The 72,089-nt window shown below is 38.2% G+C and overlaps 1 protein-coding gene and 1 long non-coding RNA gene across 2 annotated transcripts; one reads left to right on the top strand and one right to left on the bottom strand.

Moving 5' to 3' along the window:
- Positions 1-20,622: 20,622 nt before the first annotated feature.
- On the top strand, positions 20,623-28,912 carry LOC306670343. The gene is made up of 3 exons (XR_013766385.1): positions 20,623-21,057; positions 21,876-22,071; positions 26,656-28,912. It is a non-coding gene; the product is annotated as an uncharacterized lncRNA (long non-coding RNA).
- Positions 28,913-37,977: 9,065 nt separating this feature from the next.
- On the bottom strand, positions 37,978-70,608 carry SPTSSB (serine palmitoyltransferase small subunit B). The gene is made up of 3 exons (XM_079156400.1): positions 69,001-70,608; positions 57,362-57,456; positions 37,978-39,194 (listed from the first exon to the last, which is right to left on the bottom strand). Exon 3 carries the CDS (start codon positions 39,160-39,162, stop codon positions 38,932-38,934), a length of 231 nt encoding a protein of 76 aa, XP_079012526.1. The 5' UTR covers positions 39,163-39,194; positions 57,362-57,456; positions 69,001-70,608; the 3' UTR covers positions 37,978-38,931.
- Positions 70,609-72,089: the final 1,481 nt, after the last annotated feature.

Here is a 72,089-nt window from a genome sequence, read left to right as displayed (position 1 = left end):
GTGAAAATTGAACAGAGTCTTTTGGAAAAGCATTATGTTGATGTTAGTTTCCCTGTTTTCATATGTAGTAAAATATTGCCATTAGGGGAAGCTGGGCAAAGGATATCACTAACTTTATAAACTATTTTGCAATTTCCTGCAAATCTATATTCAAAATAACAAAAAAATAAAGTGAGTGGTGAGTAAAAATGCTCAAGAAAATACATACATCTGACTTTCATCAATAATTTGAATAAATGTAATAATGACTTTTGAAAAAATGTGTGATATGAGGCCGTTGTTGAGTGTTGTAATGACTGAGAAGCAACTCTTGTCCTTGGGGTGTTTTCAGGGTGGTGGGAAGATAGTTTAATAAATGGAATCACCCACCTTTATTACTGAGTTTGAATAAACAAGGCAATTTCATGCAAAAGTGCATAGAAATTTTAGAGGAAGGAGATTTTAAAGTGATATTAATAACTGGGGAGAAATTTCTTGGAGGAGGTAAACTTCTGAGTGAACTTTGAAGATGGATTTGATTCTAAAAGTACAGAAGAGAGTTTAAGGAAGGAAAATTTCCATGAAACTTCTTAGAATGTTTCCATGAAACATTTTAGAATTTTTAAAGTTAGCATTTCCTTAATCAAACTTCTGCTTTTCCCTAAAGATTATTCTTTCATGCTTTAGCCTCTGAAGTGGCTGTGTTTATATGGTAAAATGGACCATGGGAATGGCTTGAAATGTGCTTGTTTTGAAGCTAAAAGAAAGTTTAGAGTCACTTCACAATTCTTCAAAGGGAAGTTCTCAGTGAGATCTAGGAGAGTTTTACTTAAGTCCTAGGTCCTACGTCATTTTCAGGAGGATACTAAGCTGGAAATCATCATATTTGAGAAATTCTGCAAAAAAGAGAAATATTTCTTCTCAGTTTTTTTTTTTTTCAGGAAGAAATTGAAAAATGAATTGACAATTCATTGCTGACAATAAAGAATATTACCCATCAGGTAGGAAAACAACAAACCATTTGCAGTTAATGGAGTCTTTATTCTGAATTTTTTTGCATTACTTATTGGGCTTCCAACCCAGAGGAACCAAATCAAAGGAAAACTAAGTGTAAATATAGTAGATCCCCTAACACATGCAATTTATTCCCAACAGTTGTTTGCAGTGAGGGACTTACATTTTTGCTTGGTCCTCGTCCTTACTTTATCAGCAACTGTTAACCATATTATTAACTAATGACATTTTACTTTATCTTACAGATACCAGTTGATACTTTAGGAGAAGTCTGAAATAGCCCATAACTATCCGGAGAAAAGATGTCCTTAGTGAGCCAACATTAGAGTGCAAAATTATAGAAGGAAATCCAGACATTTAGCCTAAAGGATCTCTGAAGATTGCCTTATTCAACAGTCCCATTTCAGAGATGAGGAAACAGACCAGAAGAAAATGCTCCCTTCACAGAATAAGTGGCTTTCAAGATGTTCATTTATTCATTTACTCATTTATTTGTCTGTCCATTCCTTTGTGAGCCAAACATTATTCTGAGTTCTAGGGATATAGAGACTGCTCCCAGGGAACTTACATAGGGGTGTGTGGGGAGGAGGGACCAGAAAATCAAAGGAAACAGATTTATTGGCAATTTCATCATAGTGGTAAGTGCTATAAGAAAAGACCAAGGAGGGGAACTCTTTGAGAGGAAGGGAGGTTCAGGAAAGTCTTTATTCAAGGAGATAATATTAAGCTGAGGCCTACATGATAAAAAGGAACCATCTATGTTAAGATTCTGGGGAGATGTCACAGGGAGAGGAAAAGTCAAAAGCCCTGAGGCAGGAGGAGACTGATGGGGTCAGGGTGGAAAACAGCCTCCTGTATAGGGAGGGAGGTGTGCTGTTAGGTATAGCTCTCAGTAGGGCTGGGATCCTGCTGGCCTCCAGTGCTGAAGTGAAGACTTTTGGGGCCATTGAAGGTTTAAACAGAGAAGATGAAAGATCTGATTTGTATTTTTAAAAAATATATTTCTTAGTGTGACATGGAATGGTGTTTTGAGAGGCAAAAGTAGAAGCAGGGAGGTTAGTTATGGGGGTCACTGTATTCAGGCCATGCAAGAAGTAATTGACCTGGAATAGGGCAAAAGTAAGCAAGAAAAGGGAATGGATTTAGGGTGTAATTTGGAGGACAGAACTGTCAGAACTGTGTTTGGATTGGATGAGGGGTAAAAGCAAATGAGAGCATGATCAGAAGGACTGATGCTCATCATTGTTCTTTAGGTCAGACCTTTTCCTGAGATGGGGAAGTCTTGAGAGGAGTAAGTTAGGGAGATCAAAACAAACAAGAGAAGACCCGTTATGACAGGGCCATAAATGAAGACCTCCCTCAGAAATTGACAGTTAAGGTGAGATAATTTCAGATAGAGGAAATCACAGGTGCAAAGATTAAAGGGAGGAAATAGCCTGGCAAGTCAGAGGGAATTGAATGGAGCCATTGTGGCTGCAGTTCAGGGAGTGAGGTCATCCAAGAGTGGTTTCCATTTTTTATACTATAACTTCAATCTACATAAAGAAATACTGCTATATATATGACCTGATTTTTTCTAATGAGAAAAAAGGAACCAGGTCTTTATACCTGCCAGCTAATTCATCGTGTCCACATGACTCTATCTCCTTTGCATCTATCTGGAATGTTCTTCCCTGGCTCTTCACACCTTTCAGGCCTCAACATAATGTCAACTCATGAGTGAAGCCTCTGTTGAAAAGACTCATCTGTTTTTCCTGATCTCAAAGTATCATTTCTAATAAATGATTCTTTACCCTATCTATACTCTCCCGAAATAATTTCTCTCCAGACTTTCCCATTTCAGGAAATGGTACTACCAAGATACCTAGGTTCCTTTCCTTGTTCTTTTCTCTAGATTACATTCCGATTTGTCAAAGACTCATCTCTCTCTGAGCCATGGCCATTAATTCAGGGAAACAAACTGGATGAGGGGCAATGGGAAGTGAAGAAAAGGCAAACAGACACACATAGGGAGTAAAAGGAGGGACCAGGTGGCTCAGCCAAACTCTAATGGAGATTGACTGATCCAGAGCTAGCTCAGCATATTTATTATATAGGTTTCATCAAAAGGTTATTTGTGGGAAAGTTTCAGCAAAGCAGGCAATCTGAAGGATGCAAGACTGGTGAGACATTAGCAACACTGGCGAGACATTAGGGTCATCTTGTTTTGCTCAGAATCCTCTATCCCTGGGAATTGGTGTCTAAACTCAAGGCCTCAACTGATAACTGCTGTGTGCCTTTGCATGTAGCCTCCTCAGGCGGGCTTCATCATAGCAACTGGGCCATCTTGACCTGCACCTTCATATAGGCAGTTTCCAGCACAACACAGCCATGAAAGAGTCAGAGGCCCTGATTCAAATCACCACTCTCTGCAAGATTTTATTTTTTTCACCTTCTTTTCTCCTCAATGGTATTTGGAGGCTCACATGACCTCAGGCTGGCAGGAAAGAGAGCGGCCCAGTGTTGGACTGCTCTCTGGCTCTGGTGATTTCTCCTCATCAGTCTAGTCAGGAGTTGAGTTCAATGCACTTTGCTGTCCTGACTCTGGAACTCTGTATGTTCTCTGAATTCAGTTGGTCTGTAGGTTGGAATTATCCCCTCCTCAGTTTCCTCTGGTGCCACTGTCTGAGAGCCCTTGTACTCTCACTTAAGGTTATTCAGGGCTACCTCACTAATGCTGTGTGGAGTCTTTGCCATAGAAATATTATTTTATTACAACATTCATTAGGCAGGCAAGAACCCTTAGGCCCCTTCCTCATCACTTGAGAACCAAGGAAGCTCTGGGTAACTAGACCCTCTTACTACCTACCTGTACTGTGCTGCTCATTTTTATTTTGCTGTGGTTTACTCACTATTTCTACCCACAGGGATCCAGCTTGACATGACTACAACCATCTTTGTCATAACTTCCCTCTTGCCCACTGGGTGACTCTGACAAGCATTCCAAACCCTGTGTGATTAACAAAGACATGAAGATAGTCAGCTGAGCCTTTCATGTCCAGGCCACTGATACCTGGACAGTTTCTTAACAGATATTTGACATATTAATAGTTTCTGAGAAAGTCCAGGTATGTTCTGGTGGGCCATGGCCCAACTTTGTCTAGTTTAGCATATAAATCCCTTCCCTCCTGTCTTGGGATGTGGGAATCTACTTGTCTTTCTGCTATATAAGACATGTGTCTGTCAGCTCCTAATTAGTTGTACTTAGTGCAATCCTGAATTTTATTTTGGCACCTGCCTTTGGCAGTTGGTTCTCCTATATAGTGTCTTTCTGAAACTATACCCTACATGATGATATCATCCCAGAAAGTAAATTTGAAGTGGCAACATTTCCTTTCCTCTTGACCCTTGTCCAGCCTGACACCAGCCCCTCTGATCTTATGAGTCTAAGGAGGTGTGGCAGTGATCTGTAACACACAGACATCTGACAACTTGCTTTCTTTCCCTCTTCTTTTTCTGGAAAACTCATGGAGCTGAGAGGGGTAGGCACCCCTCTTCCTCCTTTTGGTGGTTCTGAAACAAAGTCTACAAATTATCTGATACTCTTTCCAATGACAGGTGCAGTCTATGTCACTTCCCATGACCCTAGGTGGGCCTCTGTGACTCCTTCATAAAAAAAAAAATATATGGCAGAAGCAATGCTTTATAAGGTGAGGCTAGACTCAGAAAGGCTGGGTCACGTCTGCTGGTTCCTCTTAGGCCTGAGAGCATTAGGCCACCACATGAGGAGTCACTTGGAGAGAGTGAAACAGAGATCTGAAAAGCTTATGTCATTCAGATGTGCCCATTCCAGGTGCTAACCTGAGTTTAGAAGCCTTCAAGATGATTCCAGTTATGGTTGAGACTATCTGACTACAACCTCAAGAGACACTCAGAGCCTCCCAGCTAAGCCATTCAGCACCCAGACTTATGAGCAAAATAAATGCTTGCTCTTGTTTTAAGTCAGTGTTTTAGGGTGATTTGTTAATAAATGACTTGAATATACATTCCTCCTTACATTCTTACCATTCTGTCTCATGTCTTCAATTATCACCATACTATGGGTCATTATTAAATCTCTTAAGTAGGGTGACCAACACCCTGATTTGCTTGGGAGTTCTTGGAATATGGGACTTTCAATGATAAAACTGGGACAGTCTTGGGAAAATTGAGATAAATTGTTCACCTACCGCCAAGAAAGGTAGTTGAAAGAATTCAGAGATTTTAGAATTATTACTTCATTATGAAGTTTAAAAAAAGGCATCCTTGAACAAGGAGGCCGGCTCTTTATTTTAGGTGATATCTTCCCTCCTAAAGGGATGAATACTGTGGTCTGTGAATGGGCTACCATAAGGCAAAGACAATTATAGGATATTAAAATATTACAAAACTATTTCATAACATAGAGATGGGGAAATTGGATCCAGACAGAGTCACTGACTTGCCCAAGAACAACTGGTAATGAGGCCAGGATTTGGGATGCAGATATTAGAACTTCCATCCAGGACTCCTACCTCCCTATATGTCATTTCCAATCTTGCCCATATTTATCATGTGCATGTAGACCCAGGGGGAGACATCTTTGCTAATGGATAGCTTATCATCTTCCTCTCTAGGCATCACAGGTTATGATTAAAATCTAATCTCAACTATGAGTGGGCAAAACAAGGAAATACATCTCACTTAAACTACAACTTCAAAACCAAATGCAGGTCTATTTTGAAATGGAAAGTTTTCAATTTTGGTATAAATATAGTGCACAATGGTAGGTTCTGGTGTTATGTCCTAGAAGCCCACTTAACTTTGGGTCTAGATTTTAGGGCTCTTCATAGAACTGAAGAATGAGGAGGCTTTAATGGGCAGCAGGGCTGGTATAACTTGGTATCGACAAATGAGCCTTCCTGGGTGTGTCTCCTGGCAAAGAACCACCCCCTGCCCCAAGGCTTGGCTAATGAATAGGAGGTTGGGAACTGGGTGAGTGGAATGGATGGTGGAGAAGGGGAAATTTACTATGAAGTCTGATTTGACAGGAAACTCTACTACCTGCTTGTCTCACCTCTGTTCAGGAAGTGGATGTGGGCTATGTATACCTAAAACTAAAATAGAGCATTTATCAAAGAAGGCAAACTGCTCACTGATATAACTCCAGCACCCTGGCTATCCAAGAACTGGGCCCATCCTTTCCAAGGAAGCCAAAAGGAAACTGACCAAGATAGCCAATATGGTGATGGGGCCATTAGTCACAAACTGATTAGATTCAGCTGACATGTGAACAGTTCTCAAGTTGCATTTTCTGTTGTGATTACAAGAACGAGCCCTATAATTTTGCATGACAGTAAGACTCATCCATGTAAAACTTTTCAAATGAAAGGTTAAAAAAAAATAATAATAATGAGCTAAAGCTTTGTGGGGTGGCATAATATTGTGACACTTTTAAATTTGGCTTCTGTTTCCTCCTTTCCTTCCATTTGAGCAGATAATTTATTTTTTACTTCCATGTGGAAATATGATTTCGGGAGAAAGGCAGATTATTTCCTGGTTTGGGGAGCAAAGGTAGGGAGGGTGTGGTCCAGGAAGTACACAAACAAATTGGCCAAAAATCCAAAAGCAAAAAGATTTCTCTGAGAAAAGAGAAAGATTTCTCAGGGCTAGAAGGAGGGAACATGAGAACAGAGTTCCAACGTCTCAGAGCTGAGAAACGTGCCCTGAATCTTTCAACACTCATTCAACTCCTTCGACACCAGGTACTACTCTAAGAGTAATGAACAAATAGATAAAATCTTTGCCTTTGTGGATCTTACATTTTTTATGAGTATCAAAACATGAGATTTTTATATGCAGACACAATTCTAAATTCTTGACATCTATTTTCTTTTCATAATAGTTTCTTGAGTAAATATATGTTTCCAGCTTAAAAATGAGGTAAGTATAGCACAGTTTACATATTTTTCTGATCTCACAGTTGGTAAGCAGCAGAGCCAGAATCTGAACCCAGATACACTGACTGCATTTCTCTTAATTTCTACTGTACACTGTTGCTTAATTCCCAGGGAGGGTTTGGGAAGGAGGCAAGACCCTCCCTAGATAGATGAGGGTAGCAGTGGAAAGACCCTGAAGTTCTAGAGGCCTCCACCTGGGATAATGGCTATCTCAGGGCTGTCTACACATGATGCTTTACACTGCCTGAGGTTCTGAAACCGTGGGCTCAAGCAGAGAGAGAGGACCCAGAGGTCCTAGGCTGTGTTTCCTCCCTGCCCAGCAGGATAAAAGCTCATAATAGAAATTAAGCTGTTAAAAGAATATACATCATAACATTAAGAGAATTTTAAAATAATGAAGAGACAAAATATTTTTTTGCAGCTCTAAGTTTGGGGATAAAATCCAGCTGCACACTCTGGGAAGAATGAGACTAAAGTGTGCTCTATATGACTGTCAGAGGAGTTAAAAATCCTATTCTCCATCTTACATGTCTCCCTGTAGTGTTAGATCATTGGAAAAGGAGAACCTAGGATTTCAAGGCTGATATAGATAAAAGCCTAATCATGCCAGAATGGTCATACATTTTTGCAAAACATTGAGTTATTAGAATTCTATGTGGTCAACTCTGTATGACTACCAACATTCTATTTAAAAAATAAGTGCAAAATATGCAAATATAATGACTCTATAATTAGTACAAACAGATTATGTGGTTTCCTCACTGAACACACCAAAATTGATAGTAGAGTGTAAATTCTGTACCCAGAGTTGGTGCCTGTGATGGACTGACAGATCTGGCTCCATGAGAATGTTATAGGCCAGACTGTAAGGGGAATGACTAAACAGACTCCATTTTGCTCTGAGACTCCATGTTATGTAGGAAATAAGTTTCTCCCATGGGAACACCCTGCCTCTGTGCCCATCATCAGTTACTTAGTGTGACATGTTTAATAATATACAATGGCAACTCCTATGTAGTAACCAATGTACCATGTAAACGGTAATTGTGTGGATGTTAGCAACCATTCTTTAGTTCGTACCTAGGTAAGGGTCAGTTTGACCCACTTCCCCCTCTGTCGATGATCTCATGATGTTAGTTTGTAATTTTGAATCATAGCAACAGACACTTATGATTGATGTGATTTTTGGTATAAAAACCCCTACAACCCTGTGGTTGGGGCTGTTCTCCCAATAGCCATTTTTTGGGGCATTGTGCGAGACAGTCAGCTGGCCAGCTTAATAAACACTCTCAAATTTGGACTTCTCAGTGGTGATCCGTCTGTTCTTAAGTTGCACCCCATAACAGTGCCCTCAATTACCTTGTCTGGGAGATTTTCAAATCTGCCCTACTTGTTATAATATAATCATGAGACTTAGAAGTTGCATAACAAGGTCCCATCCACACAGGTGAAGGCTTGTTCAATTTCTTTCTGTTAAAAAAAAATTAGAAGTCACTACTAATGCAGTGATTTTTAAAGCCAGCTTTTCTAAGGTGCAAGTCAGTTTCCCTTGAATCACTTTTGGAAATTCATCCAGGTGCTCTAAACTCTATGTTTTTTATCAAGTTGAATTACCACAAATAACATATTCTGAGTCAGTTTGTTTTAATCTTTTAAAATTGCTCTCTCTTGACTGTGGTTGAGTAGCATGGTCTCCTTTTTCTTAAGTCTTGAGAACATCTCTATAAAACTGCTCTATGAAGACATTAATTGTTATGTTATGATTTCTTCCTTACTATGAGAATCTAAGTCTTTTGTTTCTCTTAGAATTTATGGGTAGTCAGATTGGTTTCTTTAAAGACAAACAGTGTGAACCTATGTCCACCCTCACTTACTGCTCATCCACTGGAAACTCAGGCCCTGGAAACTAGGCTTTTTGCTCTCAGCACTCATGTCACCCTGGATCAGTGATTTTCAATTTCTTTATTTCCTGTTCACCTTTTATCACAAGTCCTGCTTTTCCTCACATGTGCCTACACAGAAACCCACACTTGCTGCCTCATCCCTTCCCCACCCACTGAATGGGCCCAAGGCATACAGTGGTCCCCAGAGGGAGAACAAAGAACTCATATTAGTCCGTCATTGCTGCTGTAATAAATTTCCACACCCTTGGTGATTTAACACCTTACAAACTTATCCTTTCTGGTTCTGAAAGTCAGAAGTCCAAAATCAGTTTCACTGGAATAAAGTCAAAGTATTATCAAGAGATTTGAAATTTCTTTCAAATATTTCTGATTCTTTCTGAAGCCTCTGAGAGGAGAATACATTTCCTCACCTCTTTAATTTTATAGTGGCTGCTTGTATTTATTGACTAATGGCCACTTCCTTCATCCTGAAAGCACATCATTCCAATCTCTGCTTCTGACTACGTTGCCTCTAACTCTGAGACTTCTGCCTCCCTCTTATAAGGACCAATGAGAGCACATTGTGCCCATCTGGATAAGCTAGAATCATCCCCAGCTCAAGATCCATGACTTCATCATACCTACAAAGTTCTTTTTGTCATGTAAGGAAACATAGTCACAGGTCCTGGGATTTTGAGGTGGATAGATTTGGGTAATTATGAAAGTTAAGAGTGAGCCTGGAAAACTAGGCCTGGAAAATCCCTTTGCACATCCAAGGCAGACTGTCTTAGGCAGTTTGAGCTGTTCTAATAAAATACCTTGAAGTGAGTAACCTATAAACAACAGAAATGCATTGTTCACAAGTCTGGAGACTGGAAAATTGAAGATCAAGATGCCAGCAGATGTGCTATCTGGTGAGAGTCTTTTCCTCATAGTGCCATCATACTGTGTCCTCACATGCTAGAAGAGGCCTTTTCTTTACAAGGGCATTAATCCTGTTCTTAAGGGCAAGAGCCCTCATTATCTAATCACTTCTTCAAAGCCCAGCTTCTTAATATGAACACATTAGGGATTCAGTATCAAAAGATATATTTTGGAGAAACACAAACATTCAGAACACAGGGCTGGGGATGTTCAACAGGCCTTGCTCAATGAAAACAATGCTCAGTGTTCTGCAACTTCAGCAGCTCTCATGTCCATGGTTAAGCAATGACAGCTCAACTTCGCCTGGCCTTCTTGGCTTCCCTTCAGAATTGGGCAATGTGGCTCCCAGCTGCTTTCTCAGTGTAGGTTCACATTCACCATCCCAAGGGAAAGGCTGTGGCTGGAAGGGTTTGTCACCATCCATCACGAAGGACCCTCACAGGGCATTGCTGAGTTCTTTTGATCAAATGCCCCCATGAGGCAAATTGATTCAAATGTCACTTTAGTGATACAATCTTTAAACAGCAGGTTGTGTCAATTACTCTCGAATAAAATAGCATGGCCTATGTTTTATATTTTATATCACCCAGAATATGTTTTTATTTTGGACATAGATCCAGTCACTTCAAATTTAATGAATTTTGACACTTGAAATACCCCCAATATAATGTTATTCCCTAAAAAGGAAACAAAGTTTCAAAACAAAATTGAGGGTGTTTTGTTGTTATCACCTTAATGAATCCCCAAGTGTTCTGAGCACGTGATGTGGTCTAGGTTGAACATCTGGTACATGGAGATTCCTGACTCCAGTAAGGGTTCCTGGGTAGGTTGCCATCACTGAATTTAAATAGTACCATGGTCATCATTTATACGTCAGTCTATCCCACCAAGTGAAGCATTCTTTAGGTCATTTTACAGCTTGTTGTCTGAGGCCTTGCAAGTCCTTTGCAAATATTTGTTAAATAGATTCAATTTTTGAAGGAGGAATTCACATGGTTTATTTGATCACATGATGAGAATTTTGTGCTAGTTTTTGTTTTCTTTTCCCTAGTGAACCAGAAAATTTCAGGCCAAATTTTATGCCCTGTAACAATAACTATCTTATCCCAATTCTAAAAGATTTTTGACCTCTGTTTTATTTTCTTTTCATTAACCTGACTCTATTTTCATTATAAATGATCTCAAATGCTTTTTGGAACTACAAATGATATAAATTATAAATAAATATACTTGGCAAATTTTGAGTCATCTCCTATTTATGTTGAAGGAAGATCCAATCAAGCCTTTTATCATAGTGCACCTAATCACCATGCTGGTAGTATTAAGAAAAACAAAGGAGCAATAGCAATCAGATATAACATGTGGTTGTGGAACACATTATGCTTCTGAATAGAAAAGGCAAATAGGGCTTATTCAAAGAGTTGACTGCAGGTTTCTAAACTGCAAACAGATAATGTTTAAATGGGAACAATTACTGAAGTTGACTCGGCACTGGTATTAAGAACCATGTGTTGTGTTGGAAAAATTCATTTTACTCTTCATTATATATTGCCTTTTCTTTCTCTTTTTGAGACTTCAGAGAAAGAGAAAAATACATTGAAAATCCAAAGGATTTCTCAAAGGAAAAAGAATATTATAAACTAGTGAGAAAGCTACACAGTGGTCCAATTATGAGGAAGGCAGATGTAAGATATAGTGGCAAGGTCAGAAAGCAGAGTCTGAAGGGCATGCTTCTATCACCATGAGAAAAACAGTATTAGATTTGAGATTGGGAATGGTTGCCTTGGATAGTTACAGGGACATAAATCATCAGGAATATTATTTTGTGAAGTGAGGAGGATATTCTCTGTCAAATTACTCTTGCTTTTGCTTTAGGCTTACTAAAGGCTGAAGACTAGAATGAAAGGGAAAACAGGAAACAACAGGAAAGAAAGGAAAAATCAAACTTCCCGATGACGAGGCAGAGCTTCATTTATTGAGGTTTTACTCTGGAACATTTGAGAAAATACGAATTGCAGCATTTTCTTGAGTTGAAAAAGAGCATATAGCACTTCCTCCATGAAAACAAGCAAATGAAAGAATGAACAAAAGTCATGACCATGTCACACTGAGTCAATAATTGACCTTTATGGTAACCAGAAACACCCTGGTTTGTTATTCATCCTCATGGTATAAACTTTAGTGACAAAGATTATTTAACATTTAATAAAAAATTGGAAAGAACTTCCAAATGGTCAGAGAAGTGTACTCTTAGAAAAGAAATCCCATGTTAGAGTGAAAAATGCCATCATTTAACCATTTTTTTTGTCAGAGTAGAGGGAAGTATCTTGTTGATGGAAAGTGGAAAGAAACATACTGGGGAAATGCTGCGATTTGCCATGGGGGAGGAGGCTGAGGGGCAGGGGCTGGGTGGGCCTGTGGTAAGGACACTCATCTTTGACAGCTGCTCTTGGACCTCACAAAAAATTTAGCCTTCGCCACATTCAAAACCTCCCAAGTTCATTATTAAGATTTAATTGTGAGATTTCACGTAAAGTCCCCATTCCTGATTTTTCTTAAAAAATTGATATTGTATGGTAGCAACTATCAATAGGAATTGAATAGAAGCTACTCATTTGGTGCGCTTGGGCAGAACTAATTCACCATTGTTCTGCGCTTACTTCACACGCTCGTTTTCTTCAGATTAGAAACTAAGGGCTGATTGCCATCCATCGATGTGATCACAAAGTGGTTTGTCTTTTGTTAATCAGATATTGGAATAATTTGCACATCCCTTTTTGTCTCTAGTAAACGTGTATTAAAGATACTTGAAGATGCCATGTGGCTCAAAAGTAGTGGGAGAAAATATAATTAACTGTGGAAGTGAAGAGTATTCTAGGGATTAATATGCACATAAGACACATCTGTACTGAAATTACCTGCTTTACTCATTTACATCTTTTAGCAAGTTTAAGCTTTCCAGTTTATTTTTCATATCTGTCATCTCAAAATTGGGCACAGATCATCCTCGGGGTTGAAATAATAATTCCTACCCTAAGAGATAGATCTATTTTCTTTTCAGAGAAACTCTGAGCTTTTTAAGGTGGCAATGTGCCCAGATCTAGGTCTGTGCCAAAAATTTTAAGCACGTTCCCTTATTTCTCAGCTTCCCTTATTTCTGGCCATGTAACCCAGTTTTGACCAATGAGATGTAGGCAGACCATGCTGATGACTAGAGGAATTTTAAAATTTTGTCATAGAAGGAGGCAGGTAGCTCATTTGGCCCTTGACCATTTCCCTTTCCATGCCTCAGAGTGGACAAGTTATCTAGAAAAGCCATTTTGTACCCATGAGAAGAGAGCAACAAGGGCAAAAGTCAACTTGTGAAGGAATGCTGAACAGAAATACAGCAAGGGTCTGGACCCTTAGGTGCATTCGTGTATCTTGACCAATTGCCAGTAACAATCTAGCTTTGGTTATATGAGAAAAATAAACCCTTTTTTGTTTAAGTCATGGTCTGTCAGCTTTTCCGGTGCTTCTAGCTAAAAGCCTCCCCAGTAAGTTCCTCTTCCCTTCCCTCCACTCACAAACATGCAAGGCTCCCATCTATTTCTGTACTCACAACTGCAAATTATGCCAAGACTCTAATTCAGGTCATGTTGGACAATATATGCAAGGCATTGTGTAAAGAGTGGGGTGGCGGGGGATCCTACAAACATGAGTGAGGCCAACTTTTTTGTCTTTAAGTTGCTTGTTAAGGAGATGGAAGAATCAGCTTCACATGCGTGTAATCACAATGCAAAGCAGAATAAAGACAATGATGTGGAGGAAGTGCAGATTGTCATGGGGCCTTCTAAGGGTGGTGATAAAAGTGCCATTTTGCCTACTTCTTGGCTGGAGTCCTCAGGAGAGATTTCCTGGAGAGGTTGAAACTTGAGATGAGTTTTGAATGCTAGAAAGAAGGCCTGGCAGAAGGAAAGACTTAGAGGAAGAAATGTGTAGGGGTGCATGAGTTCTTCAACTCCCTGCTCTGGTGCTCCAGACCCACTGGCCTCTCATTCTTCTAGCGAGCCAAGCCCATCCCAGCCTGTGCACTTTTCCACAAGCTATTCTGGCAGCAGTGAGTGAGTCTCTCCCCTTCTCCAGGCTGACAGCCATCCTGGGAATACCGTTTCCTTAAAGAGGATGTCTTGCCAGCTCAAGTCAGTTCCACCTGTGGTTGCCTGACTCCCACTAGATTCTTTGTCTTCAAAAAATTCATATGCTCACAAATATTCAGCAACTGTAGACACCTACTGAACACCTGCTGTTGTGTGTTCTAGGCACTGGGCTAGCACAGGAGCTAAGTGGTGAATAAAGAAGTCAAGGGCCTTTCCTGTATAACCAGATGTGGGGACAGATGATAAACAAGTAAAGTTGTTTCCCAGTGTGTTGAATAGTTGGAAGGAAATAAGGGTAATCGAACAGAGAAAACATGGGGATAAGAAGGAGAGGAAAAACTGTTATAATAATACCTACATCAAGACTTCCTCAACAGGACTCCCATAGCACAAGAAATAAAAGCAAGAATCAATAACTGGGATAGATTCAAACTAAAAAGCTTTCTCTCAGCAAAGGAAACTATCAGCAATGCGAAGAAAGAGCCTACAGAGTTGGAGAAAATCTTTGCCAATCATACTTCAGATAGAGCACTAATCTCCAGAATCTCTAAAGAACTCAAAAAACTCTACACCAAGAATACAAATAACCCAATCGACAAATGGGCTGAGGAAATGAACACAGACACTTCACAGAAGAAGATCTATAAGCAATCAACAGATATATGAAAAAATGTTCAACATCTCTAGTAATAAGAGAAATGCAAATCAAAACCACCCTAAGATTCCATCTCACCCCAACTAGAATGGTGATTATCAAGAATACAAGCAACAATAAGGTGTTGGCTAGGATGTGGGGAGACAGGTATACTCATACATTGCTGGTGGGGTTGCAAATTAGTGCAAGCCACTCTGGAAAGCAGTGTGGAGATTCCTCAGAAAGCTTGGAATGGAACCACCATTTGACCCAGCTATCCCACTCCTTGGCCTATACCCAAAGGACTTAAAATCAGCATACTACAGAGATACAGCCACATCAATGTTCATAGCTGCTCAATTCACAATAGCCAGATTGTGGAACCAACCTAGATGCCCTTCAGTTGATGAATGGATAAAGAAACTGTGGCATATATATATACAATGGAATATTACTCTGCCATAAAGAATGATAAAGTTATGGCATTTGCAGGCAAATGGATGAAATTGGAGAATATCATGCTAAGTGAGATAAGCCAATCTCAAAAAACAAAGGTCTAATGATCTCTCTGATAAGCAGATGATGACACATAATGGGGGGTGGGAGGGGTTAGTGTTAGGGTTAGGGTTAGGGAGGTGGGCAAGAATGGAGGAAGGAAGGACTGTATAGAGGGAAAAGAGGAGTGGGAGGGGTGGGGGGGAAGGGAAAAATAACAGAATGAATCAAACAACATTACTCTATGTAAATTTATGATTACACAAATGGTATGCCTTTACTCCATGTACAAACAGAGAAACAACATGTATCTCATTTGTTTACAATAATAAAAAAAAAATACCTACATCAGAGGGCTTTGTGAAAAGAAGACCAACAATATATGGAAAGAGCTAAATAGAGGGAACGACACATACTTAGCACTCAAAATTAGTAATTATAAATTTGTGAGTGTTTCTAAGTAAACTTTTATTGAAATACAGATACAGGAAAGAGTACAAATCAAAGGTGTATGACTTGATGATTGTGTGTGTGTGTGTGTTTTGTGTGTGCATGTGTTGTGTATGCACGCATGTATGGATGGTACAGGGAGTCAAACCCAGGGCCCCAGCTCTACCCAGCCCTTGAGGAATTTTTATATAAGAAATGTTCATATGTAACCAACACCCAGAACAAGAGCATAATATTACCAGGACCCTCAAATCTCCATCCTGCTTTCTACTCTCAGGAGTAACTATTATTTTGACTTCTAACAGCACAGAATAACTTTGCTCATGTTTTGAGCATCACAGAAATGAAATCATAAGGTGTATACCCCTTTGCACTTGAGATTTTTTTTCTCTCTTGAAAAACAATGTACTTAGTATAGAAATTTTAGATGAGTAGATTTATTGAAAATACTGATATTTGAAGAAATGGAAGAAATTAAAGAAATATTTGTACCTGTTGTAAACACTTAGATTTTATCAATTAACTGAAATATGAAGTGTTGATTTTATTATTATAAGCTTTAATTCTTTTAAGTTCTAACAGATTTAATTTCTTCATAAATGATTGTTAACTAGACAAAGAATCAAATATAAACAGTAGTGTAGCAAGAAAACAAATAGGCACACATAAGTATTTAATCTGTGGCTATAATCCAGACTATTTTTAAAGATTTTGAATACACAAAGAATGAAAAAATGTTGTTGGACGATTTTGCAAAATTCAAGGGCATTTGATCCTAATTGGTCACTATTAATATTCCTTTCTTTATTAGTAGTGTGGACCCTTGCTATTTCCCACCTGTTCATTAGGTTTATTATGTGAACCATATTGCAGGACCATGTGGTCATGGAATCCCAACATCTGTCATAGATTGCTTTAGGGAGACAGAGACAGAGGACTTCAATGTTTATTTCATTTACTACTTTAGGCTTTTCCTTTTTTAAAATTTGAAGATGGATCAAACTTTCCTTCTGTTGTTTTTCATTTCAGGAGAAATGGATGAGCTACAAGGTAGAAAGATGCACATGGTTCCTTAGAAAGGCACTAACCAAGGAAAGGCCATGGGAACCTTCTGACACTGTGCTTCCAGGCCCTGAGTGCTTAGGATCCTCAGGCTGCGCCTTCCCCTATATCCCTTTGGGGATACTGCTGCCTCTGCACCTGCATTTGAGTCTCCATGTTAGCCAGTTGGGGTTGTGCTATTGCCTGTGTTTGCGATTTGTTCACTTTCATTGCTGTATTTTATTCCATTGTGCAAACTTGCCATGATTTACTTATCCATTTTTACTGTCAATGGATTCCCTTTTAACTGTCTGCCTTTTCACTAAACTGTGGCGTCACAAGGTGTGTGTTATTTTTGTTGCATGAATGGTTACTAAGTAGGTGATGTGAAGGTGTGATGATGGAGGATAGTGGTGGGAAAATGACAGTGTACATATCGTGGAGAAAAATAAAAGCCTGGTAAGATGTGAGCACTTATTAGGCAATAAGGCTTCAGAGTGAACTAAAGAGCCAGACTCTTTGGGTTTCTCTGCTAGTTCTACCATTTGCTAGCTATGTGACCTGGCAAAATTTACCTAAATATTTCTGTGCTTCAGTTTCTTTATCTCAAAAATGGATATCATTGGGGATAGTAGTGATTAGATGAGTTAATATTTTTAAATTTCTTAGACCAGTACCCAGCACATAGTAAGCTCTACAGCAGTGATTGTTGAATAAAATGGGTATCTGCTATAGTATTTTGAACAGGAGAGTGGCATTTTTACGGGCAAGTGAGGGGTTGTAATAAAGGCAGAACCAGCTGTCCAGCTGGAGCTACTGTTGGGGGACTGTCCTCAATGACTCAAGGAGCATTTCTTGTAGTAACTAGTGAGCAACTCATGGACATTAGAACATTATATTTTCAAAGATTTCCTTTGCAGACAAGTTCTTGGTGGCCAATTTGGAATTATAACCTGTGATTAGAAAACTTTGATCTTTTATTACCATCAGTGAATGAACTACAGTTATCACTGGGATGGAATTTTAGTCCAGCAGGAGAGAGCTTTCTCCCTTCATCTCTGAAATGGCACAAGTTAACATTCTCCCTATATTGCCAAAGCAGAAGACTGGTCTATTGAGTGTTTCAGGAATTTCTACTGGAGGTTTCCTGTAGTGAAGTTGCTTATAGAGTTGGGTTATCTCACTGGAGTCATCCTATGGAACAGTGAGCCATAGGAGTCTGGGAAGAAACAGATGCTACATTCCAACTGGGTAATCTGAAGAGCTTAAGGAAAGGTCCATTAACTGAGTAAGGAAAAGCAACAAAGTATTGTTTTGTTGTTTTTGAAGATAGCAACCTGGGGAGGCCATATCACATCACAATTAATAGGATGACAGGAGGGAGGGCTTTCCGGAACCCAGGGAGGGCTGAGAACCAAAGCTGTGGGCTTTAGAAAAAGGTCATCCAAATAATGTTCCTTAGCCATGAGGATGAATACCTCTCTTTACTTTCACACCATCTTCCAATCTCCCTCCTACTAGCTCACCCAGTGGTAAAACCTGTCTGGAAGATAGGAGGCACAGAAGTCCATTGATACAGTTGGTAAGGTAAGTCTACCCAAGTAACAGCATGTGGAGAAGGGGCAGGTGTGAATCTGAGTGGAAAACGGCAATTTGTAGCAAACAGAGAACTATGACATAGCCCAGGCAGCCCATTGGCTATTTCCACAGTAAATCAAATCTCATAAAACTGCTGTAATTAATAGTAATATCACTCCTATCTTTTAGATGGAAGACTAAGACTTGGAGAAGTGATTTCTTTGCCCAAGGTCTCACACATACTCATAGGAAGCACCAGAATCAGTATAGTTTCAGTTTCCAGAGGTCTGTCCTTTTTGCCATTTGAGGAATCTACTGATTCTTAAAATCTATGTGATTACTTTTTACTCAATTAGATTACTATATTTGCATAAATCTGCAAACATTACAGAAATTATGGAGTAAAAAGTTTGATTCAACCCTTTCTATTCCTGTCCCCCAAACTACTTCCTTCCTCAGGAGTTACCATTGTTAAGGGTGGGGTGAGTCTCTTTGCAGACCCTTTTCCTCCTTTGCATCTGCAAACTTACACATACATAAGCACATACATTGCTATATTTGCAGAAAAGAAAAATCAAGACTTGGAAAAGTTGATACTTGCTCAAGATTTTCTCCAGGAGAGCCACCACAGTGTTGTTGTGCGGGACTTGCCCACCCAGCCCAGCTCAGGTAAGCAGCTGCAAGAGGCAGCCAGAGCCAAAAGCAGTTGCCAGGACCCCGAGGCGGATGTTGGGTCCTGGAAGCTGCTGGTTCTTTATAGACTTACAAGGAAGGATTTGGAGACAGTTGAATTGAGTGACAAGCAATGAATTTGGGAAAATAAGAGAGATAATAAGTGTACAGTACAGACTGTGGAGTGGCCTGGATCTCCTGCAGAGCAGGAGTTTTTAAGGGGCTTGAAGCTAGCAGAATTTGGAACCTCTCAACCTCCCTCTGCAGGCTGCACCCCAGTTCTGAATCGGGAAACTGCAGATATTGGCTCTCTTTGGATGTGCTAAGGATTGCTCCCAGGACTGGGAAGGGCCAGACCTGTGATATCTTGTCTTTTTGAATTCTGGAATCTTTGTCAGTATAAAGGTCATGCATTTCTCCCGCAGATAACAGGTTGCTGGCTGAGAATATATCATATCCTATTTACTTAAGACAAGACAGGGCTGAAGATAAAAGATTTTTAAAGGAAAGTGCATGGGGGTCAGCACATGTAGGCCCAGACAGCAGAATTAGCCCTTTAACCTCCTTTTCCTACCACTCAGGTCTCTTACCTATCAATGGGGTCATTTTGTGTATTCTTTTCTTTAACTTTTCACTTTGGACCTTTCTTTTTCACTTTGGACCCCTCCCTCCTCTAGTAACTTAAATTGTTTTATTATACTTTGGCTTAAATACATACAGGTATATAATTAGGTATAAAACTTCCTTGTGCCTTTAGGTGCTATACAACCACAAAAACAAATTAAGGACCACAAAATTATAAAATTCTAATTATTAAATTAAAATTGCAGTGTTAATGCAATTTAGCTTAATGAAAAAGTTGAAATAAAATCACCAATGGATGGGTTTAACAATAGGAAGACATTTGATTTTTTACTCGTTGACTTGATCCTTTTGTTTTTGAATATGACAGAACATCTTTAAATCACTATCAGTATTCATTTTTTCTTCTTTTTTCTTATTTTTTTTTTGTACTGGGGATCAAAGGTCATTTAACCACTGAGTCGCATCCTCAACCCTTTTTATTCTTTATTTTGAGACAGGGTCTCACTAAGTTGCTTAGGTCCTTGCTAAATTGCTCAGGCTAGCCTTGTACTTTTGATTCTCCTTCCTCAGCCACCTGTGTTGCTGGGATTACAGGCGTGTGCCACCACACCTGGCTCTTTTTTTTTTTTCTTTTAAAGTAATAAACCACATCACCTACTCTTTCTTAAATCTATGATTCATCAATATAATAATAGTAAATGCATAAATAGGACTGAAAAGTTTTAAAAAGACCATTTAGTAAAAGTTTTTTCATGTTTCTCTACAATTATATGTTCTGGTAATGAACTTTTTCATGCTGATTAGAACAGAGGTGGATATATACAATGTTCCCCATGTTTCCTGGATGGTACTGCCAGGTCACTATATCTGAATTACTATGTATAGTACGATGACTCAAATATTTCACAAATTTCCCCCTCTCCCAAGTATTGTTAAGCTTTTGTTTAGCATGAGATAAATTAATTTGGCTTCCACATAACCTTGGTGCTCATTCCTATACTAGGTTTGCCTCCACTCTTTTCTCTTTGGCCTGTTCCAGCTGAGTGTATTACATATGCTGCCATTTTCATGACACCATGTTTAAACCTCTCACTTTATTCAGTAACTCAAGAAACTAGTTGTAGACCATGAAAATGTCTTTTGTTCTAACACTGCAAATCTCAATATCTGTCATTTATAACTGTTTAAAATAAATCACTTAAATACAATAGCACATATGGAATGTTGTCATATGGCTTTGAGAGCATGTGGACTCAAGTGCATCTGTCAGCACACAGAAGTCAAATATTGTCCCTTTAGATGATCAGTTAATTATAATGTGATTACTAACAGCAGTGCAAAAATGTAGGCACAGGAATTAGTGACTATTCATCAGTATTATCCAGATTGACCAAGAATATGTCTGTTGCTTCTTTTAAAAAGTATCAATCACATGCGAATGAAATATTAAGATAATCTCTCAAGATTTCCAAGGTATTTGTGATCATACTTCCTTCTCTGACACACACCTGTCATACACATCTCTGGATAAGAGCTCTTTTCCCAGTTTGAGGACCATTGTGTTCTAGCTATGTCCTATTTTCTGCACAGGGAAAAAAAGCAACCTGGATTGGGACCAGGTGGAGAAGACATCCCTATCATCAACCTTTTGATGGGGTTTTCATCTACTGCTGGCAAGGAATTTGGTGTTAAGTGTAGGATACATGGTCTGTATGTGTTCAGACCTCTTTATCAACCAGATGTTTCTCCCTTCTGCTGAGAGGCTTAAACTAAATTCTTTTTTGGGCTCTCCAGTCTCTTCTAGACCAATGCCAACCTTCCAGATTACCTTTCCCCTAGTTCATACTGTGGCTTTAGGTCTTTTTTTTTTTTCCTGTTGTAAGATAAATCTTGCTATAAAAGATAAGTGAGACAGCCATAAAGGTGATTGGGCATATAACAACCTCATAAATGTATTTCCCTGCTGTGTTACTCACCTAGGTGGCAGAAGTGACAGAAATGTGTTTATTTCTAGATATTTCCTTGAGATTCAGTATTAGTATATTGAAGGAAAGTATCCCCTTAAAATACTATTTGTTTTCCAACTCATAGTTAGGAAAATATACACAAAGTTAATTTTTCCTTCCTTACCTCTCCCTCTTTTCTTCTTTTTCTCCTTCTCCTTCTTTTTTGTCGTGTATATTTTCAGCTACCTCTTTGACTTGAGAGTATAATACGGATATATCCTTCCACGGGTGAACACTGGTTAGGGGCAGAAATGTGACTATAAAATTTTAATGGATAAAATTAGTGGGTGAAAGTTTGAGGAGCAACAGGAGGTTAGCATAGTCTCAAAGTGTCTCTCTAAAGGTAATCATCAATTGTAAAGGGAAGAACAATAACATTGCAAGGCAGAAACCCAGCGGATCCCACTGTAACCCAGTGGTTGACGTTCATGCCCCTGGTACTGGGACACATCAACAGTAGGATATGGTGCCTGAGAAGGACACAACATCACTTTTACTTTTTTTTTTTTTTTGTCAAGGAGATATAAAGCTTCTATTTAATCATGAGAAAACTTCAGATAAATCCAGATAGAAGTACAACTTAAAAAATACCAATCACTTGTTAAAAGTGTCAAAATCATGAAAGAAAAGACCAAGAACTGTCACAGATTGGAGAAGAATGAGGAGACAACTTTAATGTGGGAACCTGGAACAGAAAAAACTGGAGATACACAAGTAAGATTTGTAGTTCAGTCAATAATGCTCCAATATCAGTTTACTGGTTTTGATAATTGTTCTGCGGTTATACAGCATGTTGATATTGGAAAAAGCTGGGTATATGGAAATTCTTTATACTGTTTTTGCAATTCATTGTCAAGTCTAAAATTAAAATGTAAAAAAAATGTAAGAGATACACTCAGGACAGATTTTCTCCTCTTAAGAAGAGAGGAAACGTTTAAAATCTTTAGGACCATCTTTGAAGGATCAGCTACATCCTCAGGATAAAGCTTTTTGAGAATATGAAGATATTATATTTTGTGTGAGAAATTATATTGATTTTATTTTGCTTTCCCTTTCCCATTCTCCACCAAAATATTTTGCTTCTCCTTGACAAATATACTTTGAAAATTGTGTCTTAAGGGTTTTTGTTATAAAAATCGGAACATACACTATTTCCTTTAGGGAACTCATTTCCAACTTTGTAAGAAGATAAAATGAATCTCGATTCCTACCAGTTTTCTGTGTAGTCTTTCAGGGACTGCATCTTATCTTTGGAATGAGTGATAGTTATGCAAATTGACCAATCAGCAAGTATCTACTTACTGCTTGCTGAAGTCTCAAAACATAGCTGTTGTCTCCATAAACACATAATCTCTTTGGAGAAACAGGTGAACATAGAGAAATCAGGGCAAAATTCTAAGCCCTGAATGAAATCACAGTGCAGAATTTAAGTGCTAAGGGAAGAGAGGGAGTTGGGAAGCTGGCATAGTTACAGTAATTTAAGAAATTATTTGATGTCAGTCTTGAATTATGGGCAGAATTCCACAGAAGATGAGGAAGGAAAGATTCTAGACAGGGAGTAAGCAAGCCAGTACTTGAGGGGTCAATGACGTGAAGAACCTGCATTGAGTGGACAGTGGGTGTGGACCTGAGGTTGAATGGATAGAGGGGAAAGAGGGAAGATGGGATTATGGAGACTTCTAGCAATTAGCTAAAGAATCTTAGACTATAAGCTTTCAGCAGATAAGAGAGAATCTTTGCAAGTTTGAAAATAGGGAAGCTCTTGTGATACTCCAGATAGGACCTGAACCCTTGCTAGGTTTGTGCACTGAAATGGAATATGATAGGGAAAGTTCAAGATTTGATTAATATGAGGGAAATGTAGAGAAGTCAAAGGGGACTTGAAGTTTTTAAGCTCAAGTGGGTGGATTCTGATATCATCATCAACTGCAGAAGATTTAGTAGGCAAAGGAATTTTGGGGAAAATGTATCATTTTGATCTAAATTTTAAAACGCTGCAAGTGATTCAAATGAAAAGGCCTACAAATAGTTTCATAAACTCATTCATTCAACAAGCATTTATTCCTGCTTTTTGCTGGAACTTGTGCAGGCAGATCTTCTCCTGGGGAGGCTGGTAGGAGAAGAACCATGTCTGGAGGGTTGCAGATGGCATGTGATTGGAAGAGGATACAAAGCTTTGAGAGCACAAAAGAGGAAACTTTTCCCAGGTGTTAAGAATATGGGACCACAGATCAGGAAGAAACAGACGATCTGAAAATTTAGGAGTCATCAGCAAAGGTAGCAGTGGAAGCCTTATGTAGCTAAACCCCAAAAGGAAAAAGGCAGAAGTTCAAGGTGAGAGGATAAGAGGGAGTGCGTGACTGAAAAGAAGAAAGCACAGGACCACAGCAGGAAAATCTGTAGTGATGATGTCACAGACACTGCAGAGGAGTGAAATTTGCAAACAACTGTTTGCACTGTGAAACAGTGTCAAGCAGACTGGTTCAGTGGAGTGCAAAGGGCAGGTAACTAGAGAGGAAATAAGAGCATTTAGCTTCTATTTGGAAAGTATGGTCATGAAAGATGTCAAAAAGTCAAAAGTAACTGGAGGGGGCACCAGAAGTGAGTGAGGTAGAATCTTCTCCACTCACCTACTCACTCACTGGATTCAACACACACTGATTCAGTCGCCCTGCACTGTGATGGCTGCTGCACACATGTTTTCTCAGTGCTCATAATTTCCTGTGTTTTTTAGCAAACATTTATGCGGAGCCTACTTGGTACCAAATAGTGTTGCAGGCGAGGACCATATAATAGGCAAAAATAAACAATCCCTTCCCTCTTAGTTCTTATTGTCTAAAGAAAGAATTGACAGTAATCAAATTATGTCACATATCATGTAGAATTACAAGAGGAAGAAAGTGTATTGTTAGGGTATTTGTGATCATTGAAATAGGCTTGTGTTCAAGTCACCTTTGTCCTGTGGGAAAAATGTTTGATAAACAAATTAATCAAGGAAAGTTCATGACATTTTATTCAGACTATTCCCATTTGCAAAGAAGTGTGTAAACAGGTGTGCATGCTGGGTGTGCTGTAACCTCTAGGGCCACTCTGATTGTGGGCACCAACTGTACATGACTTCACTTTGCTCTGCAGCTCCCCTTCAAAGTCCAGAATGATGCCCGGAGCCTGTTCTGAAAATGGGGGAGCTGGTGTTTAACACCGAACCTGAGGAGCTGGTTTAGGTTGCCCCAAAGTCCCCTCCATCCTGACTTCCCAGGGACAGCTGAGAATTTGGGATCTGTAGACACTTCTCACCAGGGGTAGAAACCATAGCGTTTCCAGGCGACATTCCCCTTCAGCCTCTGGACTTTCCCACTTGGTCTTGACACCCTGTTTCTGTTCACTGGAACTTATTTTCTTTTTTGCTCAGCCCCTGCTCTTTGTTTTCAACCCAGAGAGATTTGAAATCACCTCTGACTAGTTTCTTGTTTCTAAGATTGTTTCTAAGAAGGTTAAGAGTCTTATCATCCTAATAAATTTCCTTTTTTTCTCTGCCCATCATCCAGGAAGCAGGTAACTTGCAATTTCCAGGGTATTATGAATTGTCTTTAAAGCAGATTGACCTTTAAGCTTAGTTTGAGTGACCTGTTATGGTAATTAGCTCAGAGCCATCCTGGGGCACCTCTGAAGAAATGAGAAGTGCTCCTGTCCTCCCTGACATTTCTTCTCTGAGTGTCTCAGTGTTTTCAAGCCTCACAGGCAAATGTGTTTTATAAGGCTCATATCTTTGCATGTCTGCAGAATAAAATAAGCATCACAGTCAGGGTAAAAAATTATTTATTGTAATAAATTTGAAAAATGCGGCAAATAAAAAGCAAGATCAAACAAAAACAAATAAAAGTAGTATTCCAATATAGCCCTCTTTAATTCTCTCTGTCCTTTTCTGTTTGAATGATCCCAATATTAGGTCCCAGAGTGTAGAAGTAGAGGGTTTTTATTTGTTGAATTCACTAAGATGTAGCATCTTTCTCCTCATGTCTTCATGAAGTTATCAGCTCATTACCTTTGATTTATAGGAGAGTCTTCACTGTGAAACTCTTCACTGCAAGAAGAAACTATTACCCTCACTCTCTTTTGTCCTGAAATATTTCCTTCTTTCCTAATAGGGAATTTCTAAACTGGAGGTGTAGCTCAGTGGTAGAGAGTATGTGCATAACATTTGTGAGACCCTGGATTCAATTCCTTGCATGCACTGTTTTTTTATTTTTTTCTTCTCTCCATTAAATTTTTCTCCCCCTTTCTTTAACAACCCAAGAACATCACCTGGAAGTGACAGTTTAAGACTTGCATAAGACAAACAACTTACCCTAATTATAGTAGTACTGAAATTTATTTGTGCTGGTAATTTAAAGTTTTGTTTTGTTTTTTCAATTTGGGGGAGGATGGTCAACTCTATTTACACACACACACACACACACACATATAGGGGTCCAAGTAGGATAGCCAATTGCCAAGGGGAGCAAACTGATTTTATGTTTGAGAGCAAACTGATTTTAATGGCTGATTTTAAGGTGCTAATAGATATTCGTCCTCTGAGATGTAACGCCGGCATCATTTCATGTAGGAAGACATCTCTGAATTTCTCCACCTTCACCCCCATGGAAAGGCAAACTAGGTGGGCAAACCAGGAGTGTGGACATTCTATATAGTGTTCTGACTAAATCTCAAAGGGCTTACCACATTGATTGATCTCCTATAATCATATAAACTCAGTGTGTGATAGACTATGAAAGAAGAAAAAAATGTGGAACAGGGGATAGTTGATATGGATGTTCAGGAGAAGGTATGAATTCCTCTACTGGCTCAACAGTTTGTATCAGGAGCAGATGGCCTCAGAGTAAACCTCAGCTCTCTTACTGCTGTGTGACCTTCAGCAAGTCACTTTATACTCTGTGTCTTGGCTTTCTCATCTGTTAAATGGGGATAAAAATGGTTGTGAGGATTAAATGAATTACATATGCAAAATGCCTAGAACTGTGCCTGACATATAAATATTATTTATTGCTATGACATGTGACTGTCCTGGTAGAAGAGAGAATTAGGAGTTAAAGGATAAGTGTAACTGGTTAGAGCCAAGCTGAGAGTACGTGTGCCCACATTTTATATGGCTGTAATGATTAGCAGTTAAGGTGTTGCAAACATTTTCATTTTCTTTCTATTGATCTCCAGTCACTGCAATGGGTGGGGGAAGTAAGTCTATGGTCTGTTACCAAGCGGAACTTAAATTTCACTTCCCTTCTCCTCACTTTATGATAGGCACTGATGTGATGAAAATGGAATGAGCAGATGAAACCTGAGAATTCTTCATCACCTGACCCTCTCGGGTGGCTCTGTCAGTGCTAGGAGAACCAATAAGAGAGAAACACAGACACCATCCCCAGGTGAGTCCTTCAATTCACAGCAGAGAAGTTAAGAGTCCAGAGAAGTGAAGAGGCTTGTCCAGGGTCACACAGCTAGTCAGAGCAAGAAATAGAACTTGGGTCACTCCACTTGCTGAATGGGAATCAACTTTCCAATCAAATTCATCACTTGGTTATCTTAGTTTTAAACTAGAGTGGTATAGCCTTAGATAGTTAAAAAATGTATACATATGTGTATATTTTTGCATTTTTATATTGCATTATATATGTGTCCATGTATATTAAATGTATATATCTATACACATATAGATATACACACATATTACATTAAAGACATGGTTGTAAGATTAAAACAAAAGGAAGCAAGGTACAATTATTCATCTGTGAGATGCTCCACAACATCATTGTGAAATGCATAGTTTCCCATGTTCTGTAGCAGCTGATGACTCTATCTATCAGGCTTAACCAAATTATTGTGACATGATCTTGTACTCAGGTTGCAAATGAAAAAGCTCCACTAAGCTCATCAGCAACAGACTGAGTGTACTTTAGCACTTCATGCCTGTAAGCATAAATTGTGATATTTTACTGCTTTTAAATGATGCATGATGAAATGATTGAAGACATCATTATGTGGAACAAAATCCAGCAGGGAGTGTGATGTTAACTATTTAGCATTTCAAGCTCTTATGGGATTGTTAAGTACTTTTCCTGAAGAACTGTAGGGAAGTGGTATTTACTATGATTAAGGCTACCCAGAGAAACTGTGGTGCCTTGACCTTATCATAGACATGGTGAGAAAACCCTGCAAGTGGGAGAGAGGAAGTGGAGGATCCAGCTCCCTGCTTTCAGTGAATTAAACAGCATTCACTGACTCTGATAAGTGGTTCATAATTCTGGCCAAATTCTAAAATCACCTGGCAAACTTTTTCTTTTAAATTTTAATTTTTTTCACATTTTTATTGGTGCATCATAGTTGTACACAATGGTGGGACTTCTTGTTACACATTCATACCTGCACACACTATAACAATATAATTTGGCCAAGGTCATTCCCATCTGGGGAGCTTTTTAAAATACCACGTTGGGAATCTCTTACCAAAGGTTTTCACTTAATTTTTCTGGATGGGGTCAGGCACTGGTAGTGTTTAAAGGTTCCAGATGATTCTAATGTAGTCAGAGCTGAGAACCAGTGGTTCAGCACCTGAGCAGTAAAATAATCACAAATCTCTACAAATGCATCAATTAATCTTTATCTTTTTTTAAAAGTTCCTTTCCTTTTAAATAATGTTAAGGGGGTTGATGTGAGAAAAGGAACATCAGTAGGAGAATACAAAGAAGGGATAGCAGTCTCTCAAAATCTTTACCTATCTCTTCAGATGCTTAAAAATTCTTTTTTGTAAGTGAGACACCCAATACAAATTCTAGTGATAAATCATGACTAGAATATAACTCAATGTCTCTTACCTGGAAGTGTAAAAAAATACTTCATTAATTCATCAACCCATCCATTTGATGAGCTTTAAGAAGAATACATAGTGCAACTAAACATGGCCCATGTTTATCAGTAGCAACACCTGGGTAGCTGGGACAGTTAACACCCCACCCAAGAAGCATAGAGGATGTGTCTGAGGGCCATGAGCTTTTCCTTTTTCTTCTACCCCTTTGGAGTGCAGCACTCTCAGGGCTCAAGTAAATCTAACTCAGGGCTGGGTATTGCACTTGCAGAGTAAGGTGGGAGAGATAGCTACCAGATTACATTTTGACAACTGAGTCCTTGGATACTTTATTAACTGGCTACATCGGACATGAACTCCTCCCTTATTTTCTTCTACTCAGAGCCACCCCTCTCTATCCCTCCTCTGACGTGCCCCTGCCTGCTGAAGCTGCAGAGAAACATGGTAAACCCTTTGAGGCTGCATATAGGCGTAGACAGGGTGATGGCCATGAGCGTAGGGGAATGAGAGACAGGGTGCAGGGTGGGGGCACCTCCTGTAAAACAGCCTAAAGCCTCCAGGAGCATCTTCCATGAATTCAGTGCCTTTTGAATTTCTCACCTGACTCTCACATTAAGAACTGATTGATTGCTCTTTGGAATTTGGTGTACTTATTTATTTTTTATTTTATTTATGATTACTTTATCTTTTTTTGCAGGGAGGGTACTGGGGATTGAACTCAGGGGCACTCAACCACTGACCCACATCCTCAGCTCTATTTTGTATTTTATTTAGAGACAGGGTCTCACTGAGTTGCTTAGCACCTCGCTTTTGCTGAGGCTGACTTTGAACTCTCCATCTTCCTGCCTCAGCCTCATGAGCTTCTGGGACTACAGGCATGCACTGCTGTGCACAGCATGACTATTTTGCCTCTCTTCCCTGAATGATAGTGCTGAAGTTACTTCAGAGAAGGGTCAAGTTCCTATCAATAACCAGAAAAAGCTTCAGAAAGTTGAAATGTTGGGAACACTAAGATTTCATAGAATAGCAATTTTTTTTTTTTTTTAATTGAAAGAAACTCTAGAGCAACTTACCTCCATTCCCCATTTTCCTAGATAAGGTTTTTGAGCTTCCAGAAGCAGGGGTAGAATGGAGTTAGGGAAAGGGTGAGGCAGAGGGGAACTTACAGGCTATGGAGAAGAACACAAGACATACTGGAGGATGGAGACACCAAATGCCTAATTATTCAGAAGATGAATTTTAATCTTGGGGAAAATTGAATTGTTTTAACAAAAGAAACTGAAATATTAATATGAACAAAGGTGTAAAACATTTAGATATCTCTAGCAGTTAGAGAAATGCAAATCAAAACTCTAAGATTTTATCTCACTCCAATCAGAACAGCAATTATCAAGAATACAAGCAACAATAAATGTTGGTGAGGATGTGGGGGGAAAGGTACGCTCATACATTGCTGGGGGGACTGCAAATTGGTGCAACCATTCTGGAAAGCAGTATGGAGATTCCTCAGAAAACGTGGAATGAAATCACTATTTGACCCAGCTATCCCACTCCTCCATTTATACCCAAAGGACTTAAAATCAACATACTACATGACCCAGCCACATCAATGTTTACAGCAGCTCAGTTCACCATATCTAAAATATGGAAACAACATAGATGCCCTTCAACAGATGAATGGATAAAGAAAATGGATAAAGAATGTATATATATATGTGTGTGTGTGTGTGCACACACACACACACACACAATGGAATATTATTCAGCTTTAAAGAAGAATGAAATTATGTCATTTGTTGGTAAATGGATGGAGTTAGAGAATATCATGCTAAGTGAAATAAGCCAAACCCAACAAACCAAAGGCTGAATGTTTTCTGTGATATGTAGATGCTAATTCACAATAAGTGGTGGAGGGATTGGGAAGAATAGAGTTACTTTATATATTAGGTAGAGGGGAGTGAAGGGAGGGAAGCGGAAAGGGTATGGGGGAAGGAATGATAGTAGAGTGAAACATTATTACCTCATGTACATGTATGACTGTATGACCAATGTGATCTTGCAATGTGTATAATCAGAAAAATAAGAGATTGCACTCCATGTATGTATGATCTATCAAAATGTATAAATGCATTCTACTGTCATATACAACAAATTAGAACAAATAAAAAAAATTTTAAAAAAACACAACAAGGAAAAAAAATAGACATGTTTCATTTTAGGAAAGATATGTGAGATTAAGGAAGTTCCTTGATAAATGTGGCCAGAGAAGGATTACAGTTTACTTGGGTTAAATAAAGTTCATGGGAGCCCATTGTTTTTGATTAATCTCCAGCTTTAGGTCTTAACAGACCAGTCCAAACCAGAATGCAGTCACTCACGCTAGGTGCCACTGAATCAAACTAAACATTGGAATGGTCCAATTAAAAAACAAAAGAGAAAAGAAGATCAATAGGCAACTCATAGCAATCATACAAAGGCCAGTTTACCTGAACTAGCATGATAAAGAAGTCTTTTCTGTTTGACTCTGTAAGGAAAGTAATTTTGAAACAACCGATCTGCTTCGTGTTCTTACACCCGTTCTGTTCAACCCTCTTGGACCTCTCTGCTCAGCTTATTGGAACACCTATTCTATTTTATAGAATGAGGCGTTGCTTGGTTCTAGAATCCACTAATGGGAGGTGATTTGATTTTTAAACTAATCGTTTTGTTATTTTGTTTCTGGATGCCTGTGAGACCTTCTCATTTAAGTTTAGAAGACAAAAGTCCCTTCCCGTTTCCTTGGCCCTTCTTTCTTCCTTTTTCTCCCTTCCTCTTCTTGAAGTTCTCCCTCCTCTCCTCCCCTTCCTCTGCTCTCCCTTTATCCACCCACTGTCCCTTCCTCGGTCTCATTACAATCCAAGCATGGATGCTTCTGAGCTCAATGACTCGGTGGCCTCCCTAGACACCAGGACAGTCATCCAGGAAATTCACCGGCTTCCTGTGTGGGTGTGGTTCCAGGAAGAGGCCTTGTGAATGGGACACGAGGTACTCATCCCTCTATTTTGCAGTCTGTGGAGATCGCCGCTCCAATCCCCCCAATCAGACAATCTGGGTTAAGTGCTACCTCAATTAGTTCTATCCGTTAGGAAGAAGCCAAAATGTAATGATAAAAATGAGCAATTAGAATGCTGAATATCCCACGTAAGTGATTAGAAGTGTGAATATTGTCAACGGGTTACATCCTAATTGCTCACAAAGGCGTACTAAAAAGCTACAGAAATTAACTTTGTCATTATAGTAAAGGCAACTGTAATTTTATACTAGAACTCCTTCTGCCTCCCATTTCCTTAGAATTTTTAAGCGATAATTAAAATGAAGTTGGCCAGCCCTGTCCCACAACTTTATCATTAAATCATCCTAATGTCATTACTTTCATTATTATCAACATCATAATTCAGGAATGAATCTAGGAGAGCCCAAAACCTGATGTCTGCTCTCAGAGTCCTTTAAAACTCTAGAATAATTTAATCCCATAGAACAGCCATGCTATGGATATTTTGGTTAGTCAGTGTTGATGAAGCAAAGTACCTAGAGAATTACATTCTGTTTCATGATGGAAAAATCAGTGTCCTTTCTTCCAATCATATGTAGAAGGACTCTCAATGAGACACAGCAAAGCTTTAAAAACTAGAAAAGTAGGAATGAATGAAGTTTTTTTTCCTTCAACCTCTAAAAAAGATTCTATCCTCTCTCACAGGCTGCAGAGTCAGCTCTGGAAACAATTTGTACAGAATGACAAGAAAGTTCCTTTGGGTAGCTTTAGATATATTTTTTTAAAGTGTATTTAATGGGATTACACTCTTGGAACTCAGTCATTCGTAAAACCCGTTGATTTTCTAGCTCCAAAAAGTATGTCAGCTCAGACCCTCCACCTCTCTCTCTGACTCCCAGGCCACCACCTTAGTCCAACTTTTGTCTGCAAAAGCTGCACTGGGTCTCCTTGTCCCTACTGCTCCCATCTGCTCCTACACAACAGCCAGTGCCATCTCTTTACAGAGTGAGTGGTGTCACAACTCTCTCTCTCTCACCTTGCTCTGTCCTGACTGGAAGTCCTGCAATGGGGGAAGTTTGGATTTTATTCTAACGCAGCCAGGAGAGATATAGAGCCTTTGCCCCAACTGCTCCACTGTTCCAACCACCGGCATGCCGCTGTTCTTTCATGATATCTTACCAAAGTTCATAAATATCTTAAATATTGTGTTTGCTTTTTGCTTTGTTGTTGTTATCTTGCCTAACAGGTCATATGATTCATAAATTCAAAGATTTTGTTTTCTGTCTGTTTCTGATTCATTTTTGTTTCCAATATGAAGCTCAATGACCATCATACTGACAGACTTTATTCTTTACTTTTTTTCTGAGGATAGAAACATTTTAGTTCTCAATGCCATATAATAAGGATTATCCTCTTAGGGGGAAAAATGGGCAAAACAAAAGTCCAAGTGAACTTGACAGGAATGAAAATGATTTGATCAAAACTGAGGACATTATTTTAGAATGAACAGCAGTTGGTGACAAATAAATTAACACTGGTATGTATAAATATTTCCATTTCAGTGAACTTTGTTCAATTCCATTTTCTCAGTCTTCTAACCTTGAAATTCATTTGGGGCACAGGGGTATGAATACAGGTTGTTTATGGAATACTGAGATTTGTCTGGGAAACTGAGGATGTAGATTTGGAGAAGAGGAAAATAATTCTATATTGGTAGGGTTCAGGGCAAATGGTACCTTAAATAAAGACATTATGTTTTTTAAGAAGGCGTGACATGGTGAAAATATCATTCAAGAAAGATTAATTAGGCAACCTTGTGGAGAGTAAATTTAATAGGTCTATGGAGGCAGGACCGAAGAGCTAAAGGAAAGATTTAGGAAAAGAAGAATCACAAGTTAGGTTTCAACCTGCAGATTCTGAAGTGTTAGCCAGTAAAATGAAAAGGGAAATAACTGGATCCTTAGAAAAGATCTGACAGTTAAATTAGATAGTGTATGTCAGAAAGTTTTAAGCCATTGCAACTTCAGAACTTTCTAAGTACTATCAGAAAGGCATATTCCTACTAATACCAGTCAGGATTACAATCATAAAGACTTTGTTTGGAGTTCTATTGTATAGCATAATGATTATAATAATAATGTGTCATGTATTTCCAAATGGCTAAGAGAGTAAATTTCAAATGTCTCACCAAAAAAAGTGAGGTGACCATATGTTAATTATATTGTTTTAATCAGTTTGCATTGCATGTATATATCAAAACAAATAGCCAAAGCAATCCTGGGCAGGAAGAGTGATGCAGGAAGTATCACAATACCAGACCTTAAACTCTACTACAGAGCAAACAAAAATGGCATGGTATTGGCACCAAAATAGACAGGTAGACCAATGGTACAGGATAGAAGACACAGAGACATACCCACATAAGTACAGTTATCTCATACTAGACAAAGTTGCCAAAAACCTACAATGGAGGAAAGAGAGCCTCTTCAACAAATGGTCCTGGCAAAACTGGAAATCCATATGCAGTAAAATGAAATTAAACCCCTATCTCTCACCCTGTACAAAACTCAACTCAAAATGGACAAAGGATCTAGGAATTAGATCTGAGACCCTTCAACAAATAGAAGAAAAAGTAGGCCCAAATCTCCATCACGTTGACTTAGGACCAGACTTCCTTAACAAGACTCCCATAGAGCAAGAAATAAAAGCAAGAATCAATAAATGGGATAGATTCAAACTAAAAAACTTTTTCTCAGCAAAGGAAACAATCAATAATGTGAAAAGGGAGTCTACAGAGTGGGAGAAATTCTTTCCCCCACACACGTCAAATAGAGCACTAATCTCCAAAGTTTATAAAGAACTTAAAAAACTTTACACCAAAAATACAAAGAACCCAATCAGTAAGTAGGCTAAGGAACTGGGCAGACACTTCACAGACAAAGATCTACAGGTGATCAACAAATATATGAAAAAGTGCTCATCATCCCTAGTAATTAGAGAAATGCAAATTAAAACCACCCTAAGAGTTCATCTAACTCCAATTAGAATGGCTATTTTCAAGAACACAAGCAATAATAAGTGTTGGCGAGGATGTGGGGAAAAGGCACACTCATACATTGCTGGTGGGGTTGCAAATTGGTGCAGCCACTCTGGAAAGCTATATGGAGATTGCTCAGAAAACTTGGAATGGACCCACCATTTGACCCAGCTATCCTACTCCTCAGTTTATACCCAAAGGACTTAAAATCAGCACACTACAGTGATGCAGCCACATCAATGTTCATAGCAGCTCAATTCATAATAGCTGATTGTGGAACCAACCGAGGTGAGATGCCCTTCAACAGATGAATGGAAAAAGAAACTGGTATATATACACAATGGAATATTACTCAGCCATAGAGAAGAATAAAATTATGGCATTTGCTGGTAAATGGATGAAGTTGGAAAATATCATGCTAAGTTAAATAGGCCAAGTCCAGAAAACCAAAGGCTTAATGTTTTCTCTGATAAGTGGATCATGATACATAATGAGGGGGGGTGGCGGTGGGGGAAAGAGAAGAATGAAGGAACTTTGGATGGTGTAGAGGAAAATGGGGCAGGAGGGGGTGGGAGAAGGAAAGATAGTAGAATGAGACAGTATTATCCTATGTATATGTATGATTACATGAATGGTGTGAATCTTCATTGTGTTCAATCACAGAGATGAAAAGTTGTACCCCATTTATGTACAATGAATCAAAATACAGTCTGTAAAAATAAAAAAAATTAAAAATTAAAAAAAGGAAAGAAAAAAATAAAAAATAAAGTTGTATTCGAAAGAAAAAACATCACATTGTACCTCAGACATATGATTATTATTTGTCAATTTAAAATAATAATAAAATTATGACTTCAGTTTGTAAAGTAGAAATGGGAACGTTCTTTGATTTTACAAATAGGGTCTAGGAGAATGTGTGTGTCTAGGAGAAGAAATCCTGAAACCATTTACTCCAAATAAACTATGAAGTCATGCAGTATGAGTTTCACATCACTTTTTATAACAAGGCAGGGTAATTCATTACCATCCTGGGCTACGGAAAGAGACGTAATGTCCAAAGATGGCTTCAAAGGGCACCTGATCTAGCTTCTCCTGGTAAATCTATCTAGACTCCTATTCCAATCTAGGCTGTGAACTTGACCCAGCTTACATTGAGAAGGAACATAGAGACTGGTGCAGGTATACTAAATGCCACATGTTTCAGTGACTATCCTATTCAGGAAGGAAAACACATCCCACCCTTCCAATATGGAGTGCAACCTTGCAGCAGCCCCTTGTGGTAACTCTATAGTTCCACAGAAAGCTCCCATAAAAGAAGCAACATAATTGGAATCCTTAAAGAGCTAAGGAGGTCTAGAGAAACAACTCAGCTAAGCATAGATCTGAGTCATCTTAGGATACCAAACCCCCTCCTGTTTATCTTCTGAAATTGAGAAATGTCCAACAGTCTTAAAATGGTCCAAAGTCTTTTCAAATTCTTCTGACCAGAAGTCTCTTTTCTTTTGAATAAAAATCTTCAAATTTAATGTTCATTGGAATCATATAAGAACCTTTCAATAATTTAAGATTCCTGAGCCCTCCTCTAAAACATTTCTGTTTGGATGACCCTGGCATAGCCTAAGCCACTGTTTCTGAGAACCTAATATTGATATTTTTTTTAAATAAAAATTTTGAATGTACCAAGACAATTTTTACAAATAATACCTGAATACCTATCACTTAGTTTCTGATATACTTTTCTTCACATATTTATTCATTTTTCTGTCTTTCTATCTATCCATCCATACTTGGTTGACATTTAATACATTGAATGAGTGAATGGATGTTACTGTTTTAGGCAGAAGTGGTCCATTCCGAGGTTGCCCTAATACATATATTGAGCTTCCTTGTTTTTGTGTTGGCCCAGGATACGGGCAGCTATATATTGTTCCCTAAGGTGTAGCTCTGCTAAGCTCTGTATGAACCACTGGACCAGATGCTAGAGATTCAGAAATAAGGACAAATCTCTGCCTTCCAAAAGTATACCAGTGACAGAACTTGAATATATTAGTGATGGGAAAAGAAAAAAGTAGAAAAAGTGGACTAGTAATTGCTTTTTTTCATAAATAATAAAGACTAATCAGTGATATCATTATGTTAAAATTACCTGATTTCTTGTTTTTAGTTGCATGAGTAGATTTTGAAAGAAATTGATGCTTTTTGCCAATAGTAGGAAAAGAGTATTTTATGATTCCTTCTTCAGTCAGTGACAATTGCAAGCCCACTGAAACCAAGGATGCTTTGGCTTTTTAAAAAGTTCTATACATGCCATTGAGATATTCAAGTAATAGAAGCAAAGAAATAGCACATAAAAAGTGTTTCTAATCTAGCCTAACTGCGGTCAAGTTTAAGAACATCTCTGCCTACTCTAGAACGTCAGCAGAGCAGACTGGCCAGGTAGGGCTTTCTTTTCTTCCTCACTGTGTACTGATAGGTCCCCCTGTTCACCTATATTTGATTATATTTTTTGTGCCCTGTATTTATTATTTTTGATTGTTCTGAGGTGATGTTTGCCTTCAAAGTGACATCCTGGGGCAGTGCTTTGCCATGATCCTTTATTAAGCTTAACTTGCATCTATTCATGTTTATTTTAACTCTCTTATTTTTGGAAGGAGTATTTGGAGAAGGTCAATGCAGTGTCTTTGTGATTGAATTCTAAAAGTAGTTAGCAGGGGTCCACGTATATAGGGTGTTGGATCATCGTGAACTGGGAATGCATTCAAGTTCATGCTTAACTGAGAATCCTCTGTTAAATATTTAAAAGTGAAAACAGTCTTTCAAAGTAGGCATGTGGGCCTGGGAAGCATAAAATGGATGAACACAGCACCCAGGTATAGCAGCAAAGGTGGCAATTGGGACCAGGCTTCTTGTTCTTCCAGTCTTGACTGTCCCTTTATGCTCTTACCCTTCTTACTTGGTGGAATTCTGCTTTCTGACATGTTGGTGAACCCTGTCCCTTCAACTTTCATGTTGTTCTCCCATGAGCTTCTATGTGGTAAATATTGGCACAGCCCAGTGTGGGCCTGACCTGGATTTGCCTCCTTGCTCTCATGCTAGAAACTAACTGACCTTGAATAAGAAATGTAGCTTTTCTAAGCTCCAGTCTCCTTATCTGTAGGAGGGAGAAGTTGATGCCTACCTTTACATGTAAAAGGGATCCAGCATGGGAAGTCCTTTGGTAATGGTAATTTACAGTTTTAAGATCAGTTGCCACGTTGGATTAGCAAGAAATAAGTCAAGGAGATAACAGTGTCCAACTTAGTGCAATTTGAGGAAAAAAAAAAACCAAATCTGCAGTGGACATTTTACTTATAAAATTAAACTTAATTTTATTTTGCAAAAGGCAAGAAATGCATATTCAGATCTGGTTGCTCTTTAAAACACGTGTTTGCTTTTTTACTAACAAACATGCAAGTTAATTTGGCATGCTAAATGTCTTTCTTTTTAGCCTTCCTTGGAATTTTTTTTTTTCTCAACACAAACAAGGGTGCAAATATTGTCCAAAATCTATTTACATTTTTACCTTCCAGAATTACTAACATTAATATTTATTGGGAGGAAAGAAAAGCAGCAAGGCTAGGTCTTTGGCATTCACATTTGATTCAGCAATATAATTAAAAACTTATATTTGCTTTTAAAATAAACATTTTGAAGGAAACTTAATAAATCTTGTTTCTGCTCTACAAAGGAGCCACTACATCAAAGCATTTAACTGGAGCTGTCGAGTTCCTGCTGGTGGAATATTACTTCCAGCCTATTTATTAGCTTTTCTTCCTGTAGCCCCATACATGCCTTTTTTTTTTTTTCCTCCAGTGAGTGAAAGCACAGAAAGAAAAATAATTTCTTTTCTCTTTTACCCTCAGCATCATGCCAGGCAAGGAAACATCAAAAGTCACAATATCTGAATTATCTGAATTTACTTTGATTATATTTTGTTTCTTACACTTAAAATGATTATGCATTATAATACTTACTTGTTTATCTAAAATTAACATTGCTGATTTTAAACTGACTTTTAGAGGCATTTGAAACAATTCATGAACCATGTCTGAAAGAAAATAATTGCCTCCAGCCTATTCTTTTGAATTTGAAATAAAAGAATTTCAGGTATTAGCAGTTTACTAGAAAATAAGATTTTAGGGAGTTCATATAATTTATTCACATCTTTTTATACATTGTAAACAAGAATAGGATACTTTTGACAGTAGCCTATGAAGATTTTTTTTCTTGTAATATATCCTTCGGTGTAGGATAGGTATTAAGGGAGCATTTAAAATATGATTATGGAAAAATCTCTTATGAACCCATTTTCCAGGAAAATCTTATATGAAATTGTCCTGATTTAAAAACAAATTCCAAAGTCATAGATTTGCATTGAGGGAACATGGTATGTGACGTAAAGGCATCATATTTTCTATGGTCTAATGAGCAATGTAGCATGTATAAAAGAAACTAGAGACATCCATCTCAAACTCCAGGCAGGACATAAAAGTGCATAGAGAAGAGCGCTTTTCAGGTCAGAGAGTGAAAGACGACACAGTAGTCACTAAATCAATATGTTGTAAGCAACATAAATGTGCAATGCCATTTCACAGAATTCAAATGAGATCAGTTAGAAACTGTACTGTGATAGCCACATATTTTTGAGAAAAACTCCCAAGCCAGGCGAATGTGGATCGGGATGAAGACATAGGCAGTGTATACCACCATAGCAAAAATGGTTAGTAGGATGGTATTGAACATAGATCGCTCCCAGGGTTCCAAAACAGCACAGCAGCTAATGATTTGGTATTGATAGTAGAGCCAGGAGAAATACTCCTTCACACGCCTGAAATCCATGGTTGGCTCCTTCAAGCTGCACAAAGTCTGTCCTGTTAAAGAAGATAACAGAGTAGAAGAAAAATGAAATAAGGAAAAAAAAAACCCAGACTGTCCTTAAATTTTCATAATCTTGGCAGGTTAAAATATTTCAAAGACTGTTAAAGATCATTGAATGGATTATTAATATAGAGATTACATAGAAATAATATATAATACATTAATAATAAAAGTAATTATTACTATCAATACTTGTTACTAAAAATATTAGTAATATCTAAAAATGATAATTATTAGTAATAACTCTCATGATAACCATCTCTGAAAATTAAGGTTAACCACATTTTCTTTAACTATGTACAGAAAGAGAGATAAATGCAAACTTTTCTGTTTCCAACAACACATATTCTGACAGAAGACTTAAGGAGTGGTGTGCAGAAAAGTTAATATGGCTAACCCGAGGCTGCTGTCTTCAGAAGGGCCTGCATACAAGTTTGGCCCTTGGCTGGCATCTGAGAACTTGGCTTTTGGAATGTTCTTCCTATTCCCTAAAATACAAGAGTTTATAAACCATGTAATTTGTAGTGAATACCCACTGTATTCTGGTAATCTGAAATTTTAAAAAATTTCCAGGTACAGGATGATCACATTGCCAGCCCCAATGTAAACCTTGGGCAAAGACATGGAACATACAGATGCTTTTCAAGCAGTGGGGTTACATCACAATAAACATATCATAAATTGAAAGTATGGTAAATAAAAAATGCATTTGACATATGTAATCTATTGACCATCAAAGCTTAGCAACATAGTACATGATCAAGTATGGTTGTCCATCTTCCTGATCATGTGGCTGACCAGGAGCTGTGGCTCACTGCTACAGCCCAGCCTCACCAGGGTGTATATTGTACCATATATTAACGGCCCAGGAAAAGAACAAAATACAAAATTGTATGTGTATTTTCTATGGAAGTTCTATTGCTTTTGCATCATCTTTTTGTTTTAAATCTTTTAGTTGTTGAAGGATCTTTATTTTTATTTATTTAAATGTGGTGCTAAGGATCGAACCCAGTGCCTCACACATGCTAGGCAAGCGCTCCACCACTGAGCCACAATCCCAGCACTGCTTTTGCATCATCTTAACCATTGAAAAATCCTAAGTGGAACCACAGTAGGTTAGAGATGATTGATATATTACCACACTTTTTTTGCTGGTAGAAAAGGGAACACACCCATGGGAGCATCAAGCATCAGACGCCTACACATGGATTTCTTCAGAATCCACCTGTGTCTTCTTTTCCTGTGGATCCTGTTGTTCATGGTTTTGCTGTGTGTAGTTAGATCTTGGATGTTGGTACAAATACATGTTGAGTTTCATGAGTCCTTATAGTGAATTGCTAAATGGTGGTCTGGGGAACACCCAAAACGAATGTGAAGCCTAAGGGGTTCTTTGGATGATCATTTAGTTTGAAGCACAGAACTTATCAAAACTATTGATGTGTTTTGTTGGCTTTTAGATAGCACCACAGTTATAACCACATGTAAAATTTTCCAGGAAGAAGACCTCCTCTCATTTCTTAGAAAGACTCATTGGATGATTTTACAAACCTGGAATACAGGCTCACTTCTGTGACTCTTCTGCTTATTCCTAAGAATGTGATGGTGCCACATCATCAAAGTCTGCTTGATAACTTTTACTATCCCACTCACAGGTAGAAAGAAACCTTTTTGAGGATGAATTCTATCTTTTGGCCTATCTTTCTTTCCCTCCCTCCCTCCCTCCCTTCCTCCCTTCCTTCCTTCCTTCCTTCCTTCCTTCCTTCCTTCCTTCCTTCCTTCCTTCCTTCCTTTTTCTTTCTTTTTCTTTCTTTCTTTCTTTCTTTCTTTCTTTCTTTCTTTCTTTCTTTCTTTCTTTCTTTCTTTCTTTCTTTCTTTCTTTCTTTCTTTTCTCTCTCTCTCTCTCTCTCTCTTTCTCTCCCTTTCCCCTCTTTGGTACTGGGATTGAACCCAGGGGTCCTTAACCACTGAGCAACATTCCCAGTCCTCCCCCCCCCCCTTTTTTTCCACTTTTTATTTTGAGACAGATTCTCCCTAAGTTGCTTAGGGCTTATTAAGTTGCTGAGGCTGGCCTTGAATGTGTGATCCTCCTACCTCAGCTTCCCCAGTTTCTGGGATTTCAGGCATGCACCACCATGCCCAGCGTTTTTTTCTTTTTCCTGTTTCTCTAACCCTCTTTTGAGTAAAAGCAAGATGCTTTTGCTAATACTGTGAACTTCTTATTCTATAGGGAGATACTGATCCTTGTACACTGGATCCTAGGAATATTCCTGCCATAAAGAGGTCATCAGTAAATATTTCCTGACTGAATGAGAAAATAGGGAATGAGAAATAATCAATTTAAAAATAACCATACAACACTCCTTGTCCTAATGTAAGTGGGATATAGTTAGCTATTACTGATTTTAATATGGCTTGGCTTTGATAAGAAGTAACATGTTTGACAAGGATCATTTCCACAAAAACTTAAAATGGAAAGTCCATGTGTGACAAGGTCATAGTTATCTGTAATAATGGCCAAAACTCTTCAGATAAATGGATAATGTTTTACTTTTCTTTGAAAAGTCAAACTCCCATGGTTCTTAGAAATCAAGGGTGAGAACTAAACAATTAGATTTAAATACTTGGGTTGGGCAGGTGATCTTGGGAGGATATTAATGCCAATGTTCTTTTTTTCCTTCCAGTTCTGACTGCAGAGATGCAGCAAAGGTGAATAGGGTTAGGCCTGGAAGAAAATGAATGACAGAAGGAGGTGTCTTAGTCTGTTTGTGCTGATTTAACAGAATATCTTGAGACTGGCTAATTCATAAATAATAGAAATTTATTTCTCACAGTTCTACAGGGTTGGTAGCCCAAGATGAAGGTACTAGCAGGTTTGGTGTCTGGTGTACCTGCTTCCAGGATGGTGCCTTGAAGTCCATGTTCTTGCATGGAGGAGACCATGGAAGGGCAAAAGCTGAATGCTGTGGGAAGCTTTTATTTATTTATTTATTTTTTTAAATAAGAGTCTACATTCTGTTCACAAAGGAGGAACCTTCATGATGTAATCACCATTTCAATGCTGCTGCATTGGGGATCAAACTTTCAACATGGATTTCAAACTGTACCAGAGTGGTTATTTCAATAGGTGGCATTATCCCAGCAACTGGATTTCTCACAGTATAGGCTGAAACAGTGAAAATTAAGTTATCACTCTTTGAGCCTTTAGGCTGTGTTATTAGACAACTTCAAAAAATCTTATTCGTGATTGCCCATATTGGCTTCCTTCTAATTATTCAGAGTTCGCGGACTCAGGAACCTGGAGTTGTTTGTTGATTAGTATCCAGTGCCAGGATGTGCTAGAGGAAGGTGAGATAATAATGGCTTAGACAGATGCCGTTCCTTCCCTTAGGAAGTATGAACCAATTAGGGAGACAGATAATAATAATATAATACATGTAAATATATCATTATTGATTAGGTTAAGTACCCTGAAATAAAAGTGTACGTACGGTAAGAGGGGCTTTGGGAAACCCGATCCAGTCTAAGCAGCTCTCTAAGGAAGAGATATTTGAGATAAGATCCAAGGGTAAAGCCTGTAGATACAATGGCTAGCCAGTGGGGAGAATGGCCAAGACAACTTGTGCAAAGGTTAGAGGGGGAAAGGAGCTTGGGAGGTGATACAGGAGTCAGGGGATGGAGCACAGGGAGCAGGGAGTGTGGTAAAACTGAAGAGGTAGAAATGGCCAGTGTGAGACCAGAGGGGTAAGGCCAGACTGGATAGGCTATGTTGTTTTTAGCAGATATGTTAGGGGTTCCAGAGGTTATTATTAAGGGGAGACAGTGGCGGGTTGGAGAAGAAGAAACCATAAGCTCATACAGCACATTGCATTCTAAAGCTAAGCTGAAATAATTTTGGAAACTAATCATTTCAGAAAATTTATGCCTCTGCTCTTCCCGTGGGCATTACTCAGAGTCAACTGTATACTGAGAATCTGTTTAAAATATTGTTGATACCCTTTTCAGTTTTATAATGAGATAATATTGCTCATTTAGAAATATCATTCACCTTTTCTCTTTATATTATAGTTTTTAAAAGTGCACTAATTAATCTCCTGGCAATTGCTTTCTCTTTTAAAGTTAATTCCTTGCTTGGGCAGTGTTGGTGGTTATTGATTACAGTCTTGTGAGAGATCCTGAGTCAAAGACACCCAGTTACTGTATCCAGATTCCTGAGCCATTAAAAACTATTTATTTGAAAATTCTGGAAGTTAATCAATCAAACACTCAAAGAAATAACCAACAAAAAGCATACAAACATATATTACACCAAAGAAGAATACATAATAAGACCTTGGTCACAAATACCCCAAATCTGCAGTGATTTGAAATCTGGCTATTTCAAATACATTTTCATACTACTAACAACTTAAGGAGTTAAGATTTAAAAAATTTCTTTTGAATATTTCCACAATCTGTCATTTCTTAGCCCTCTGAGCAGTCAGCTGTGACATGGGGAAAATGCTTTTATCGTTAACTCTCACTTCAATCTCATGAAGTCTAAAAGTCATTCCACAAAAAGCACTGATTGTGCCCCTTTCTTTGATTCTGTTTCCCCCTATTGATTATAAGCAATTTTAAAGATTGTTTATTCATAGTTTCTTATGATGAAAAGGTGAGAAGATGGAGAGTTCGTTATTATTGGTAAGCCATCTGGTACAGTCTATTGTTAGAATGTGCCCTATTTTTAGATTCTACATTTGCTTAGGTAATATAATTCTCCTTCCTTGTGAGTCCATTTTATTATCTCCTATGGGACTACATGCATGATTTTAAAAAGCTGCTTTAGACAATGTGATGAGTAACACGGGTAGGAGAATTCATTTATTCATTGACCAAACATCATTTTGATAGAACTATGTGGCTTCTGCATGGTAATGGTCCCAGAAGGACTCTGTTCCAAAAAGCATTGCAGGCAGGAAATGCTGTTCTGTACCACATAACAAGCAGAGAATGAGGGGCCAGGAATGAGCACTAAATGGAGGCAAAGAACATGGACAATGCTAAGAAGGAAGTTGGGAAAAGAGGCTGAATTTGGGCAAATAACTTGATTAAATGTAGGCAACCTAAAATCAGATGACAGCAAACATCTTGGTCTGGAGTTTTCACAATGAAATGTTAAATTTGCTTACCTACTTCTTTAAAGACCTAATGCCATATCCCTGCAAAGGACTAGAAATATTTACTTTATTCAAGCACACCATGAATCTCCTTGTTTTTAGCTATGCAATTTTTAAGAAATGACTTACCATGTTTGGAAATATTCTTTAAATGATTTCCTCTAAACTGGATGACTTTGGAAACCCACTTAGACCTTTAATGAGGTTGTGCATTCAAAAGCGGCACTGCCTATGCAGGCTGTAGCATATCTTCATGGGTGCAGTGCCCTGGATGTCACTCTAATATGGTTCTGACTCTGACATGCTGAATTATTTGATGATACCTGCTTTAGACTGAATCATTTGTTTTCCCCCAAGTACTATCTTGAAATCCTAACCTGCAAAGTGTAGTACTAGGAGGTGGGGCTTCTGGAAAGCGATTAGGTCATGAAGGCAGAGCCCTCATGAATGGAATTAGTGCCCTTATTAAAGAGACTTCAGAGAGCTCCCTTGTTCCATCTGTCTTGTGAGAACACAGGAAGAATACATCTATTTGGACTAGGAAGACGCCCTCACCAGACACTGAATTTGTGGGAACCTTAGTCTTGGACTTCCCAGCCTCGAGAGCTGTGAAAAGTGAATTCCTGTTGTTGATGAGCCATCTAGAATATGGTATTGTTATAGCTGCCAGAACAGACTTAAGCAACATTCTCTGGAAAGGGGGAGGGCAGAAGATTTTAAAAGGGGTTGTCATACTGCTGCCTGTACTTCTCAGGAGGCCCTGTTGAAACTCAAAACAGCTGGAGCTCCCTGTAAGAAGTGGGGGAGTCAGGCAAAGTCATCATTGCTACCTGGAGGAACAGACTGTCAAGCAGCAAGAAAAGCCCTCTCTGAGCCATTGTTTTAAAATCCTGAGAAAGTCTCCTTCAGACAGGACTAGAGCAATATATATTCCACAGCTGCCTAGAGGCTTCGATTGATCAGAATCTCTTTAATTAATATCAAAACAGTTTATACTTTCATCGAATTACTTTTAGTTTAGAAAGCACTTCTATTTTACTTGCAAAGCCCAGAGCATGTATTTGAGAATAAAGATAGTGGTTCAAGTCCTGACTCCTCTACTTACTGGCTATGTGACCTTGGGCCAGTTACTTAATTGTCCTTGGCCTAGATTTCCTCACCTGTAAAGTGGAGATAATAATCCCTATTGTTTGGGGCTGCCGTGAAGAACAGCAATAATGCAAATACAGCATCAATCCCGGGGACTTGCATGTGGAAGAAGTGCTTAGATAGGAAGACAGAATCTAACTCTAGGAAGACTTTCCTCTCTCCTCTACTTCTATTTATCCATTAAAATAATTATCAGCGTGCTGGAAGTTGCTTTCAGAATATTCCCTGAATATTTTATGGAAGTCGCACTGAATATTCCAGTGAACAAGACAGGCATGGCCATTGCCTTCAAAGATGATAATTCAACTCAGTATATTCCACCAATATATAGTTTAAACGATACTCAGCTCTTGTATCAGGTAGCTAAAATGGAATCTTGGAGTGCTAGCAGACTAGAGATCCCCTAAGGTGAATCACTCATTTTAAAGGAAAGGACCTAGCTTGGGGTTTAGTATTAAACTGATATTAAATTGGTTGGCATTAATTTGTCAAACCAAGTTCACGTTATTGATTTATGTGGGATTGGCATGGATTTATATCCCATAAATTAACATTGGAATAAGAAGCAGAAATTCCAGTTGAGGATTTTCTGTGTTCTTCTGAGGTAGTGGTCACCTCAAAGCCAAGCAAGGACAAGGGAACTAGGTGTGAAGGATATTTGGGAGGCCTCAGTCCCATCCTCTCTCAGTTTCCCCAGACTCTATTCCCTTCTTACATAAGACTTTTTTTCTGACACTGGGTAGTTCAGATTCTGGCCTAGCAATTAAGCATTTGAAGGACCACTAATTGCAAATGTAATTGGGAACTGGTAAAACCTAAGGTTCTTATTAGTAATGTACACATGAGCATGGATGAAAGAACCGGAGCAGAATTTTGCCAGGTTAGAGGAGAGAGAGGGAGGAGGATTATTAAGAATCAGAGAGAGGGACTAGATCCTAGAAAGAATTCACTGAATGAATAGGGACACTGGAAAATATGAAGGACTTTGAAATCCCCCAAGAGACTATTTCATAATTAAATGGAGAGCTAGTTGCTTTTTTTTTTAAATTTGTAATATCACTACTCTTTGACCAACAGGTGAAGATTTTTTTTCTCACTACATTTATGTGCAGTGGGGAAGGAGATTAAATTTCATCTTTCTCCCTGACTGACAGTGAGAAGACACGGAACTCACATTATTTGGGGTCAGGACTCGATTCTGGCTGAATGGATAAGAAAATAAACAAGTGTGACAATTATAAAAATCCAGGTGCTAACGTGAACTGTGAAGGGAGCTTGCAGGAGAAGTGGTGCCTGGGTTTGTTTGGGAAGTTTTTTGTTGTCTTCTGTTCTGGGGAATAAGACTGGTAGGAAGTTAGGTAATTGTGATGCAAGATGAGCTGCAAGTAACCGGGGATGGCGGCATCTACCTTGGGAATATTGCAGAAGTGATCTTGCAGTCCCTCCTTGGCCTAAAAAAAGAGTACTCCACATTATTGGATTTTTTTCAGGCAGGGATTTCCCTTTCTAAAAATCAACTTTCCTCTGGGTTAAAAAAAAAAGGCAGGGGGCTAACACATTTTGGGTGACATTTACTTATACAACCTCAGGATCAGGGACTGAAAAGTGAGAAGGACCAGCAATTGATTTGTGGCTAACTCTTTCCCAACTCATCTTGCAGTTCTAGATCAATCACCCAGCTGTTTTTATGCTTCATATTCAGTAGTTGAAATCTAAGAAGTGAGTGATAAAAGTGTCCTGTTGATTGAGGAGAGAGATGCTCTATCTAAAAAACGACTATGCTTGTATTCAGAAATAGCTTTCTTTGAAAGGAGCTCAGTATAACTTATGCAAATACAGTCCTTCCTTTAGTTAAGTAATTCATTTATTAAAAAGGAAAAAAAAAAAAAAAAGGAGGGCAGTGATTTCCTTACAAAGAGTACAGTACAGAAAAGGAGGATAAAGAAGAGTAAGTTTACAATGGAGATGATTAAACATTGCTCAGTTGATCAAAGTCAACCTCAGTAGTGATTGCTCTTATTGATAGTATGCATCCATGAAATAATGTCATGAAAATGGCTTCCTACCTCTGTAGTCTTCCTCTTGATAACCCACAGGCCTAATCATTAAAAAATAAATAAATAAATAAATTCCAGTAGAAGGATATCCTACAAGATATATGACCAGCATTCCTCAAAATTCTCAAAGTCATCAAAAACAAACACACACACACTCACAAAACAAACAAAAAAAAGCAAGAAAAGTATGAAAAATGGTCAAAGCCCAGAGGCACTCAAGGAAATGTAATGACTAATTATAATGCGGTACCCCAGATGAAGTCCTGGATCAGAAAAAGGACATTAGGCAAAAACTAAGGATATCTGAGTAAAGTAAGGAATTTAGTTAATAATGGTATATCAATATGTCTCATCAATTATAACAAGTATGTCTTACTGAGGTAAGATTTGAATAGGGGAAATTGGGTTCAGAGTATGTGGGAACTCTCTGTGGCATGTTCTTGATTTTTCTGAAAATCTAGAATTGTTCTAAAAAATTGTCTATTTTAAAATTTCAAGAGAAAAAAAATTAGGAAGTTCTTTAAAGGTCCAGAGTTATCTTTGTTCTAAACTCTAGTGAACTTTGCTTATGTTAGCTATTCTTGCCTTGTGAAAATCTTTTCCCAATAACACTTGTATGTAGGTAAATAATACATCCTACAGGGGACTGGCTTTAAACATTTTAAAACACAATAGGAAACAAAATACAGTTTGCATTGTGATCCAATCTACACACAGATACCTGATCATGCAACTGAAGCAAATATCTCTCCAAATAATACTATCTTTGAGGCACATGCTATTTTATATTCTACTCTCTTCTATTTTATTATTATAGTCTATTCTACCCTATTCTGTTATTCTCTCTTTTCATTAAAAATATTCCAGTTGTGATTTCTTAGCCCACCAATTGCATTCTGCAATTAGAAAACTATGTTAAGGGCTTAACTCAAGTGCTAGCTTCTCTAAGCTATCTCTGTACTGTCCAATAGAGCAGCCACTAGGCACATGTGGAAATTTAAATTTCAAGTGCTCAATAGTCACATGTGACAGGTGGCTACCATACTGAACAGCATTTATGTAGAATATCTCCATTACTGCAGAAAGTTTTATTGCACTCTACTGCAGAATCTCTCCATCTCTTGGACTAATGAAACAGCTTACCAACTTGTCTCCCTTTGAGATTACAATCTTCCATGCTGCTGTTATAATTGACTTTCTAAACATAGAGTTTCATTTCTCTGCTTGAAAACCTACAATGGTTCTCCATTCTTATGAAATGAAACATTCGTTTAAAGCCCCGCACAGTTTGATTTCTTCACCTCTCCAGCTTCATCTCTCAACTTTTGTGCTAAACACTATTGATTCTAAAGCTTCCATGTTTTAGTTCATACTCTTTTTCTTTCCTAGAAATTCTCTTGTGCCCCTTCTCTGCCAGATAAAATCCTATTTATTTTCAAGGCCCAGTTCTTTTTTCCTCTCCACTGTGAAAGATTCTCTGAAGACCTTCCCTACCTGCCAAGGAAAATGTATTGCTTTCTATGTGTTACCATTGTAGCAACGTTTCTCACTACACTGTATTAAAATTAGCCATGTACAACAGATTTCCCCACTAGACTGTGAGGTCTTTGAACATGGGTATTATGTAGCATTTATCTCTTTATCTGAAATGCCTAGCAGGAAAGTTGGTTGCTTGATTGACTGGCTGACTGACTAACCAAAAATTGTAAGGTTATTGAGGGCAAGAACCACACTTGGACTTATTTAATATTTATCCAGCATGATGTGGGACCCATACAAGTTGCTTATGAATTCACATTGCCTACTTTCAGGCAATGAGTTTAGACAGATTGTTTTCTGCAAATTCAGTACCATCTGTCTTTTTGAAGGATGGATGAGAGCAAGTGCTATTTTTTAAAAAATATATGACAAATGCTTTTTTAGTTCTCATAATGTTAAAAGTTCATGGACTCTGTGGAGAATAAGAAACATATGTGAAGTGGATTTAAATCCCTCTACATTGGTTTTTACAAGTGTTTATCCCAAGTGAGTAATAATTTAAGATTAGCAGATAGAAAGTGGTTCTAAAGGAAATAATCCCAGGCTGGAGCACTAGGAGACCTGAACACATTTCAACTTTCTCTCCTTTCCTCTTCTCTTCCCTCTTGCTCTTTTTCTATTTATTTATTTTACTTTGTATTCTTGGACACTTTGTGAAATCTTTCTGTGTCATAGTTTCTCCACATATAAAATGATCTCAGTGATGTAGTAAGGAGTGTGGGGATGGGTTTGGGCTCTAGAAGTGATAAGAAGAGTAATAGCAACAGCAGTGTCTTTTGTTGTTGCTTGAAGGTTGGTCAACCTTAAATTATTTAGAAGATATTGCTAAATTATAGACTCAGAGAATTTTTGTAGACTATTCTATAATGATTACTTCAACATGGAGTGGTTTACCTATTCTAGAGGAAAAAACACCCCAGTCCTTGTGTTTGCTAATTGAATTGCCCAGTGCATTAAAAATAAATAAATAAGTCAATGCATGTATGCAGCCATTACTGCAAACCACTACTTAAAAGGCATTGCAATCTCTAAAGAAATTTTCATAAGTGTCTTGGGCAGGACCACTACCTTCTGTTGTGTGGGCTGTGCACTGAACAACCTTATGTGATGGTTCTTGTCTAGGGGAGTCTAATCAAGAGCTGGTTCTTTATGTGAGCACAAAAAGATCCATGTGATGGGCTGACAGATCTGGCTCCAAGAGAATGTTATAGGCTAAACTATAAGGGAAATGACTAAACAGACTCCATTTTGCTCTGAGACTCCATGTTATGTAGGAAATAAGCTTCTCCCATGGGAACACCCTGCAACTGTGCCCATCATCAGTTACTTGGTGTGACATGTTTAATAATATACAATGGCAACTCCTATGTAGTGAAGAATTGCTCTCTTTTGATTCCTATTGCTCCTAAACAATGTACCATGTGAACAGTAATTGTGTGGATGTTAGCAACCATTCTTTAGTTTGTACCTAGGTAAGGGTCAGTTTGACCCACTTCCCCCTCTGTCGATGATCTCATGATATTAGTTTGTAATTTTGAATCATAGCAATAGACACTTATGATTGATGTGATTTTTGGTATAAGAACCCCTACAACCCTGTGGTTGGGGCTGTTCTACCAATAGCCATTTTTTGGGGCATTGTGTGAGACAGTCAGCTGGCCAGCTTAATAAAGACTCTCAAATTTGGACTTCTCAGTGGTGATCCGTCTGTTCTTAAGTTGCGCCCCATAACAATCCACAGAGATAAAGATACATACTTTCCCTCTTCTTTCCTAGTAGGGATTGAACCTAGGGCTTCATACATGCTAGGCACGTGCTTTATCACGGAGCTAAATCCCTAGCCCAAGACTCAATTTCTTATCAGACACACAAATGTGGTTTATATCTGTATGATTTGTGGCAGAATCTCATAATGTATCTTTGTAAGAATTAGGTACAACAGGAGCTTGTTGGCTTTACAGTGTCTATATATCTGGTTCTAATTTTTCTGTGAGTGACCCCAATGTTTTTGATGCCCTACAGAAAGTTCCATCTTCCATCATTTCTACTATCTATCTGGAATTTCCTTTCAATGTTAGGATACTCTCCAACCTTCCTTTGGCAACTAATTCTTCATGTTAACAGAAGAATGAATACTCGAAGTCAGACTAGAAGTGAGGTTAGAAGTCCAAGTCTTTATAGGGAACTAAAAAAAAAAAAAAAAAAAAAAAAAAATCCAAAGTTTGTGATGAATCAAAGCCAAGAAAGAAAATTAAACAACCATAGGGCAATTAAGGGATTTTCTTTACACATTCATGAGGAGTGGGATAATTCTATAGACTCCCCAGAGAGGAATAAACCATTGTAAGTCAAAGGTGTGTATTGCTCTTAGGCAAGTAAGTTACTCTAATTAAATTTTGCAACCTTGTACTTAAAAGCAAGTCACTATTATTAGAAGTGAGTTCATTATTAGTGAAATAACGTATTAAAAGGAAAAATTTTACCAACAACATAGCCAAGTTGGTACAGAGTGTTTTGTGGCTATGTGAAGCAAACTTATTGCCTCTAATTTTCATTAACACTAACAAAAGCAGAATTGAAAACATGTTTTTCCAGTTTATCAAGAGATGCCACTGTTAGATAAGACCTGTGTCAAGTACTTGTGATTTCAAAGTAGACTTTGTTTTTTGACATATTCTGGCAGACTCCCGAGGAATTTATGAATGAAGGACTTCTGGCTAGGAAAGAAAATTTGGAATTTGATTTTAATGAAAAGTTTCATAATAATTTAGGACTTACTAAATTCAATTGGTTCAGTTTCAATGCTACACTGTTTTCAAAAAGAAGGTTTGTTTTTGAAACTAAAATGAGTAGTAAGTATATAAAGACTGAGATGTTATGAATGGGAAGAGAATTTTTGTAATGGGGTGGAGGACAACAGAGTTTGTCTTGTTTCTGATGTCCTTTCATGTACTGACATAGAAACAGGGCAATGTCCTTATTTACTTCTGAAAGTACCAGCCCCAGGGTGGGCATCTGGCCAAGATTTAGCTACAATGTGTTTCTTAAGACAAGTTTCTTTATTACAATTAAAAAAAAAAAAAAAAAAAAAAAAAACCCTGTTATCCTATAAAGAAGAAAAAAGTGTATAACTTCCGATTGGCTTTTCATTTCTGAAGATTTCATGCCCAAAGGTTGCCAATTGCTTCTAGAGGTAAAAAAATGAACAAAACTACAATGCTAACATGACTTTAAGTCACTAGAAGTTATTTTTGAAGTCATTGAATTTATATCCATATTCATAGCAGCATAATTGTAGTAGTCAAAAGTTGGGAGCAACCCAAATATCTGCCATCAAATGAATCAATAAATAAAAGATTATATATACATACACTGGAATATTATTCATCCTTGGAAAAAAAAAGGAAATTCCATCACGTGCTACAACATGAATGAATCTTGTTGAAGTGAAATAAACTATTCGCAAAAGAAAAATGATTGTGATTTTACTTTCATGAGTTTTCAAGAGTAGCAGGGGTTGTGGGTTGGGGGAAATATGAAGTTGTCATTCGATGGGTATGGAATTTGGGTTCTGCGAGATGATAAAGTTCTAGAAATTGGTCATGCAGCAATACTTAACACTGCTGGACTGTACACTTGAAGATGGTTAAAATGGCAAATTTTATGCTACAAGTTTTTTAAAACCACAATCAAAACATTTAAATACATCAGTGACTAATCCTAACATAACAAAAGCCTGAAATTTAAAAATAAACTTTAAAATTGTCTCAGCAACATTTTTAAAAAAGAGTAATAAAAAGTCATTGAGAGTCTCAAGTTGGAGTGGGGTATTCTAGTTTAACTAAATCACGTGGATATGCCATCCACAGCTGAATAAACACCCACAAAGTCTTCAAATAATAGTTGTCAGGTCCCAATTGCGGTTCCCTTCTTGGCTATCAGAATGTGAGGAAAATTCAAAACTGTAAAACTCCACAGAACCTTCTGGGAAGAGTTGATGTGTTCACGTTTATTTTTGGCATCAGTGAAATTTTAGTAGCTTTATCTCCTACAATACTTGTGGGGATTATACATCCTAAAATAGGCTTACCTGCTTTTGAAAGGAGGGTCCGTGAGAGCCCAACACCTAGAGCACTTAATCTTTCAGTTCAAACTATTGTCGGTCCTACTGTTGTCACAATTCCCTCACCAGCTGAGTGTCAGGACTCTTCTGTTCTTTTCTTCTCTTCCTCAGCTCTTCCAAAGCCATCAAACAAGAAACCATTACTGTGTGTTTCCAAGGACTCTGTCTGTCTTAGGAGCTAGAAACTTAACCATGAAAAATAAAGCCTTGACCCCATTCTTACCAATCATGATTATATTTGAGGACTCTTCAGAAGCTGAACACTTATCCAAGGAACAATTTGAAAATGAAGGTACATTATTGCAATATCGATTTGTCAAGAGTATACCTACTCAATACTAGCGCCAAGAGTTCTGCCAAAGGGAATCTGGTTGTGTAGGTAGCTGGTGGCTGAGACCTTTCCAATAAGATTTTCCATACTAATAGTGTATTTTCTTTGCACATTTTTTTTGGCAGGGGTAACACTGAACAGGTGTGCTTATAAAACATTTTTTATTTTTGCTTTCTGGTCTCTTCTCCCTCCTCCCCCTCTTCTCCTGCTTCTTCTTTTGGCTTCTTTATTTCTTATTATACTGTCTGGAAAACTTTTGGGAGTGAGTTCAATGATTTTCTTATTATGGTGGCCAGCAACATTGAATTTTCATAGATGTGATTTTTGTGCCAATAATAATACAGTCTGCTGCCCTCACACTGCCCTTGGTGACCTGAGTCTGCATCTCAGTTATTACTGCTTTTTAGAAAGTAGAGTAATAAATGGAAAGCCAGGTTGACTCCAAAGGTCATGACAATAGACACAGTGCTATTGAGGTGCTCTCTCAGTTAATCCCCAGATCAAGGGACAGTTCTGGCCACATTGGTGACACCGCTGTGCTCCAGGTTAGATGGTTTTAGGGATGGGGTGTGGGGTGAGGGAGAGATGGTAAAAAGGCAAAAATTTATAGATTAGGCCAAACATGTTGCTGCTTTTAGACAACAGAATTATTCTAATCAGATTTTTATAGTCTTGCACTGAGAAGTGAGTTACTAAAAAGGTGCACCAAGAGAAAAAAGAAAGAAAATCTCATGGACAATTTAGCCAAGTATCTTTCTCCCTTTCCTGGGGAAAGCAGTGTGGACATATCCTTGTAGCTTCACCCTCCTCCTTGAGTTTCCCAGAGGGTGCAGCTTACATTTTCCTAGTGAAAAGGGGGGGACTAGGGAGCTCAAGTTTTTTCTTCTTTAAAATAGGTAAGTTATTTGTTTCCTAAGAACTTTGTTGATTCTCAGAGAAATGTGATGAAGGCCAAGGGCAACTGGGCATTTAAAAAATATACGTATTTTCAATGAACAGATTTTTGTAGGCACTTTAACTATAGGCCTACTCGGTGTAAGATGAAGCATTCTAGTCTGTCTTTGAAAACATGTGGGCTTGAGGTCAGGAAGAATACCAGAAGAATATCTCCCAGACATAAACATATTTGGATTAAAGATATTATAGCAGGTTGGATGGTGACTACCAAAGAGATATGTCCATGTCCCGAAACCAGTAAATGCGACTTTATGTAGAAGGAGGGTCTAAAATTGTAATTAAGGATCTTGACAGAGAGCATCCTGGATTACCCAGGTTAGCTCTAAATCTAATGATGACTCTCCTAGAAGAGACACAGAGAGGGGGCCATGTGAAGACAGGGGCAGAGTTGGAGTCATGCCACCACAAGCTGAGGAACTCATGACAGTGCCAGGAACTGGCAAGGAAGAATTCTCCCAAGGGCGCTTGGAGGAAGCACAGCCCTGCCAACACCTTGACTTCAGACTTCTACTTCCTGAACTGTCAGAGGACAAATTTATGTCATTTTCAGCCACCAGAATGGTAATAATTTGTTCCAGTGACCCTGGGAAGCAAATACTGATATCCTTGAAAGGACTGGAACTGTGTAACACAGGACTCCCTTCAGAGAGCATCTTGGAGTCCAGTGTGACAGGCTATGCCTAGATTCTCAAATAATTCCTATTTTAAAGGTGAAGGAATCACACACAAAGTCTTGTGGTGGTCATGTGGGAGCTGGGAGAGAATCCTGCCGAGGGTTGGAGTGGTGGGGAGGTCCCTTCTGGGGTTGAAGACTCTGTCTTTACAAACTCACTAAGGTACTCAATCACTTTTAACCTCAATTTCCTCAACTGGAAAATAGGAATGGTAATAGAACTTTACATATACTTGCTGAGAAGATTAGAAAGTATAAAACATTTAGACTGGGCATGCCAAAAATCTCAGCTACTTGGGAGACTGAGGTAAGAGGATTGTCAAGTTTGAGGCCAGCCTGGGTGATTTAGTAAGGCCCTGTCTCAAATATAAACAAACAAACAACAAACAAACAAACAAATAAATAAATAAATACATACTGAGTTGAAGAGTTCAATCCCTATTCCAAAAAAAAGAGAGGAATAAAAGAAAAAGAAAAAAGTATTGATAGATATACATAAGAAAGGTTAAATTAATATTAGCTGTTATGATTACCATCACCCTGTACTAATATACCATTGCCAGATTAGGAAGACCAGACAAAAAATAAAAAAGAATGGGATCGTTTTCTAACGATCATAGGTTGCTATGTGACCTTTATCACTTATTAAATAAAAGCCAGGTTTAGAAAGATAATTCTTGAGAATGTACAATTTGGGCATGGCTGCCAAAAGGGAGAACAAAGGCCCCAGCTACCTCAATAACATCTGCTCCTTGCTGAGCACCTCACACCTGCTACCAACTGTTCTAAGCACTTTCAATGAACTACTTTGTTTCAAAGAAAAGTATTTTCTGAAGCCAAGTTGGAAACCACATTGGGATGCCCTATAGGATTCTCTTGCTCCAAAGTGTTCCTCCTGTCACATCAACTACTGCCAACAAATGCTGGCATCCAACAAGTATTTTTCTGAATTTGCAAAATCAAGCTTCATTATCAATACCTTTAAAGTAATACTGGAGATTCCTCATAACATTCTGAAATAAGGACATGGACACTTCAGATCCATAAATCCCCTGAAACATTATAGCAAAAAGGAAAGGTTTAGGGAATAACCAGTCAAAAGATGAACCTATTTCTCTTTGTCCACACCTTCTACCCCTTTTTCACTGGCTGAGAGGGTGCTCTTACTATAGATGGAATAAGAGTGGGCAGGTAGCTGCCAGGTGTTGTGGTGCACCCCTGTAATCTCAGTGACTAAGGAGCCAAAGGCAGGAGGAGTGCAAAATCGAGGCCAGCCTTGGCAATTTAGTGAGAACCTGTCTCAAAATAAAAAATAAATAAAAAGGACTGGGAAGTAGCTCTGTGGTAGAGCACCTCTGGGTTCAATCCCCAGTATCACATCAAAACAAAACAAAACAAAAAAAAGTGGGCAGGCAGCTGGTTGAGCTAGTGGTAGTCTAGGTTTCTTATCATTATACTTCCTTTTCTTTCTTAAGAATTAGATCTAACAAAACAAAACAAAAAAACTAGAAAAAAAAATGAATTTCCTGTTATGAGCACTGACCACTCTTACTTTTTTTGTTAACATTTTTGCAAGACAATGTCTTCATTTTACTGTACTTTTCTCTCAAATTGTCCTACTTGGTTAATTAAATGCTTATTTAAACATATATTCTTCTCTGGTACCAAAGATCTTCCAGGATAAGAAGCTGCTCCATTTAAATAAAAGATGAAGGATGTTGAAACAGAAGCAGTTTTTAAAAGCAGATCCATAAATAAGGCAGTAGCTGGTGCTATGTGATTCTCACCTTGGCATTTGTACTGCGACTGCCTTTTAGGTCAAGGTGTTCTCACCCAGAGACCAAGGACTTGGGCTGGGAGAAGGTGACATGTATGAAACCCTTGCAATTTAGGCAAAGTTCGCATAGATGAACATTTTCTGCATGTTTTAAAGAACTTTGTCATGTCTGTAAGCTGAGAACCACTACTCTGAAGCCTTGAACTAAAGCTGATTGCCACATTTTGCTCCTTTTTTGTCATCTTAAATGCCAATATAATGCCCAGTATATTATACATGCTTGCTGGTAACTTACAAGAGAACTAGAAGATTCATCTTGTTAAAGATGTCATTTCATAGTCAAAAGTGTCAAAAGTTTTCTAAAAATGAGATTCCATGATACAATCAGAGGAGTTTACCTTCCTGGGAGTGGCCAGGTCTGGTCCTCAGCTTTGTTCCTCCTTGGAATGATCCTGTGAAGGTTACTCTCCTCTCTGGGTTACTGTTTCTTCATCTGTGAAAGGAAGATTTGAATTAAATAAACCCAAAGGTTTAAAACAATTTCAACTTTAAAACAATTCTGTCCCATGTAAAATGTCGTTAAACCATTGGGCCAGATAATCTCCCACAAGAGTCTAGAATGTATTATAAAAACTCGGGATAAGCTGGCCTTACTTTCAAAATTATTTTTAGAGAAGTCACAGTTTAAGGACATGGCATTGGCTGTGGATTTCCCAGTTGCAGTCTGAGGACTATAAGGTGCCACAGGTTCCAGGGCTGAAGAGAGGCCCAAGGTAGGTCAAAGAAGGAGTCTATGAACACCCCCTCCCTACTTCTGTCCAAGCAGCCTGCTCTTAATCTGCATTGTGTATTGTGTTTCTGGCTTTATTTGTAGAAAATGTTTCTTGATTTTAATTGTCTTTATTAATATCATGGGACAAAAGAAGGAAAAAGAGGGCAGGGTGTGATGGTGCACACCTGTAATCCCAGAGGCTTGGGAGGTCGAGGCAGGAGGGCTGCAAGTTCAAAGTCAGCCTCAGCAATTTAGCAAGGCCCTAAACAGCTTAGATAGACCCTGTCTCAAAATAAAAAATAAAGGGCTGGGGATATAGCTCAGTTGGTAGAGTGCTTGCCTCACAAGCACAAGGCCCTGGGTTCAATCCTCAGCACTGCAAAAAAATAAAAATAAAATAAAAAGATAAAAATAAGTAAAAAATAAAAAGGGCTGGGGATGTGGCTCAGTGGTTAAGCACCCCTGGGTTCATCCCCAGTACCCCCCCCCCCCAACAAAAAAACAATAACAACAACAAAAACAAAAAGGAAAAGAGATTAGGAAAATCTTTGTATTTAAAAATCTATCTTTGGGGACTGGGGGCATAGCTCAGTGGTAGTATACGTGGAAAGGTCCTGGGTTCAGTCCCCAGCATCAAAACTAAATAAGAAAAAATTAATAAAAATTTCTTTGAAACTCACTTGAAACAGAAGCCCTAAGTCTTGTTTCCTACCTTGTCATTTATTAGCTCTTTCACATCAGGCAGGTCATATAGTTTTTTTTTCAGGTTTTCTCCTCACATATAGTATAATTATAGTAGTGTTTTTTGCATGGGTAACTGTGAGAATTAAAAGAGATAATTTTTTTTTTTTTTGGGTGCTGGGGATCGAACCCAGGGCCTTGTGCTTGCAAGGCAAGCACAAAAGAGATAATATTTGGGAAAGTGTTTTGTAGTTGATCAATCATCATAAAGATGGTTAATGATTCTTCAATACTGTGCCCAGGGTTTGTCATTTTTCTTAACCATTATAGCACATTTTTTCCCATTTGAGTTAAGTCACAGAGAATATGGATGATCAAATTTGTAGATGATTTCAAGTTATAGGAAAGAAGTATCAGAGGCAGAAGACTACAGTGTTCAAGAATATCTGAGGGTAAAACTTTGAGGAAAATAAAAGGTCTTATTCTTTAGTTCAAAAAATTAATTGCCCAAGATTAAGATAGGGGGAAATTTGGCTTTAGCAGTTGAAGTAAAAAAGACTAAGGAATTTTTCTGAAATTCAAGTTTATTATGAGGCAACAGTGTTGTGATATGATTGATAAGTAAATAAAGAAGTGATTCAATATGCTTAGAGAAGGACTGATGTTTCATATGGGAAGCTTTGAGACGATTTCAGGAAAGGAACCTGTCAGAGAGGACTTAAAAAACTTAAATGTTCTCAAATGAAGTTACAGACTTTCATGGTGGCGAAGGTTTAGAGTTGGTTTGTTGTCTTCAGAGGTGAATCTCAGAAAAAATTGGAAACTAATTGTTGCCTACAGAAGAATCAGGAGTGTAGCTCAGTGGTAGTGGCTCTGGGCTCAATCCTCAGCCCCACTAAATAAATAAATAATAAAGGAACGGGCTTTCTGGAGAGATACTGAGAGCTTCATTAGGAAAAATAGTTCAAATAGAGACTAGACAAGGCCTTCTGCAGGTTGCCATGAATCAGGAGGAAGCCTTTAAAATGAGATTACTACAATTTTACCAACTCCAAGATCGTATTTCTACAGTAAAATTAAATATGTCATGGGAAGGATAGTTTACTGTGTTAAAAACTTTTTTTTTTGTTTTGCCTTAGTAAAAGAGTGTGGATTTTGAAATTGGCAAACTGGAACTTGCTCTTGTGTGATTTTCAGGATGCTATCTTACCTTTCTGAACATCAGATAATATCATCAGTAACACAGAGATGACTCATTATCTCTGAACTGTTGTAAAGATGAAACCACACAACATTGGCAAAGGACTTTAATTGTGCCTGATCTAAGTAAGGACTCAAAGGTAGAAACTTTTTATCCCAAATATTTTTTTCCTCTTTTCTTCATGCATTTTATTTTCTTCCCTCCCCCTCCCCCAAGCGATTCCTTTCAGGTGACTATTAAACCCCTCAGAGACATATGATGTGAGTAAAGTGGTGACTTTCGTGAGTCTGGGAGGAGCAGTTTACCTGGAGGATGTTAGTGGGTCAAGTGGTACAGTATCTTGTTTCATGTCTGTACCATGTTTGTTTCCTCCTAAATGGAGGGAACCTGTAGAACAACTTTTTTGTTGTTTTGTTCTGAATTATAACCTGAATTTCCTGCCCATCAAAACCAGAACTGGGCCAACCTGATTGATTTTTTTCCCTTAGTTCAAAATTTTAGGCAGTAAAACACCCTATTAAAATGTTAAAGCCCAATTTCACTATTGTGGAGTAGATGTGGTATCTGTAACCTTAAAGAGTGAGAAGGATTGGTAATTGGAGTACTGGGATCAGTAATGTCTTCTTTCTAGGCCTACTTTCTCTGGCCCTAAGTTAATTATGATTCTTCAATGATGTGTTAATAAAGGAGTAACAGTTTGCTAATTTTAGAGATGATCAAACACATGGGATCCTGTTCTCCCCAGCATTCTGCCAAATTAAGTGAGACTCTCCCACCCTAGGATGCACTGGCTCTGTGAAAGAGTTAGTGTGCCACTCTCCCCACTGACCCCTTGACAATCCTTTAGTAAGAAGTTTTTATCAAATATCATAAGTTTTTCACTTTGTCCCTTAACTACTTTGTTTTTTCTAGAAAACAAATTTGTACTTCATACCATTAACTATTCTAAATGAAGACTCTTCCCCCAAACTCATACATGTTAGAATTTTTAAATAATTCTAAAATCAAGAAACAAAGCAGAATCCATAGCTAATCAAAATTGATAAATGTTAGAGTGGGGATGACCATCCCACAGATTGTTAACTCTTAAGAGTTGCCTTATTTATGACCAAACTAGATTAATAGGTTCCGAGACTGGATGGGAAATAATAAGCATTGTAAGAAAAATTGGGGCTACTTAACATATTTTATTACAAAGTCCACGAAAATTGAGTAAGTATTTTTCATAGCATTTAGTGATGAGTAGTGATATTATGTGTGATTATTGAATGTAGAGATTGGGTCATATTTATAAGGAGTTCTTGAATTTTCTATTATATTATATGGTACTAATAGTAATATGTGCAAATATTTACCTGTCAGTATTATTTACATATATAAAATATACATATATATGTATATGTAGTATATATATGTACTAAGATGGTATATAAAATTTTTTATTTTAAAGTAATAGAAATAATTTATTTTATACTTTTAAAATAAGAAATCAGTCGTGTGTTTCTTGGAGTTTATAGTTGCTAAATACAAGATAAGAAGGTTTTTATTTATTTCTAAATTTTTGTGTTCATTATAGTTGTAGGCAATATGTTTAGCTTAAAAGCTTTTAGAAGAGAACAAATGTGATATTTTTAGGAAAAAATACTTCTTTAATCATTTAACCTCACTAAAGAGAGATAGGTCTTCATTATGTGACAAATAATATTCCTTCCTCAATAATAATACTTTAAAAAATTACTCTAGAGATAGTCCAGTTAATCAGTTTCATGACTGACAAATATCAAGTTTTGTATATTAATTCAATATTAGTGAAGGTAGATGAAATAAAGCTAGTAATTAAGTTGGAAGAGTTTGTTGACAACTTTAAGAGAAATATTGTTGCTACACAAATAGTCTTTGGTTTTAAGCAAAAGGAAGAACTTCCTTGTTTATTTGGTTTTAACTATTGTTGAAACCTTACTTGCTATTATGAAAATAAAATATCCCCCTGAAATGTCCCAATAAAAATTTATAAGATAATATAAAAAATAAACACCCATGATTTTACCATCTTAAAAAAGTGTGTATATATGAGAGGTACCTAACAGTATTACCCTATGTACATGTATGATTACAAGAATCGTGTGAAGATACATTGTGTACAACCATAGAAATGAAAATTTGTACCCCATTTATGTACAATGAATCAAAATGCAGTTTGTAAAAATAAAAAAGATTTTAATAATTAAAAAGATGTGTATGTGCAGTTGGCATTTTGAATTTTTTTTCCTCTGCATTTTTAAACATTTGATTATAATCACACTATTTAATTCTGTATTTTGATTTTTTAAAATTAATTTTACTCAAAGGGATTTTTTTCTATATTATTATACAGTTTTCAAAATCAACTTTCTAATGATTGAATTAGGCTAATTTTGTTATCTCAAGATATATTCAATGCACAAATATTTGTTGAGCTGCAAATATTAGCTGAGCACCATGCTAGGCACTAACAAACACCTATGCAGGCTATGGGAGAATGGCAGAGGATGTAGAGGTAGTGTATAAAAAAAAAAAAAAAAAAAAAAACCTTGAAATCTTGGTACTATTAATACCCTAGTATTAAGCACTTACTTGGGTTGTTCATCTGGTTGCTAATTATCAGCCAAGGCAGGTAAGGGGATATGTGGGTATATTTGTGTAGGTACTGTGCCAGGTTTAAGTCTACTAAAGTTAAAAAAGCTTTTTAAAAAATTTTTTTTTAATATTCTCTCTCCAAATAGATGTATAGTGATCATGTTCTAGTGCTAACAACAGAAAATTTTGAGACAAAAGGAAGTTTCTGTCTAGTCAATCAGTGGAGTTTCCATTTATTGTGGACCTGGGTGTGTGTGCCAGGTTCCACTGTGGATAGTGACACACTTTCTGTCAGGTGTGATTGTTGCCAACTTGAGCTCCCAGGGCCATCAGAGGCTCCATTCTGAGTAATTAAAAACAAAAACAAAGCAAAACAAACAAACAAACAAACAAACAAAACCCCACTTTTTTTTAAGTAAGACATTCCTTAAAGAACACCTTTAGTTGGGGAGGAGCCCAAGGTCTCTAACAGAAGTAGAGGGAAGTATTAAAGGTACCGAATTTTCATAGGTTGACCATGTGTTAGCTCTATATAAGGAGGCACATGATAATTCTGGCTAAAGGTCTTACACAGAAAAGAAGATTATTATATTTTCAAAAGAAACAAAAAGGCAATTTAATACCCTTAGTTTTGGATAGGTCTCAATTTCAATTAGGATTTGTTTTCCCTTTACTTTCTTCTACATCAGTGAACATTCACTGATGCTTATTGGGCATGACATTCTGTAAGGCACAGTGAGTATGCACAAATTGGTACTTTGCATATTCATGGCTGGGAAGCAGGGGTTAGGTGTGAGAGCAATAGGGGTTTTATTGCCCCAGAAAAGTTGCTTTGGACATACCATCTTGAGTTTTTTCCCTTCCTTTTTCTGGTCCTTTTAATTTTCCTGTTCAATATGCTGCTTTATTTATTCCCCAAATTTCTTTTAATCTTGTCATTGATCTTGAACTCGGTATGATAACTTTAGCTTAGAATTACTAACTGACATCCTTTGATCTTATAATGGAGCTGAAAGAGCTGAGATGCAATACTTGAATAACAAATTGTCACCTTGGAAGCTATTATTCTATACTGATAATAGTATAGATATTTATTGAACAAATTATGTTCTAGAACTTTGCTAGGCACTTTGTAGGTATTTTCTCATGCAGTTCACTTAATAGAAGCATCATTTCCATGCCTATTTTACCAATAAAGAAACTGAGGCATTGGGATATTTTTAAATTGCCCCCAATATTTCATAATAAATGAAGAGCACACATTGTTAACCAATCTGCCAGGCTGCTTTTCTCTGCAAAGAATTCTGACCAAAACCTGGCAAATTGTCCATTTGTCTGTCCATCTGTTTATCTTTTCATCTCTCCATTCATCTGTCCATCCATCCATCCATCCATCCATCCATCCATCCATCCATCCATCCATCCAGATACCTGGACATCTAAATATTCAATCAAGTATTTAGCAAGGATGATGGAGGGATATAAATTTCAGTAGAATAACAGATGCAGTCACTGTCCTCAGGCCACTCTCTAGAGGAGGAAGAACAATTAAGCCAATGTACCCATATAGTTAGTGCCATGACAGAGAATTGCTGGGTACTCTGGGGCATAGAAGGAGGCTTATAGAAGAAGGAGGTGTCAGGACCATGATAGCAGGTTAGAAGTTCTTAGCCTTATCCCTATGTTCTTCAGCTATTTTGTAGCAAAGGCATATTATGTAACCTTTAAAAAGAAAGGTCTTTGAAACATGGTCTTCTTTAGTCTTGTTCTGCCAGTGTCTGGCACATAGCTGCTTATTTAAAATTTGTTAAATAAATGAATGAGAATCCGAATGCTTCACTGTAACAGTGGGTCTTTTATGTATTTCTATTTTTTGCTCTGAGCATGCTCAAATACTTCTCCTTTAGGCTTGAAATGAATGCTCCCTTTTGACTTACAAAATCTAGTCCCTGCTTCTTTTAAGCCATTATCTTAAAAAAACTGTATTCCAGGAAAGCTGCTGTATGCAGTATATTTACTAGAACAAGGTCTCCTAGGGTACCTTTAAAATCAGGTGCCAAAGTAGAAACTCTGGGGCCACCTGGGGAAGTGGAGAGTCTCTGGTTGCTTTTCTCCCCCATCCCCCAGTCCATCTGTGAGATTTGATGTTTTGCTCTCTCTGTAGTTCTGAAAGATTGGTTCTCCTTTCACCTTTCCAGGATGGCTCTGATATTTTTCTTCTCAATTTCACTCTCATTCTCACTCTTCAAAAGATGTTAGCTTTGGAGAACCAGATTTTAATTGTTTACACACAATCCCCTGAAAGAGTCCAAGAATCCATGGAAAAGCTGGAGAAAAAGACCAGAAGAAAACTGAAAACCTAGACTCATTTCCCTGAGTGAGAATATCTGTTATCATGAGGTAGTCTTATATTTAGGTTGTAATTCTTTAGAGAAGTTGTTAGGTTAGGTCTTCCTTGTGTCTGCTTGGAATGTTTTGGAGGTAACATATTTTCCTTACTGAAACAATGGAATATCTAGGGAGAAAAATAATGTTGGCAGTTGAAGCCAATGGGAAGGGGTAACCGAAACTCTCAAGGGGAAGAGAGAAGTTCACTGGGTGGTAGCAATCCTTGTGGCCTGAGACACAGAGGCCAGGTTTGTGCATGATCTTTACATTACATAATTCTAGAGTCTTATTTCCTAGCCTGATCACACAGTTTAAAATTGTACCTTACTCTCTTCTCTTTTTTACTGTTTCCAGAATTCTTATTTCTTTCTCATATAATTATATTCACTTAGTATTATTATTGTTATTAATGTCTGAAGCCCCTGCTCTAATTTAAGCTCCTTGAAGTGAGCTTAAATGTCTGTTATGTTTATTACTTACCCAGGGCCTAAAACTATCCAGGTACAGTGTAGATATGCAATAAAAATTTGTTAAATAAATAAATAATTAATCATGAGGAAGGCAATATTTAAAAATAATAATGATAATCAAGTTTACCTACATGGATTTAATTTATAGACAAATGGTTGGACATTCAAAATTATTCTATAGAAATCTTCTAGTTGAACAAAATATGAACTTTACAAAATCTGTGATACCATCAGCAAGGCATACTCTTCAGGGCGTGGATACAGAAGGATAAGCCTGTGCTGGTGAGAATGGAAAACACTTGAATTTTCCTGAAGCAGGTAGACCGAATCCCTAAAGCTAAGGGCACAATTTGGTTCAGTTTACTCATAACTATTCTGGAAACATGCTTACCACTCCTATGAGACTCTGAGACACACTGATTTTATACTACCATTTCTGAACAAAGTTTTATCATCCAATTCTAATATTTTTAATATAGAATGGGGAAGCTTGTGGAAACTCAAAACAAAAGGGATGCGATAGAGGAATAAATTAATTATTTAGGAGCTTGCCCTGCATTTGAGATTATCATGATCATGGCAGATACTTTCCAGCAAAGACATGTCTGCGTGCTGTGAGGAGAGCGGATGCTCCCTGGCTCTTCTGACTCTAGCTTTCGGGATCAATCTAGTGTGTAAGCAAAACTGGGCTCACTCACATAAGAGATAAGTCCACTTTTTGCTGAGATTAAGGTCCTCCCTCTCTCTTTCACCCAATGTGGGCCGTAACAAACTCAACAATTGACATGAAGAACTGATAAAGGACTAGACTTTTCTAAAAGCAGGAGGAACAACTGGCCTCATAGGTCCTGGATTAATAAAATGAATGGGTGAGACCAAAAAGATATGACATTGCAAGCAAATTCTCTGTAGGAATGAATTAATGATATATGACTTATTTCCAAATAGAAAAATGTTTGGGCAGGTGTGTAACCATATGCAAATCATATGTCTATCTAATATCCACGCTGCTTTTAATTATTTCATATATTATAAAGTGGTCCTTTGGGGGGGAAAAACAACCTCAAGTAAACTATTGGTCTAGTTGTACATGGAGATTAACAAACTTCAAGTTATAAATTTATTTGTTCTTTTAATACCTTGGATAATTTTAAAAACCGCTTTATTGAGATATAATTCACATACTATATAATTTACCTAACTTCAAATAAATAATTTGTGGTTTTTAGTAGTATGGCATTCAGTTACACAACTATCACCAGAGTTGATTTTACATTATTTGCATCATCCCTATAAGACACCCTGTACTATTTAATAGTCACTTCCCATTCTCCCCAAACCTACCTCCCACTCCAGCCCGCAGGAATAATAAGTATCTCTATAGATTTACTGAGTTTGAATATGTTATGTAAATTAAATATACAATGTGTGGTTTTCTTTTACTTAGCATAATATTTTCACTGCCCATCCACACTGCAGCATGCATCAGTTATATCCTTTTTATTGCTGAGTAGTATTCCATTATTCCTTTCCATACCACATTTCATTTATCTATTCATCACTCAATGGACGCTAGGGGTGTTTCCACTTTCTGGTCTACTACGAACAATGTTACTGTGAACATTCGTATAGTAGTAGTTCTTGTATAGATACGACTTTTCAGTTCTCTTGCATTTATGCCTGGGAAAGGAATTGCTGTGTTATTTGGTAACTATGTGCAAATTTTTGAGGAACTACTGAACTCTCTTCCACAGAAACTGCATCATTTTACATTCCCACCAGCAATATATATGACAGTTCCATTTTCTCTGTGTCTTTCCCCCACACCCCCACACCCCACCCCCGTACCAGGGGTTGAATCCATGGCCCTATGCATACTGGGCTAGCCCCAATCTCTCCACATTTTCTCCTCCGCCTGCTTTTACACATATCTTTTTGATTACAACCATTCTGCTTAGTGTGAAGTTGTATTTCATTGTGGTTTTGATTTTTCATTTCCCTAACAACTAATGATTGTAAGTACCTTTTCATAAACTTATTGGCCATTTGTACATCTTGTTTGGGGAAATGTTGATTTCAATCCTTTGCCCATTTCAAAATGGGTTATTTGCCTAATTGTTGTTGAGTTCTTTGTCTTCTGCTTTAAGAGTGGGGTGGGTGGTTGAAGGAATAAAGTCTCAGACTTCTTAGTTGGTCTTGCCTGAAATAAAGTTTCTGCTAATGGGGATGCATATGGACTGCTTCTCCTTGGAATATACTGCGGCATTAGACTTGAATCTAGGTTGTGAGAGAGTCCTGAGTTTTTGGTATCTACCCAGAGTAAAGTACCAATCAGACAGGGTGGAGCACCATCAAACCCAGTTGGAGGAGGGTGGGGAAATGGACTGGAAATGGGCTCTATTTCAGATGCTACAAACTCATGCCTTACTGTAATGCTATAGATTGTCTTGAATGGCTATTTCTTTATTTGCTGTTTTCCCTCAGGGTAACGAGGAAACAATTTTTATCAGTTATTTTATTAGGAGTGGGTTCACACAGCTTTTCACACCACTATTCTGGAGATCAGGTCTCATTTGGATACTTTTAAATGATTCTGCTTCTTGTATACTTGATGATAAACTGATATAGTAGAGACAAATTTTGCCATAGAATGATAAAGGATAGTTTTTTAAAAATAAAATATTTGCAAATTTATAAACAGTGGATTAATTAGGAAAACCAAAGGAAGTTAAGGACTGGTTGACTTTCAGCTTCATATTCACTAAAATTCTAAACTGTCTATGCATTTGGCTTGACAAACCATTCTTAATTTGTGGTTATTAAATAGTTTTATAGCAATATTTGAATAATGAGACCATAGTGCATTTCATACTCAAGTTTGTTGTTGGTGGACTAATGAGCTATATACAAAGTCATCACGGCTGTTGAAAGTTGTGAACATAAAGGTTATCTTCAGAAGCACAGGACTAATTTAGATGTGTAAATCAAGTTATTAAAACTTCAAGTTTTATATATAAATTTTAAAGGTTTACTAGCAAAAATTCTATGCATTTCTTAATTTTTGTTCAATTCAAAATAACTATTGCACCACAGTCATTTAGAAAAACAACCTTCCTCACTTCTTGATGCATTTATATGGACTTTGAGGACTAAAATGTAAATATTACATTTAAGAATTCCTCAAATTCCTTCATTGAGCATGGACTGGGCTCATCAATGAACTGACAACCAGTTGAATGCCATTTTAGTAGAAATGAGTCTAGAAACTTGCTCATATTTAAAACCCTTCACTATCTAGTCTCATCCCCTTTTCCCACCCTCAGGCAAAGTAAACTATTTCTTTCTTCCGGGGCTTTAAAGTTTGTTTACTTAGGAATGCTTACTCAAGCATCTTTGAGACAATACATACTGCTTGAAAATTATGATAAAATGTTAAAATGCATTCCTTCTTGGATATTCTTCAGCTTTTGACAGTTGTCTTGTTTGTGCTATTGCCTAAAGTAGCGCAAGGGAAAAAAAAAAAAAAAAAAAAAAAAAAGTACTGTATAAGAGCATGAAACTAGGCAGATGAATATTTAAGAAGGAAACCACACATCCCAAAGATATTTCTCTGAATTGTTATTAAAATGAACTCGGCAAAGGTAAATAATGAAAATAAATTTATTTCGGTTGGGAAAGTTTTAATATTAAAGTTTAGCTTCTGTTGAATGACAGACACATCTTTGTTGCCAACAGTAAAAAGCAAGTGGAAAAACCCACTCAATTCTTAAAACTGTAATGCAGTTAAATAATAAACTGATAAACTGCATTAAAACTCAGTATTACGCCCCCTCCCCCCCAATAAGGACAGAAATTCTGTCCTACTAAGGCTACTTTCCAGTTCAAGTAGATATATTGGAAGATGCTTACCTCCCAGCTGGGTGTACCTCCCTGCGGCTTTAGGTGAGCTCGGATGCTTTGGCTCCTCCCCAGCTGCTGCGAGCTTCCCACTGCGCGGGGCGCCAGGGAGGCTCCAGGAGTTAGGTGTTCAGCCCCGCCCTCTGCACTATTGCTAAAACTCCAATTCTGCCAGACTGATTCCGGTGATTAATTATTGACAAAAGGAAAACACTCTTACGCAAACTTGTGTCCAACCGCACTGCTCCCAGCGACTCCTTCCAGAAGAGAATGCCGGCTGCACCACTCCCCTCCCCCCTTGCTCTACGGTCCCAACTTCCCATACGCTGCCACTCTGTCCTGGGAGATTAGGCTCGTCCTCTGAGGAATACAACCCAGCGACTTCTACATTTTAAAATTTGATTTTCTGTAGGTCGTTCGCACTTCTCCCGGGACTAGCCTCTCAGGAGGGGGCGCTTTCCCAATGCTGGGGAAACCCGGGCTCCGGAGCAACAGAGGAGGCAAAGGCGTCGCTGTCACCTCCGGCTGCTGCAGTAAAACCCTGAGCCGAGGCAGGGATGGGGAGGAGGGGATTGGGAGGCGCCCTCCCCCTCACTCGGTCTGGGAGCCCCGACACTACCAAAGGGGCACGTCCTTCGGTGGTGGTGGGGTGGTGATTGTGGTGATGGTGGTGGAGAAGGTGGGAAGACGTGGGGATGGGGAGGAGGAAGATAAACGGGAGGTGCAAAAGTGAGAGCTCTGGGGCTTTAACCTAAGCCAACGTTAAAACGCTCAGAGAAAAGCCTGCGCCCCGCATCCAGCCCTCCGCAGACTTCTACAAGAGGGCAAAGAACTCTGGGTACAGGTTCAGCAGGACTGTGGTTTGAAACTCAGCATCAGGCTGTGAAGTGAGCCCAGGACTCGGGCCGGGGCAGCAGTAGGCATCCCATTGCATCCGTTTGTCAAAACCGAAGAAAGAGAACCCTTTTAGAATTGGCAGCTAATTTTGGTGCCTTTGAACTGGCACCAAAATGCCTCTCCCCGCTCCACTCCCTCCATCCTGCCTCCTTCCCCCAGGTGGCTGGGAGGTTAATGGTTGAAAAGCTCCCCCCTCTAACCTCCCCGGGGAAATGGAAGGATCGTGCCTGGGGAACTTGTGCGTGCTCACTCGCAAGGGCAGAGAATTAATTTGGGCCTGACTGCGGCAGGAGGGCAAATTGGGAAAAAGGGCCCGGAGCCGCGGGGTGGTGCAGAGACGCTCGGCGCCAGCACTCGCGGTTCCTGGGGCTGGCGAGCTCTGAGCTTATCTGGGCACTCAATTATCTTCCCAAGGGGGCGCGAAACCTGGAGGAGCATCTTCCCTGGAAGCCCGCATCCAGAACACCATCGATTTCTTCTCTACCGAGGGCAATGCTTAAATTTGACCCTCGCGGCGGCTTCCTATGGGCGCAGAGGACCTGGCGGCTCCTCATCCTGTATTTCCGTGACCGAGATTCTTTCTGCCCAAGGCCTAGGGGCGTCCGGGGGCGAAAGCCTCCTTTGATTAATGAGCATTTGGGCAGCATCTGCCATTCAGCCTCCACTGCCGAAGGAGGAGGCATTGCACATGCTCCGCCAGGGCTGATTGTGATGAAGCGCGAATTTGAGCTGCTGGCAGGTTTTGCTCGTTCTCAGAATACACTTTCATCAGGTTCCAAGCTGCCAGTGCTACGAAGAGGAGGGAGGCTCACGTTATTGGTGTCTCCATGCAGGAGGGAGGGTGTCCCCAAAGGGAGCTGAAGGTGGTTGGGGGCAGGGAAGGGAGCCAATAGAAACAGCACCTGCTTGGAGCCTGGGTTAGCCATTTTACATAATTATCATTTTCTTCAGCTCCTATGTATGTTAGCAACCACTGCTGTTTTTTTTTTTTTTTTTTTTTTTTTTTATAATTTCTTTATCACTTTATGTTGGTTACATTCCTTATCTCTTGGCTTCCCCGACACACCTTGGAATGTTGGCAGAGCAGATATGACCACTCAGGGCATTTGATAGAGGAGGAAATAGAAACACTGAAAAACGACTTGCCTACGGTCACCAAGCCCATTTGTGGTAAGGCCACTACTATTTATACTAGTTTCTAGATCTTATTATTCATTATCTAGTTTCTCCACTGGATTATGACATATACCCCTCCAAACTGTGATTGTACATTTGTGGAATGTACAAATCAGAAGTAGATCTTCCTGCCAAAGGTTTGTGAAATGGATAGGTTTTGCAATTACTCCAGCTGGAGGTTGGGAGAAACTGTATTCAGACCATTTGACATAATCTTAAGTGACATATATGATATTTAAGCACACATAGGCATACTTTATGTATATATTTGCACCCCCAAATGGAGAATAGATGCTATTTATTTTTCATACATATAACTAAGTCACAAATGAAGGTCAACATAACTTAAAAGGCAGAATTATACAGACTACATCATTCATCAAAATATAATGATAAAATTAACAACAGAATTTCCCCTCATTGCAATACAGTTTGAAATTTAAAGATGCTTTAAATATGGAGTAAAGGGAAGTAAAGCTAGGTGGGTTGGTACATACCTATAATCCCAGTGCCTTGGGAAGCTGAGGCAAGAGGATCACAAGTTTGAGGTCAGCTTTGGCAAGTTAGAAAAATCCTGACTCAAAAATAAAAAGGACTGAGATGTAGCTCAGTGGTAGAGTATCTCTGGATTCAATCTGCACTACAGGCAAAACAAACAAACAAACAAACAAACAAAAAAAAAACAACCCCACAAATGGGAAATTACAAATACTTTTAAAAATATTATTTTAATTTTACAAATTTATGGAGTACCATGTGATAATTTGATACATGTATAGTGTGTAAAAATAAAATCAGGGTGGTTAACATTTCTATAACTTTAAAACTTAAAAAAAAAACCCTTTGATTAACATGTAATAATTGTACATATTTATGGGAGATTGGAATACACACTCTTTAGAAAAAGAAGAAAAGCAAAATTCCTACATGACAAAATTGTGCAAATGAACAGTGCAGAAAAACTGAATCCATAAAATCTTATATTTATTTATAATGTGTTTATTGTAAAACAATGAACAAAGCAAGAG

This window comes from Sciurus vulgaris (assembly GCF_902686455.1).
Source record: "Sciurus vulgaris genome assembly, chromosome: 10".
NCBI classification, from domain to species: Eukaryota; Metazoa; Chordata; class Mammalia; order Rodentia; family Sciuridae; genus Sciurus; species Sciurus vulgaris.
Note: the sequence above shows the minus strand (reverse complement) of the source record. Positions and strands in the feature narration are given on the sequence as shown.

What these genes read in the sequence shown, in the direction of transcription:
- SPTSSB (XM_079156400.1), bottom strand. Translation starts at nt 39,162, where the DNA reads ATGGATTTCAGGCGTGTGAAGGAGTATTTCTCCTGGCTCTACTATCAA.